The sequence below is a fragment of the Lycium ferocissimum genome, chromosome 12 (assembly GCF_029784015.1).
Source record: "Lycium ferocissimum isolate CSIRO_LF1 chromosome 12, AGI_CSIRO_Lferr_CH_V1, whole genome shotgun sequence".
NCBI classification, from domain to species: Eukaryota; Viridiplantae; Streptophyta; class Magnoliopsida; order Solanales; family Solanaceae; genus Lycium; species Lycium ferocissimum.
The window spans coordinates 38537912-38598859 of record NC_081353.1 but is presented as its reverse complement, the minus strand read 5'-3'; the positions used below and the strand labels follow the sequence as shown (position 1 = coordinate 38598859).

At 34.2% G+C, this 60948-nt stretch overlaps 6 protein-coding genes across 7 annotated transcripts; 3 read left to right on the top strand and 3 right to left on the bottom strand.

Moving 5' to 3' along the window:
- Nucleotides 1-2626: 2626 nt before the first annotated feature.
- LOC132040112 (beta-1,3-galactosyltransferase 7-like) lies at nucleotides 2627-7206 on the top strand. Its single transcript, XM_059430730.1, has 11 exons — nucleotides 2627-3014; nucleotides 3429-3537; nucleotides 4044-4090; nucleotides 4327-4544; nucleotides 4634-4697; nucleotides 5291-5363; nucleotides 5445-5565; nucleotides 5777-5864; nucleotides 5953-6078; nucleotides 6358-6467; nucleotides 6581-7206. The coding sequence occupies exons 1-11, from the start codon at nucleotides 2923-2925 to the stop codon at nucleotides 6727-6729; spliced, it is 1197 nt and encodes a 398-aa protein (XP_059286713.1). The 5' UTR covers nucleotides 2627-2922; the 3' UTR covers nucleotides 6730-7206.
- Nucleotides 7207-8937: 1731 nt separating this feature from the next.
- LOC132039732 (cytoplasmic 60S subunit biogenesis factor REI1 homolog 1) lies at nucleotides 8938-12823 on the top strand. Its single transcript, XM_059430248.1, has 5 exons — nucleotides 8938-9162; nucleotides 11196-11780; nucleotides 11865-12034; nucleotides 12195-12413; nucleotides 12503-12823. The coding sequence occupies exons 1-5, from the start codon at nucleotides 9058-9060 to the stop codon at nucleotides 12660-12662; spliced, it is 1239 nt and encodes a 412-aa protein (XP_059286231.1). The 5' UTR covers nucleotides 8938-9057; the 3' UTR covers nucleotides 12663-12823.
- A 4573-nt stretch (nucleotides 12824-17396) lies between these two features.
- Nucleotides 17397-21168, top strand: LOC132039294 (uncharacterized). Its single transcript, XM_059429806.1, has 4 exons — nucleotides 17397-17423; nucleotides 17533-18413; nucleotides 20628-20664; nucleotides 20841-21168. Exons 1-3 carry the CDS (start codon nucleotides 17397-17399, stop codon nucleotides 20662-20664), a joined length of 945 nt encoding a protein of 314 aa, XP_059285789.1. The 3' UTR covers nucleotides 20841-21168.
- A 2444-nt stretch (nucleotides 21169-23612) lies between these two features.
- On the bottom strand, nucleotides 23613-36160 carry LOC132040072 (transcription initiation factor TFIID subunit 10). 2 transcript variants are annotated; one of them, XM_059430688.1, is made up of 6 exons: nucleotides 35930-36160; nucleotides 35771-35835; nucleotides 28574-28636; nucleotides 25002-25059; nucleotides 24890-24943; nucleotides 23613-24004 (listed from the first exon to the last, which is right to left on the bottom strand). In XM_059430688.1, exons 1-6 carry the CDS (start codon nucleotides 36026-36028, stop codon nucleotides 23924-23926), a joined length of 420 nt encoding a protein of 139 aa, XP_059286671.1. In that variant the 5' UTR covers nucleotides 36029-36160; the 3' UTR covers nucleotides 23613-23923. The 2 variants fall into 2 exon arrangements, with proteins under 2 accessions (XP_059286671.1, XP_059286672.1); XM_059430689.1 differs by having other exon boundaries at nucleotides 24890-24940; nucleotides 35930-36156.
- Nucleotides 36161-41834: 5674 nt separating this feature from the next.
- LOC132040161 (protein GLUTAMINE DUMPER 5-like) lies at nucleotides 41835-42763 on the bottom strand. The gene has a single exon (XM_059430779.1). It carries the CDS (start codon nucleotides 42479-42481, stop codon nucleotides 42029-42031), a length of 453 nt encoding a protein of 150 aa, XP_059286762.1. The 5' UTR covers nucleotides 42482-42763; the 3' UTR covers nucleotides 41835-42028.
- A 6912-nt stretch (nucleotides 42764-49675) lies between these two features.
- Nucleotides 49676-50509, bottom strand: LOC132039821 (protein GLUTAMINE DUMPER 5-like). Its single transcript, XM_059430344.1, has one exon. The coding sequence runs from the start codon at nucleotides 50374-50376 to the stop codon at nucleotides 49918-49920; it is 459 nt and encodes a 152-aa protein (XP_059286327.1). The 5' UTR covers nucleotides 50377-50509; the 3' UTR covers nucleotides 49676-49917.
- Between the last annotated feature and the right edge of the window lie 10439 nt (nucleotides 50510-60948).

Here is a 60948-nt window from a genome sequence, read left to right as displayed (position 1 = left end):
CCGGCATAAACTTGTGAAGGAATTTGCAGTTATGCGGGATCCGATAAACTTGTGTAAGTGAAAGCCTATATTTATAATGTCTTTTGCAATAAATTCCCCACTACTTAACCCCCAACCACCTTAGCTTGTTTTTGACCACCTTTAAATCCGGTCAAAAGCTTGACCACATTTGGTTTGCAACATTAAACATGTGCACCGATGTTAAAAGAGACGGGACTTAATAATAGAAACAAACCTATATAAACACTTGCACCAATATAAGTTTGTACAAAAGTAGTGCATCACATTCATGATGATGCAACATTCAAGTGCTTTAGCATAATGTCACAAAACAAGCATCTAAGCCACAACTACTTTAGTTTGTTTATGAACCGCAAAAATCTAACAACTACATTAACTTGTTCTACCAACTACCAACATATTAACACTACTTTCGGATCCTTTGTCTCATGAGTTGGAGGTTCTTTCCTTTTATTTACCCTCATCTCTTCAAGTCGGCTTGATGTCATTCGCTTTGCCCTTCCACCTCACTCCAGCCTTGCTTTGTGACCAAGGTCCCAAAGAACATCGGTGACCTTATATGCTTTCTTGGAAGCGAAGATCAATTATCCTACTACTTGGCAAGCCATGTCGAGACAAAGCAAAACAATTGTTTATAGTTAGTAAACTCACTTGCAACAAATATACCCAATCCAACAAATATTTCTCTTACATTGTATGTTGTAAATCCATTTTCTGACAAATATACTCATTCCAACAAATCCTAGGCCTTTTGTAAAGGGTAGTTCTTCCTCTTTCATTATCAACGAACATGTACACTAGAAGCTTGAGAGGTTTTTCTTGGTCTTCCCCTCCTCGATTGCAGAAGCTTGATCGGGTGCATTGGGCAATATTTTGGTCTTCCTCCTCACGTTAGGCGAGAAGACCAGGTTGATCGTGTGCATAACTTGTTGCATTTTCAAACCATTTAGCACTAATGGTTGTCCTCCTTGTTCCCATACCTCTTGTTGGTGCTTGAGAAGTACTCTTTGGCCTTGCACCTTGGTGGTGCTTGAGAAGTACTCCCTTGCACTTGCTCTTGGCTCGGTTAATGGATTTTTCCTCGCCTTCCCCTAGCTTTTTTTGGTCTTCGTTGGAGTTGTCTTTCTTGGCCTTCCCACTAGCTCTTTGTGTGTAGCACTTGATTCAAGAGCTTGGGAGAAAGTTAACATCCGGTCCATGACCATAGCTTGTTCTACTGCATCCTACCAAAAACAAAGTGTCAAATCAAAACCATTAATCTATTTCTAGTTTTCTTTTGTTTTGTGTTTAATGTAAGTTTGAAATTGATGAATGAAATCCCTTTAATTTAGAAATCAAAGGTGTTACATGTGCTCCCATCGATAAGTTTGGTAAATCCTTAACAAGTTTATGCGATGGGGGCATACTTTTTAAAGGGCAAACTTTTATGCGGATCCGGCATAAACTTGTGAAGGAATTTGCAAAGTTATGCGGATCCGCATAACTAAATGTCCGCCCCTCAAGACAAAACTTTTAGTTAAACATAACTAAAAGTACGCCGGAGGGTATAAAAAAACTTTGCCTTATAAGGCAAACTTTTTTTTTGGTTGAAAGTCTATTTTATTCCATCCAATGACCATAGCTTGTTCTGTACCAAAAGCAAGAGTGTCAAATCAAAACCATTACTCCAAAGAGTATAAAAAACGAGTTTACTTTAAAAGCTCATACCTTCAAAGGATGCGACCTCTTTTGTTATGGTTTTTACCATGACAAATGCTGCGAAGTCATGTCAACTCCTTTTCTTGACAACTTACCATATCTTTTTGACTCGGTGGCTTCTCTTCCGACCTTCTTTGAGCGGTGGTCTGAACATGGGGTTATTGGACTCGAGGCCACATTTTCATATTGGTGGCGGTCAAGATCAATCGGCGATTTCGGTCAAAATCCACCGCGATGTTACCACCTAAAGTTAGTTTAACTATGATTCACCGATTTGCGTTTAAAATGGTATTTGAGTGATTAATATGGCGTAAATCGAGTGGAAGGTGAGAGAGAATTTTGGATTTCAAATTTTGGAAACCAAAATAATGAAAATGATATTTTATTTTATGTGCATACACTCAAACTCGTTTGAGTGACTTTGTCCCATTGAAAAGCGAAAATAATACACAAAAAATAAGTCCAGAGGGTCATAGGACCCATAAAGTTGAGGTGTGTTATGGCAAATTTGGCCATAGTTTGAGTGTGTTTTGAATACTTTTCCCGATAAAGAAATGGCATCACTCACGGAGAATTCGTACTATATTTAAATGTGAATAGTCACAAACACAATTTTTTTTTTTTTTTATATATATATATTAGTCAAGATGCGTAAGCTAACCAAACGATATGACTAAAAAATAAATAAATTTATAAAATGATTTTCAAATTTGTATCATAGAGCGTTTAATCAACATGGACTAAAGTCGAAGAGTTAGTTTTTAACTGATTTGCGGATAAAATGAATATTTAAGTAAGTTTTCTAACTAATTTATGGATAAAATGAATATTTAATTGAAAAAAGGTACAAATCACAAAAAGTTGTTAAAGCTGAGAAAAGATTAAAATCTTAGCTTTGTGTAAGTAGAAATAAACAAAATACTTAATCCTACTTAACATCAACGTTTATCCTATAAATCTGGAAAAAGAGAAACAAAATCTCATAATCTTCGATTAAGAACAACCAAATTATCCCAAGTGTTTGGCTTTGGTTTCTCATTTCATAATAATTGGCCAATTGTCATTACAAGAATCAACCTTACAATTATTATTAATCCAAGCAAGTGGAAAAAAAGGAGAAGAAGAAAAAGAAAAAAAAGACAGAGTAGAGGAAATTAAAATAAAGAACTCTATTACATTAATTTTATTATACAGCTAAAAAGTATGAAAAACCGAAGCAAAGGAAAAATCTCACCTCAATGTATTTTTATTTTATGTTTCTGCAGTTTCACGCTTGGCGTGCTTTTCTCTAAGAGGTACAATTTTTTTTTCCTTTTTCACTATTTCATTTGTCATTTTCTGGATAAAATTCTGTGAAGGGATTACTTTTGAACCATTTTGATGCATGTGTTCTCAAGAAATATAGCTTTTTCGTTTAGTTTGTTTAAATTGTTAAAGAAATTAATGCATGCTTGCCTCTGAGGGGTGTGCCAGAGTGTGGGGTTCAAGCCCTGAATTAAAAAAAAAAATCCTGTTAGCAGTACTTTCCCCTCAAATGTTATGCGATGAGAATGCAATTAGTCGAGGTACAATTAATGCGGGCACTAGACAACGAGTGGAAAACCAAGAAATTAAAAAGAATACTTGCATGCTTTGGTGTTTGTTTGTTATTCAGTTTATTGACATTCATATTGAACCATTTTTTATGTTTTAATCATTGTATTTATTAGAATTTGGGCTCCACGAGAATCAGACGGACGGATCACATTTCCAAGGTGGTACAACCGAGAGATAAAACTGAGTTCTGTTGCTGATGATTGTGAAACCAAAAAGATCCAGGTTCAAGCTTTTTCTGTTCTTTTATTAACTGATATATGTATCAAATTTCATTCACCCCACTGTTGAGAAATTAATGATTAGCTCTATCTATAAAAATTTTGAATTTGTTCATGGAATGATGTTGAAAATCGGTTAATAAGTTAAAAAAAATACCTATACCTTTAACTTTAAAATTGTCGAAAAAAAAACTTTATGTGCGTGTTGATCAACACTCTCTAATCGCCTATATATCCCTTGCCACAAAAAAAAAAAGAGAGAGAGAGAGAGAGAAGATAATCATCATTAATTCAGTACCACCTCTATCCAATGTATCATTTAATACAAGCGGACACACACATGTATCGTTTAATCCGCACTGACAGACCTGATACATATGAATGTATGTAGGTTATATATGTGTGTATATCTTATAAGTTTAAGTTTTGTTCACCGCGTAAACAATTTTTTACACTATCAGGTCATCTTTATCCGTTGTAACAGGTAAAATATCTTTCCTTTTATACCAGGAGGATGATGTGCTGGGAGAGTTTAACAAAGCCCATGAAGCTATTAGGTGAGTTTCGTACATAAATGATAAGTTTGGAACTTCTTACCTTCTGTGTTTTACATTTGAGCTAAACTAAAATTTCAGACAAGATAATATAGAAATACCTTTATACAATATCAATAAGAAGTTGTGATCTCTTAAACTTGTCAACTGTGCTGAAGAAAAAAAAAACAGAGTAGAAACATTTTCCAAACTTATATTGTTTCTCCATAATCTTGGTCTCATGGCCCTTCGCTTGACAGGTCGTTAGATAGTTCAATTGCTAAAATCCGATTTGAGCTGCCTTCAACTAAGGCTTTCCTTGGTATGAAGAAAATGGAAGATTTACCTACCATGACCACCACAGATTCTGAAAGAACTGGGATCATGATAAGGAAGCCTTTTATGGTAATCGGAATAAACACTGCCTTCAGTGGTAGAAGGAGGCGTGATTCCATTAGAGAAACTTGGATGCCTCAAGGTAGTAATAGTAACATATTTTATACTTTCATGTTGTTTTTTTCTGGTTGCCTCCTCCTTTAATCATAAATTAAATTCCATATTGATTAGGCGAAAAGCTACTCCGATTAGAACAAGAAAAGGGGATCATTGTCCGCTTCATGATAGGCCACAGGTGAAATATATCGCTCCATGTATTCTGGAATTATACCTTATGTATTTTTTTTCCATCCAAGTATGAACCATTCTAAAGTCTATAGGTTCATGTGAATATTTCTGCTTGACAGCTTGATCATTTAGTCTCTCTTGCCAAATTTGTGTTCTAAAGTTTTCATTTTGAAATGATTTGATATTATTCCGTATAGCCTTTTTCTTATCCAAAGACAATGCTAGTGCTCTCATATGCTATATTGCTAGGACTCTTCAAAATACTATTGGGCGTGTCTCGGATTCTCCAAATTTGGAGGATCCGACACATGCACTGCAACATATTTGGCAGGTCCGAGCAACACAACTCAGATTCCATTGTCTTTTCTTTTTTCGTTTTGCCTTTTTAGTTGAATCATTGGTGGTGGTATCATTAGTAGTTGTTTTTAAGTGAAAATAATTACATATTGAACAAATTGCGCATATTCTTTATTTATCAACTTGCAGAAAGAACTTGAGGTTTACAACAGACTGAAAGAATCTTGTTGTTTATCTCTGGTCTATAAATTCTCTGCAAGATCGAAAATTTTGGCCTAAAAGTTCCTGTGTTATTTTGTACAGCGCTACATCCAATAGCATTTTAGATCGAGCAGTTGATCTTGAAGATGCTCAGCACAAAGACATTCTTCGCCTAGTAAGCACAAACTACAATTTGATTTGCATTTTCTGTTATTGGTTTGTGCTTATATTGTCATCTCGTATTGCTATTTTACAGGATCACATAGAAGGATACCATGAGTTATCTGCAAAGACAAAAGCCTTCTTTACCACTGCAGTTGCACAGTGGGATGCCGAGTTCTATGTAAAGGTCGATGACGATGTTCATGTTAATTTAGGTATGTCCACTCTACGTTTGACCTATCATGTGTTTAACAATATGATAGTAATTTTACTTGTTGTAGAACGTCACTAATTCTACTTATAATGCGCTATAAATTATCTATATTTTTACTTTGAAGTGACTTGATAATGTAGAGCTCTTTTAAACTATTAGTGTATAGAAGTAAACTCTTTGGAAACTTGCACCTAATTGCCATGACGTTGTAGGTACTCTGGCTGTAACTCTAGCCAGGCAACGGTTGAAATCCAGGGTGTATATAGGATGCATGAAATCGGGACCAGTTCTTCATCGAAAGTAATTTTGTTGGAAACTTCCAGTTTCAGTCCAATTTCAAGATAGCCAGTTGGTAAAATTCATATGTATAATTTCCTTTCCTGTGTAGGAATGTTAAGTACCATGAACCTGAGTTCTGGAAATTCGGAGAGGCAGGAAATAAGTACTTCCGACATGCAGCTGGACAAATATATGCCATCTCGAGAGACCTCGCAAAATACATTGCCAATAACCGGTGAGATAATTTGCTGATGTATATTTCCTTAATGTCTGGATCTAATGTTACATCTTGCTATAATGCCCTACATTGATTGATTTGTGATTGGTCTCTTTTGAAGTTCTTAAAAGATTTTGTAAATCGACGAAAAGAGTACTTCTTTTGAGTCACTGACACCGATGACAAGTTTTAATCAGATAGAAGATTGTTCTTGTAGAATTGCTTCAGTCTAATCTAAATAATCAGAAACTGGTCTTGTATCTGGTTATCCTGTAGTGAATAATATGGTGATTTCAGGCCCATTTTGCATAAGTTTGCAAATGAAGATGTGTCGCTCGGTGCATGGCTAATTGGTCTTGAAGTCGAGCACATTGATGAACGTAGCATGTGTTGTGGCACTCCACCTGGTAAACAACTTGTAATTGCCTTATAAATGACCTGATTGTGCAAACATTATTTATATTGTGTGCATAAAATCATCTGGGACTAATGGCGTCTGCAACTTCTTATAATGTTGCAGAATGCGAATGGAAAGCGCAAGCAGGTAATGTTTGTGTAGCATCATTTGAGTGGACCTGCAGTGGAATTTGCAGATCGGTCGAGAGAATCAAGCTTGTACAGGCCAAGTGTGGCGAAAGTGCTGCTACTCTTTGGGGTGCTCTCTTGTAGTTGGCATTACTCAGATGCGGATTTTGAGTTTATAGGTTAAGAATTCTAGAAAAGCCAGCTATTGATAAAGTATTTATACATGTTAAATGAAATTTTAACATAATGTAGGATATGGCTCAAAGATAATGGGTTCTGTTGAATCCATAAGTATAATTGTAGCGCCACCCTGTCTAGAGCCACAATATTTTTCTTCTTTTTTGAGATATTTTGGTGATGGAAGGCTGTCAAAGAAAGGAGGAGCATACAAATTGTTGGAGTAGCTTTTGTTTGTATTAGCTACATAGCTTTCCACATAAGATTAATTCTTTTTGGATGTTAGAATTACAGAATTTTGTACTTCCAAATTTTCATTCCACAATGTATATTGTGATCTAGTATTCAGTGGAATTCTTTGGTTAGATTTGCTAGTTTTTCTTTTCTTTTCGCAAGTGTTTACATCTTCATAGATGACAAGCTATAAATGTGATGTACAAATGAGCAACATCACATAAAAGATTGCCGATTTCACGAGCATTAGGCTTCACTTGCAGTTAACCTATGGTAATCTATCTTCTACATCTATCTATCTATCTATCTATATCTATTTATCTATATTATTATAAAAGCATGAATAGAAATTTTAGTTGACCAAAATATCCTTTAAATATTGAACGACTTTTATACCCTTAAAGATAAATAATGTCTTGATAAAATAATTTCATATTGGATAAAATTGTAATATTAAACTTTTTCTAATGTGAATTCGTGCACTTCTAATTTTAATCAACTTACAACCTGTTTTAAAATTAGTGTCCTACTAATGGTGAAGTTTTAAAGCAGCCCTACCAATTCAACGTGTACTAAGGCTTTTGATAATTTTAATTCTTTGAAAATGTATTAAATTTGGTTTATTGTATTTCCTCTAATATCATATTATCCAATATTTTCATTCCTCTGTAGAGTCTCTGGCCACGTGTACGGATACTTAAGCTTATGATCTTTTTGAATCTTTGAAAATACATAATATATTTCGTAAGAAGTTGTAGTAATCATCATAGAACTAATTTTGAGAATTGGAAATCAATCATTTTAAACAAAAAAATTGGATGAACTATTTTTCAGGACTTGGAATCTACTGCTATGAGTTTTTCAGTTGGAGTACCCTACAATTTTTTTTTACCTTATACAATCAACAAATAAGAATTTTATTTCCTTTTATAAAAAAATTTAGTGGAATTAATTCACCACGTCGGATTCCAAAGTTTTCCTAACGACTACATAATGACTTATTATGTAAAAAAATACATATTTCCTGTTAACCAAAAAAAATATATACTCCCATTAATTATCAGATGGTAGAAAGATATGATCATCCTTCAATAAAGTCCAAATATATATATGGAAAAATACAAAGACTTGATTATATATATAAAATAGATACGTGTGTAAAAATTAGACAAAGATAGGAAAAATAATAATTTAGAACTAGAAAATTTATAATATTAGACCTAGCTTTACCATTTTGTTCTAAATGAAATTATCTTTGAAGAAATAATTTAATTTTCGTTGAATATAAAAATCGGTCTGGAACTTGATGTCTTGATTGGATCTAAAAAACTATGAAAATCCATAACACTATGCCTAATTTTATAGTTTTATCTTACATGGAATAAGTTTTTTAAGAAATATTATAACTTTCAAAGGATATAGAATTAATTTGGAACTTGATTAGATTTAGAAGCCTATGAAATTCATAATAGTACACCTAATCTTACAAGTTATCTTTCATGGAATTATCTTTTGAAGAAATAATATAATTTTTTAAGTGTATACAAGTCGGTAAACATTTTTGTTATCATCTCTTTTTTTTTTTTGTATAAAGCAACTCTCAAAATAATTTTATGCTGTACAGGTGAATTTTAATTGTAGTTTGGTTTAATATTTATTGGATTCCTGAGTACTTAAAATATTTTTTCTTTCTCTTTCTCTCTTGATATTCTCAAATAATATTTTGTTTGTCAATTAGGTTTGCCAAAATTAAAGATCACATATTTAAGGGACCAAAATTAAAGACGACCCCAAAATAGGGACATTTGTGCGAATGACCAATACTATATCTTGGTCCAAAATTCAGTGGAGATCTTTTAAATTTTAGTCAAAATTTGGAGCATATTGAAGACGTGGCCAATTTCTGATATTTGGTCTAAATACTGACCTCTAGCGTCCTCGCCTCCTTGAAGCATTTTGTGATACAAACAAACCCTCACACGCAGCTTAACTATAACTATATATATATAAACGTACAACAAAGCTCGCTATTTTTGAATCACAAGGAACGAAAATATTAAAATGTCAGGATTAACTTGTAACGCTTGTGATAAGGAATTTGTTGATGATACTGAGCAAAAACTCCATTACAAATCTGAATGGCACCGTTACAATCTTAAACGCAAGGTATTTTTGATGAAATCCCCTTTTAATCGCTTGTTTGAATGATTTACATGTATTAATTTCTCTTTATCATGTATTAGAATTCAGATTTGAATTGTTCCGAACATGTGTAACTAGGTAGATTTAATCTCCGCCCTTCGTTTAGGCAGGGCAGTTACGTGTAATGATATGAAGAGCTTCAACAATGGGGAAATTAGATATTTTGCGAGATAATGGTCACACAAACAAATGAAATATCACTTTTTTACGAGTTTCCTACCTAAATTATCACGGACTATTTGTCAAAACAGACCTGAACGATCACCAACTATTTATCAAAACACGCCTTGACTAGTATCTGATGGTGCTGGAAACTTCAAAAAAGTGGTACTTCAGGTGTGTTTTTTACCATTATCTCTTTTTTATTTTTACATTTTCCTATTAATTCCTTTAATTACCCGTGTGGAGTACCATTTGGCACCATTTTTTTTTTAAAAAAAAAAGAGAGAATGTTCACCATCAGATACTAGTCGAGGTGTGTTTTGATAAATAGTTAGCGATATTTCAGGTTGTAAACGCAAAAAAGGATGTTCTATGAATACAGAGGGTGCTATTCATGATTCCAATTCAATTTGTTCTGTAGTTGGTTGCGCTTCTAGTAGAGACTTATTTTGTGAAGTAAGCTTAGAAGATTAGTGATAGGAAGGACATAGATGGTAGAAAAAATATGGAAAAGACCGGTTTTTTGTTTTTTGTTTTTGGGTGGTGTGGGGGGGGGGGGAGGGGGGGGGGGGGGGGGGGGGTTCCTCTACACTACTTTAAGCTTAGCATGCAAAGTTCAGTAAGGTCACAACTTATATAGCTGTAAGTTGATTACTGACTTGGGAATTATTTTGGATAAATTTGTCATTGGTATCTACTTTTTTGAATATGGTATTGATCAATCTGTATTGACGAACAACTATGGTGATTGAGGAAATCCATGCTCTATGAGGTGTTTGCTTTACATAACGAAAGCATTCTTAGTATAGTCCCCTTTTCTACATACCTTGAGTCCCAATGAAGTAGATTTTAGGGGAGGGGGGAAGTAAGAGAGACTACACTATTTCTCCACTAGGAAAGTGATAACTGATGGAGGATTTAGAAGGAAACGGGTGAAGTGAAGGAATATCGAGGCTGATACTAGGGAGAATGTTTTGTTGAATTTCAGAATTTAATAGGAATGGTAACTGGTAGACCAAGGTGCATCTCTAGCTGCTGGAAGACGTCAACAAAAAAACTGATATTATAGGGGAGAAGGGTAGAGTGTCAAACTCATTGTCTGTCGAGTTTCGTACCATCCACAGCTGGCCATGGAGGATTTCTTGGTTATCAAAAAGGGGCTTGTGGGGTGCATGGTGGGTGGAGGAGGGAAATGTTTGGCAATTGGTCTTGTGTCTTACAAACCAGTCATCTTCTTTTTGTTCTTTGTAACTTAAAAGGATAAATTTCTAGTTTGCTTTTGCTGGGGATATGAAATATTGTTACCCTTTATACTTGGTGAAAGAAAAATGGCAAGTTAAATGCAATTGTTTTGTTATTACATCTTTCTTCAACTCTGTTGAGTTGGGTTTTTTAGTCACTGATCTTGATTCTGTCATTTTGTTGGTCATTGAATAATCAATGTCTTACCAGAGGGGTACATCCGATATACCTGTGTGCCTTCGCACACTACTTTACAGTCACTGAAGAAACCAAAAACTAGCTGAGAAATACATATATGCAATGTTCTGTTGTGAAAAAGGAATATGGATCAAGCTTATAAAAAGCAAGCAAAAAGTGGATTTCACCTGTTAAAAAGAAAAAGTGGATTATACTAGAAAATACACTACTAATACAATGCTTAATAGAATTTTTTCATTTTATATCTCTTGTATAGTAAATAAAATACCTCATATCCCTGGCCTATTTACGTATTGTTTTCATAGGCCGGGAAGAGTATCAGACTGGTAAAGGAACCTGTGTCCAATTGAGATTTTTCAACAGAATTAATGTTTTTGCTCATGCATTTTTTTTAGGTCGCGGGAGTTCCCGGAGTGAGAGAGACTATTTTTCTAGCCAGACAGGCTGCACTTGCAGAAGAGAAGGAAAAGTTAAGTGAAACTCCATTGCTGTATGCCTGTGGTCTGTGTGGCAAAGAGTATAGAAGCTCCAAGGCTCATGCTCAGCATCTGAAATCTAAAAGTCACCTAACACGGGCTTCTCAACAACCAGGTCATCATGATGAGAATAGTGTTACGATCAAGCCGCTTCTACGCCACCCTCGAAATGAAACTTCACGGAAGGCAAGAGAAGATGTTGAGGAAAGTGATGAAAGTGAGTGGGAGGAGGTTGATCCAGATGAAGAGATGATTGGTGAAGCCGCCGATTCTATAACAGACTTAAAGATGAATGAGCATACATCTAATGACAATATGGATGAAGATAGTGATGTTGATGAATACATTGGAAATTTAGACCCATCATGCTGCTTCATGTGCGATAAAGAACACAAGACCATTGAGAGCTGCATGGTTCACATGCACAAGAAGCATGGATTCTTCATACCTGATGTGGAGTATCTGAAGGATCCCAAAGGGTTCCTGACTTACCTTAGTCTCAAGGTAGAATATGTGCTTCCTCTCGTCTTCCAGCCTTTCTTAACTATTATCTGTGTTCACAATATTTCTCTTTTTTTTTCTGTGCAGGTTAAAAGGGATTTCATGTGCTTGTATTGCAACTACAGATGTCATCCTTTCAGCAGTTTAGAAGCAGTTCGGAAGCATATGGAAGCAAAGAGTCATTGCAGAGTGCATTATGGTGATGGCGATGATGACGAAGAAGCTGAATTAGAAGAGTTTTATGACTATAGCAGCAGGTATGGTTTCTAATACAATGCTTTCCATGTAATTTGGGTCGGATGAGTTTCGTAAGCAGCATCTTCTTTTGTAGATTTTTTTAGAAGTAATTTAGGTAAGATGTATAGAGTTAGCTCTGTACCTTTTGTTATTGCTTCTGAGACTTCTCTTCATTCGTAGCTTTGTGGATGAAACTGGGAAACAGCTCATTTTATCGGATGACACGGGCAACACTGTGGAACTTGGAAGTGGTGGATCTGAGCTCATAATAACAACAAGAAATGATAATGGAAGATCTGTTAAGACTCTTGGATCAAGAGAGTTTTTGCGATACTACCGACAGAAACTGAGGCCTACACGGACCAATGATGTGGCTATAAGTGCTGCAGTTGCCGCAAGGTATGCATTTGACTTGTTAAAAATCATCCATTATTGTCATGTTCCTTCATGTTAAACTGTCAATTGAGCAAAAAAACCTTTTCCTCCAGGTACCGAAGCATGGGTCTCGCAACTGTGCAGTCCAAGGAGCAAATGGTTAAGTTGAAGGTGTTGAAGGCCATGAATAAATCTGGTGTGGAGATTATGCGCAGTAAGATTGGCATGAAAAGCAATGTCATCCGTAACCTCCCTAAGAATATACCATATTAGTCCTTTCCAAAGCTAATATTAGCCTTGTAATATTCTTGGAGATCGTTTGGTACTTCTATGGTTCCAACTTATGTAATTCCCTGTCATATTTAACTTTCTGGTTTGCGTTATCATATAGATTGTTTGGTATTTCTATAAAAGGGTGAATTGATTGAACCAAATCTTGGATCTCAAGTTTTCCCTTTTTGGTCTCTGATTGCTGGGAATGTTAAATGTTTGTATTAGAGATGTTCTTAAGTTGGATATTGCGTCACATTACGTAAGGAATATATGTGCTTTGTGTTTTGACACCTTGAAAGCAGAGTCTCTTGCATCCATTTTGTTATTATGTTAGCAAGATAACTTCCTCTCTCATATTTCTCATGTGTAGCTAATCGTCAATGATCGCATAAGTGACTTAAGTAGCTTACCTTGCTAGAGACTTGAGTAGTTTTTCTTTTACGTAGGCTATCTTATACTTATTTGCTATGCAAGTACTTTTTGTTAGCATTTTTCTTTCTTTTTATGATTGATGACCAGTGTGGTGACATTGCACGTTTGATGATTGTTCTAGTGCCACTGTGCCTTTTTTTTTTTTTAGTGACTTTTATGCGTGGTTTGTGCCTCTTTTTTGTGACTTTTGAAACTTGATAGAAGTCAAAATAGGAAAAAATAAAAATGCCTAGCAACTTTTTTCTATATGATGGTACATTATTTCTTTTGTTGTGCTTCTTTTATGGTGACTATTTTGGCAATACTGCATCTTTTTGGCCATTGTTGACAATAACTTGTTTAGATTCCAACGACGACCAAGACTTACCGGTTGTGTTCTAATTACCAAATGATTTTAACCGAATTTTTTTGATCATGGGCATCGCTTTTATCCGTAAGAACTAGTTCTATCACTAAGGATTAAAGTGAAAAAAATGAGATTTCTAGGCTCTTAAATAGAGTTCTTCAATTCGAGCCAATTCAGATATCGAATGGTTAAATAAAAGTTTTTATATTAAAGACCAACCCTTGCATTTGAGTCAATTCAGATATCGGACAGTTAAATTAAAAATAATTAGTTCTTATATCAGAGAGTATATATGAAAGTGAAATCTAGCTGTAATAAAATAGTTCTTACCAAGTGCGTATAAGTTTTTATCTTCCACGACTTCATCTAACCAACAAAACAAGAAAAAGAAATTAATTGTAAAAATTACGCAACAAAAAATGTCACAATTTCTTAATGTGAAATAACCCCGAATAAGTTTGACTTCATTCCTCTAATTTGTCTAATGAATCATCCAAGTAAGTTTGACTATCGATAATTTGGTAAGCCAAATCTTTAGCCTTCCTTGACAATGGACAATTTTATTGATTAATATAAAAAAATGACAAAGTTATTGTTGAAACGAAAAAACGTGACATAGTACTCCTCCACATAAAAAAGAGTGTCCATTTAATTTTTATTTTTTGATTAAAAATAGAGTATTCATTTAACAAATAAAAAAATCTTATTTTTTTAAATTTGCAATTATTAAGTATTAAGTGATTAAATTCCAACACCTATTTAATTATGAATAGTATAGCCAAATTATCTATTTTTGTCTATGATTTAATATTTTATTAAGGAATATGTAAATGGTACGGAGGGAATATATTCTAATATTCTACCAAGATTAGATCAAAATGGCAATGTCATTAAAATTTAAAATAAAATAGAAACACAAAACCTCTTTTTGTAGAACTTTACTGCCTTTCCCATTTCACTTTTCTTTTGCTTCTTTTCAGCATCATCAATACATAAATAGGTTAATTTATTTTTCTGCTCTTTCCCTTCAATCTTCATCTTGGGTGTTCTTGATTTCTTATCAATTTATCAGGTTTGATCTGTTCTTTAAAAATCTTTTACTTTTTCTCTCTATGAGTGTTTTAATTTGAGTTTGAATGATCCATCACTGTTATCATTTTGGGTTGACTTTTTTTTCCATAAAAATTGAATCTTTCTTGGTTAAAATTGATCTTTTTTGGGTTATATGTTAATGGGTGTCTTTCTTGATTCCAATTGATGCTATATTTATCAATTTTGGTCTTTGAGCATACCCCTTTTCTTGTTTTGCTTTTCTTTTTAGGTTGGCTATTTTGTTGCTTTGTGAATTGGTTAAATGATGCAATAAGAAATGAGTATTCTTTGTATTGAAGTGTTTATTAATCTGATAGTTATGTAGAGGTGTAAAGTGGGAAATTACAAGTTTTCAGTAATATGAGTTTGGGGGTTTGTAAGTATTTGAATTGTTTGTTGCAATTAATAGTCAATAATTTGGTATTGGGGTTGCTATAGGTAACATGGAATGAAAAAAGATTTTACAATCAACAACTTGTATTAGTCCTGAGAGTGAAGAAATGACAGTTATAATTATAATAACTTAATAAGAAATTCTCCTTGTCATGTTTGGCAGTTTAGAAGGAAGGAGTTGTATTTATTTTTTCATGTTGTGAGTTGGAAATGAAAATATAGCTAAGTATTACCCTATGAGTTTTCGTGGAAACAACCTCTTGCAGAAATGGAGAGTAAAGTTGTGTACAATAGACCCTTGTGGTCCGACCCTTCCCCGGACCCCGTGCATAGCGGGAGCTTTGTGCACTGGGCTGCCCTTTTTTATTACTCTATGAGTTTTAAGGTTGTTGTGAATCGTGATGTCACATGAAGTTGTAGCTAGAAAGAGCGGAACTGGTGGTAGAGCAACAAATGTGATAAGATGATTTACTATTTACTCTGTATGTCTGTGCAGTTTAGGAAAATAGATGCTGAGAGTATGGGATCATGTCCCTACACTATCATGCAATCTTTAACAAAGCTTAATTTCTATGATAAGATAATAAACTTTATTAATGTTGTGGGGAAGTCCTCGTATAAAAGACTCAAAAGAGGTATAGAGAATCTAAAGAATATGATTATCTACGAGAGATATCTATTCATCTGTACTAATTGGAATCTCATAGCCGCAAAAAAATATACAATTAGCAAAAGAATGGCTCTCAGTATGAAAGTATTTTCCATTGTCTCAAAAGTTCTCCTATTCCTTTTTTTTTTTTTTTTGGAGAAATGGCAAGTGTATTACTAATGTAGTACCAAGACGTGCTGTCAAAAGTATTTACGATGCGCCAAAAGTATATGCCTTCTATTTGAAATTTGTAAATGGATTCAATGAGATCTATCACTGGTTCAGTATCATTTACATAGCTCTATTTACACCAAAAATAAAACAAAAGCAAACAATTCATTTTGATCTTTTGATTTGAATTTCCTTTGTCTTCAAAACATCTGGAGTTTCTGTCCCTCCAAATAGTCCACCAAATGCATAGTTTGCCACCATTTCTTTCATCTGGAATTCTTCTTTTGATGTTTCAACAATTCAATAGCTTACTCGTATGTCCTAACTTGCTCCATTTAAGTCCCACCTTATTAAGAAACAGCTGCCATAGTTGATCCATGAAGTGATAATGGAAAAAAAAGAAGGTGATTAAGGGTGTCTATATGGTCCAAATACCAAACACACCCTAATACTCTCTGGCTTTTCTCCACATAAAAATTATTTAGAGCATAACTGAAATCCTCTCCTTTGAAGGTTTTCATGTGTTAAGCATGCCTCTCGAGCAACCAACCAGGTAAAGGATGCCACTTTATATGGAGCATTAGAACGTCCTTTTTCTCCAACTACCTTCTCTCTGAACTGTAAGAGCCCAAGGGGAAACTTCGCAAGCTCTGCATCTTTTCCCGCGCTTGAAGGTCCAATTGAGTATCACATCCTTGACTATAGCTGGCATCATCAAATGTATGCAGAACATGTTCAAAAAAGTTTACCACCAAGTAGCTAGTGACCTGCGATGCAACAATAGGTGCTCTAAATCTTCTCCCACGCACTTGCACATGTGACCAATTCTTGCATCTTATCCCTTATTCTTTCTCAGATTTTAAGTTGTGAGGATAGCCCCTCTTGCTGCCAACAAGTCATGTCATTCTCCTGAAAGACAAATATCTAATATGGCTGCATTTAAGTTCAATAGTTGATCATTTGGTCTTTTGATATACAAATTATTTTTTAGTGTTTGAATCCTCTTATACAAGAATCAATATTTGCATCTTCTTATGGAAGCTTTTCCGTACCAATATTTTGGTTGCTTGTAATTGATAAAAGAAATGGTGAGTATTATGAGGTGAAATGACAATCGGCATTTTGGTGTAGTGAAGTCATATAATGATCACTTTACCTTTGCTCAATAATATTTTTAATTCTCTTTTTGGGTTAAGTTGCAATTGATGATGACTCAATTGTCTGCCTCCAGAGATTAATAGCCTTCACTGATTAGCTTACTCTTCTTTTGGCTTTGTTGGGGAATTTTCATTAATAGCACTATTATGCCCCTAATAACAAATTATGGCGATATTATTGGGTTTTCAAATATAGCAATAGTTTTTTTTTTTCTTTTCCAAAAGAGATCATACACACAAACATACACCAGCGGTACATACATAAAGTCATGCATGCATATATACATGCACTAGCCGTCGCCAGTCGTACATACATAGTCATACACACACTGGTCGTCATACATGTAAAATCTTCTATAAAATTAAAAATCTAGCTACTTTTTATAAGTATTGCTAAAACGGAGTCATTATATCACGTAATTTTCCCTTTTATCTCTTTCTTTTTTGGTTAACGGTTCTGAGATATTCTTGCTCTTCTATCTAGCTGTTGACCCATGAGTTCAGCTTGTTTTAGTGGACATGTTTGCTTACTCACGTTATACTGTTGCTTTTGTTTGCAAAATTTCACAGTTTGTCAGCTCAATTTTATTTAATTTTGAGCAGAGGAAGGGAGATGCTGTATGCTGACAGGAACTTGGACTTTACTCTCTCCCATCATTGAAACTTCGGGCTATGACAAATTTTTCTATGGAAGAGGTGGAGCTCTATACCAACTGGGATGATGTGTTTTGTCCCATTTGCTTGGACTTCCCTCACAATGGTGTACTCCTCCAGTGTTCATCATATGACAAGGGTTGCAGGCCTTTTTTGTGTGACACAGATCATATGCATTCCAACTGTCTAGAACGCTTCAAACAATCACTTTCGACATCCAGTGAGAAAGAAGATGTGATAAAATCGGAAGCCAACAGCTGGCCCACCTGCCCCTTGTGTAGGGGAGAAGTTACTGGATGGGTTGTTGTTGAGAAGGCTCGCACACATCTCGATGTCAAGGAACGCTGTTGTGAAGAGGATAAATGTGGATTTAAAGGAACCTATGTGGAACTTCAGAAACATGCTAATCTTGACCACCCTCATGCACGTCCCTCAAAAATAGATCCTGCTCGACAGGTTGATTGGGAAAATTTTCAGCAGTCCTCTGAAATAATAGACGTCTTGAGTACTATTCATGCAGAAGTTCCCCGAGGGGTCGTGTTAGGTGATTATGTGATTGAATATGGAAATGATAATTCTGATGATGAATTTGAGAATTTCCCTTCGGCGGAAGGGAACTGGTGGACATCATGTATCTTGTATCAGGTATTTAATAACTTTAGGACGTCTAGAAACAGAAGAAGATCTAGAGTAAGTAATAATACAAGAAGAGGAAACCGCCATTTGGGTTATGATGCTTCGAACTCTGATGAGAGTTCTGTGACATCCGTAGAGTATGTAGATTATGGGGTTGATGAGACCGATGATGAACTTGTAACTGTTGCTGGCTTCTCAAGGAGAAGAGCTGATAGTCACGGGTCAGTAACTTCAGGACAGGCCTTTATTTTCATTATGCACTACATTTTCTTAAGCTAATCTTGATTTGAGGATGTTTTAGTCACTGTAAAATGTGAAAATCCATTATTGTAGATCTCATTCAGGATTCCTCAAGCTGTTGTCTTTCATTCCCTATAAGATTGAGCAAAATATCGATTTTTCTTTTTTAATTTAGAAATATTCAGCCATCTAGTTTACATGCCATAGAGTAAGCATGTGAGAACACATCCTTGTAAATTTGTGGGCAGATTGTTCACACATTTCGATGCATTAGATATTCTTTTTATGATTCTTATAAACTCTTCTAAGTTTTTCAGTCGAGTGCTCATCAGATTGCTTCATTTGGATTCTTACAAATATACACATGCTAGGAAAGTTGACCTCACGAAATAAAAAGGTATCATTTATGAACAAAGTACTTAATCGCCTTAGCAAAATTATTCAAGACGCAAGACTGGGAGTTTGAAGAATTTCAAAACTTGATTGGTTTGCTTCACCAACAAAAAACTACTATGGATAGTCAAAATGTATGGAGATGGGGGGAGGGGGAAAATGGTGTCTTTTCAAGTGAAGTCATTTTATGAGAAGCTTCTAACTAGATAGGAGTGTGTTTTTCCACATTTATCGGTATGGATCCCTAGGGGTACCGAGAAAGGTGGGTTTTTTCACTTGGCTAGCTACAAGGGGAGTGATCCTGACAGCGGGAATTTGAGGAAGAGAAAGATTACTTGTGTCAGTTGGTGTTTCATATGCAAAGAATCAGGAGAAGATGTGAATCACCTCTTTTACATTGACGGATAGCTTCTTGTTTATGGTGGGAAATTTTGAGATGGTTTAGACTTGAGTAGGTGATGCCGGGCACCGTGAAAGAAACAATTTTTAGTTGGGCATTTAGAAGAAGGAAGAGATGACGCACCGTTAGCACTTATGTGGATCGTATCAAGAGAGGAATAGGAGAGCTTTTGAGGGAATAGAGAAATACTTTGTACACTTGAGAAAGAGTCTTTTTTCCCTTATTTCCTTTTGGGTGCACCCATTGGATTCCTACCTGTATAGATGATTGGGTGTTATTTGTAGAACACCATGTCTTCTTGTAAGGTTTTACTTGTTTGGTATACTTCTTGAGTTCTGGTATAGGGGCAAACTTTTGCCCTTTCCTTAATGAAATTTGTTACTTTATTCAAAAAAAGGAATAAATTTCATTTATATGTATACAAAAATTAATTTTATAAATAGATTAAATCGCAAATAATTATATCCCCGGTAAGCTCTAACACTCTCCGTATCACTAATTCCATGTGAAAAACCTATAAAGTTTATAATATGAAAGTAACAAAATGAGTTGTAGAAAAAGCTCTCATTATCTGGAGATAAGAGTGTCGCTTTCCGTTGCAGATTCTTTCATCTAAGCTGGCACTCCTTCCATTTTTCATAAAATGATCAAACAACAAACAACTTCTACTGTTTAGAGTCATCACACAAAAATTGAGCTATAAATTCTAAATTATATTTAGATATGAAGGTGAAGAAAAGTATTAGTCTTGGAAGTCCAACCAACAAAGTATCAAGGGAATAGACCAGGAAAAGGAGTAGAAGAGACCTTTCTTCTTCATTCTCTGATCCTCACCGGTAAGATTGGTATTTGCATTTCAGCTATTTCCACCATTTCTAACATTATACCATCCACCTTATTGGCTTTTTGCTATTTCCAGAGCTAAGATATTGGGGTTAGTGACTATAGTGTGGTTGTGAAAACCATGCTGTTAGTACTGGCCTACCGGGAGCCTTTTCTTCTGCCTCATAAATCGTGTTCGATGGAAACATTTGACTGCCAATCATTTGCTATGGCCTGAATCTTCAGATAGTGAAAACTGATTCTATCATGAGAATATAGCAATTATAATTTTCTTGCTTTGTAGATGGTCCGATAATGGCATTTTGTTTTTTCATCTTTTTGGCTAACAGTAGGAGGATACATTGCTAACCTCTCAAACTGGACCAGTTCCTAATCTAACAGTAGTTCACCAATTAGTGTCATTAAAGGCTGGTCCAGTTTAAGCATTCTATTGTATAAGCATAGAAATAACATGTGGTGGAGATTGCTTTAGCCAATTTGCATAGTCAATAGTGTCTTTGTCATTAATGTTCAGTGTGATTCACAATATTTATTTTTTCATGCTTCTTTTGTGGTGCAGTTCTCGAAGGCGACGTTCCCGCTTCTATGACAATTAGGTAAGTAGTGTAATTGAATCCCCCCACCCCCACCCCGCCCCCCACGAGTTCCCCTTCTCCCTCCCCCTGCCTCACCCCCAGTAGAGATTGACTCAATTTAATGACTCCTCCCAACTACGATGGTGCAATCCATGCTTCCCGTTGCTCCAGTAACTAGATCTGTCCATTTCTGACAGGTGATTTTTTGCATGTTCTAGGAATAATAAGGATCCAACGGAAAGACTGGAGCGTATCTTCATTCGCCTGAAAACTAGCAATCACTCACCAAGTGTTTGTATTCACTGTGGACTAGTGGCCACGAAGTGAAAAGGGAAAGGTTAAACCCCTCTTCTTTTAGTTGTGGTGTGAACGACTGTAAGCTTGATGCTTGCTCATGATAAAGTGAAGGCTTTATAGATAGTCTTTAGACAATTTAACTTCTGTAATCATGACGTTTCAAATCGATCTATTATCTTTGCAGACTCCAAAAGGGTAAATATTAACTTCCAATATTGCTTTTGTTCATAGTATGAATATTGCACTTTTTTCACTAATGATGGATTGATAACTAAGTTTGGTGAATGATCTCCGTTTTGATCTTTAAAGTACGTACCTCGACTTGTTATATTAAGTAAAAGGTTCAGGTCATCGAAAATAAAATGAAACATTTTCTAAAGCCCCTGCATAATGATCTACAAACTCATTTTTATGAAAGTCTTTTTACTATGCTGGAAGGTAAGGTACATGATACAGCGACTAATTCTTTTATTAATGACTGCATCTTGTTGGAGTATTTTTATTTGGTGACTTGACTTGAGTTGATTGTGTTAATTTGCATTCAACATTTATTCTTAGACTTTAATTTATATTCAACATTTATTCTTAGACAATAATGCGAAGATGGTGAACTTCCAATCCTGGGATCTATGTTTGTGTTTATTAGTCTATATTTATGCATATGTCGAAAACATCAAATCTGTCTGCTTTTATGCTAATAGTGAAACTGTGTTTGGCAAAGCATGTCGAACTTTACGTCCAAGCAGACCATGTTGACTGTTTCCCTCATGTCCCTTGCAAACCATGTTGATTGTTTCAAGGGAAATTGTTGCTGAGCTTAACAAAAATGAAAACTTCAAAGGTGACAATTTTGAAACCTGGAGCATGAAACTGCAATTTTATGAGAACAAAAGTATTTTTAAAATTCTAAATTATGTCATGAACGAGCCTAAAGAGGACGACGATAAGACCCTTCATACGCAATGCTGCGCAGTCTACGACACTGAGGAAAAAGATTTTCTAATTAATACTTATTACGTTGTTGTGCAATATGGACGATGATGAAAGCCATCATTGTCTCCAATCAATTCATATCATCTCCTTGGTTACATTCTGTACAAAACTCTGCCCAAATAACAACATACCCAGTATAATCCCAAATAAATGGGGTCTTAGAAAATTCGGAAAAGGGCCAAATATACTCCTGTACTATGAGAAAAGGTTTAAATATACCCCTCGTTATACTTTAGGTTCAAATATACCTCTGCCATTATACTATTGGATCAAATATACCCCTTCTCCGTTAAAGTTGTCCAAGGTGGACATCCAATCCTACGTGGCATGCCACCTCAGTGCCCCTAACTCATTTTATCCCTACTTTTTATTTGTTCTTCCACCACTAAAATTTCTTTCTCTCCACCACCGTTGCCACCATTACCACCACTAAAATTGAAGATGAAGGTAGAAATGAACCAACTTTTTTTTTTCGGGCACAAATCGATTTTAGACAAAACTTTTTTTAATCATTAAACAAAAAAGTTAAATAAAAAATAATAAGTTTCTATTTATTTTATTAAATTAAATTAAATTATCATTTCCCTTACCTTCCTCCACCACAACCCACGGTGCACCATCAGCGCCATCTCCACCCCCACCCTACCTATTCTCTTCTTCTCCAACCTAGATTTTTCTTCACCTTTAGACACACACACTTTTGGAAAACCTCAAGAAAAGGAAAAAAAAAAAACTGCACTACACATTCATTGCTTGAACAAATTCTCGATCAAAATTTTTAAAATTAAAGTATATTGTCAAATCAACATCCATTTTGCAGTTGAATGTATAAAACGTTTTTTTCGTAGTGTTTTCATTGTTTCCCAGTCTGCCGATCTACCACATTGTTTCCTGAACCACAGTCACCAACTTTGGTGGCGGTAATGGTGATGGAGGGGGAAAAATTTTTAGGGGAAGAACAAATTGAGAGTAGGGGTAAAATAGGTTAGGGGCGCTGAGGTGGCATGTGACATGGCATCCAACTCATCAAATGTTAGTGCCACGTAAGATAGCATGTCCACCTTGGACAACTTTAACGGAGAAGGGGCATATTTGATCCAATAGTATAACGGCAGGGGTATATTTGAATCCAAAGTATAACAAGGGGTATATTTAAACCTTTTCTCATGGTACAGGGGTATATTTGACCCTTTTCCGTAGAAAATTTTGTCCAAACCTGGGAAGAAATATTGAGTGATCGTTTCATTAAATGAGATTATTCAATAGTTTTGGGGAGGCCATTGCGTTCTACTAGTTTACTTGGACAGGGAATTCCGTTTGTCACTTACAAAAATGGTCTTGGAGGTGGGTGGTCTTGAACTTTTGACCTCGTTTGCCCCATGGACAAAACTCAAGATTAACGAGTTTTGACATTGACCTTGAAGATTTGCCCATGGGACAAGCGGGGCCAAAAGTTCAAGGCAACCCACCTCTAAGGCGATTGAGTATAACTTCCTCGATTTTATGCTCCTTTCGTTTATTTTTGCCAACGCACAATAAATACACACACCATGAGCAGTGTTTATATTATCTCCCAGGTGTTCTACAAAAGAAAGTTTAAAAGAGACTAGAATGAGGTACCAACCCAAAGATGTCTGGTCTTCAGAAACAGCGCAAGAAAAGAAACAAGGAAAGAAAAATGAAGAATCCAGCCAACCCACAGCCAAAATAAAGTACATTCATCAACCAGTTGAAAGCAAATTTAAACATCTGCGCTAGTTGTCATTTGTTAATATCACCCCTGTCGCTACCACGGAAGGAACCTCAAAACAAGCAATCTATAAATGGTGGCAACTGCAGCTAATATTGGTAAGTGAATCAGATACATATATAGGTGCATAGTAATCAAGAGTTGTATCCTCCAACACCCATATAGCTTTTGCGATTTTGAGAAATCAAGAGGACGACGAGGCAATGACCTCCCGAACAGAAATTTGTTGCAGGCTTTAGATCATTCCTCTCTTGAAGCAGGATCTAGCCCAGCAGACGGGCTATCAGCAAAGTATTCTTGATGTTTGACGTTTACACCATACTGCAATGCAAATCAAAAGGTTACAGAGAACTACGGTAAGCAAGTTGAAACACCAAATATCTTTGCAAAGAATAGCACTGAATCGATAAAACTATTGGCATCACAAGGACAACCTTTGGAGAGGAAGAAGCAAGGGGAGGTTCTAAAGGGACGGAGAACACCTTTCTACCCATTAGGGAATGTCTTTTGCTTCTAAAATATTTTGCAGCATCCATAAGGTCCCTGTTGGTATAGATAATTTAGTTGCTCTTTGTAGATAATCACATTTTTTATCTAAGGTTACTTTTATATACCCACAATATACTGCCCGATCGCATCAATAAAATCTTTAACTTATCAAAAGCATTAAACAACAAAAAATTAAAATTCCAAAAAGGAATTATAGACCAAGAACTTCAAGGACACAGATGACCGTACACAATGTGAATCACTTCTTTTCTCTTATCACAGCGGTGACTAAACGAGCTTGCACGCACCTCGATTATTTTACCAGGTACCTGCTACCTCCCACCAGTCTTAACTTGATGATGTAAAAGAATAGATACATTATCAGATGCAGAGAAATTAAGCTCACTTAATGTTCAATATCTCATGCTTTGGCTTCAATCCATCGCTTATGCATGGAGCTTCATCCTTTTTTCTTGATTATCTGGTCACTAGCTCTAAGGGTACTCACTACTCACTGTACACAACTATTTAACTAGGAATATCATTTCGAAAGAAAAAGTAAATACAAGTATATACCACTTTAACAAATAACTATTGGTCAAAAAGCACTATACAGGAGACTGCTCACAGAGTGAATGAGATGAAATTACAGTGCTGAATAATAGTTTTTTAATTTTTTGATAGGTCAGCAAAAAATGATTCGAATCTGATGCTTACCTCTCGTAGAGATTTTGAAAGATCATCCATCGTCAAGATAAGACGTTTGTCCTGCTGAAACAGAGTTAGAACCTATAAGCTTAAGAAATGAAAAGAGAAATAGGTGAGGCACCTTTTGCTGCTTATCTCTTTTATCCTTGACAACAGCTGACTGCCTTGCCTTGCAATGCCTGCATCACCAAGAAAATAAGAAAGTTACTATACTAGAAGCTCGATTTCCGAGAAACATAAACCAAAGAAATGTGAAATTAGCGAAATTTAGCTCTATTAGTCTTGTCTTGTACAAGGTTATTTCCTCCACTGATATATACAATTTTTCTGCTCATTATGTCTTTTTGTCTCATTTAACATATAATAGTAAAGGAAAAGACTTTTCTTAGAGATTATATAGAAATTACTTATATATAATTGTATACAGAAAATATTTAAATACAGAACCCAACATAAAAATAAATTAGTAATTTCAGATATTCTCAGATAAGAGATATAGGGCTAAAGAGAGCCAAAAAGGGATATTTTGGGTATAATCCAGCATAATCTCGAATTTATCAGTTTCAGAACGTAGACCAAATAATACAATGCAAGCAAAAGTTCCTAAATACAACAAGACAGTGCTTTTACAACTCTCTCGGAAATGAATTATTCCAAGCATATATGTCATAGTTCCTTGCTTCGACAGGGTACAAATATCTAAATGTGATGCTTTTATATATATTTTCCGACCTATTGCCAATACTTAGCAGCAGTCACAATTTTGTATCTATTTTTCATGATATTATACATGGATCAGATATACCATGGCGAACTCCTCAGAAAAAAAAAATGTGGCTTCCAGAATGGAACCTGATAAGTTAGATCTTGAGTGAGTGTTTACATAATATTCTACTAATCGAAGGAATGGTTCACCGAGATAATGAGTCACCATTGATACTAACACATCTGAGATCGCCAAATGATCAGGAGTTCCTCCATTCAATACTTTTCCTTCTGTTTGTTTGCTGGATTTTTTTGGTTTGATCACGTTTTGTTGCTGGATATCTTGTTCGTATACATCTTTTCTTTGTTTTCTGGGCCTCTACTGAGTTACAGACAGTTAAAAAAAGGCCAAATCTTTGATGATTCCATCATCTATGATTGAGTTGCGAAAACTTTTGGATATGCATCCAACATCTAAACCAAATTTTTTCTGGTTAAAGAATCTATTTCTTGTTGATTTGGAACAACTAGGAGATTCTCTAGAGGAAATATGGGGTTCTGCATCTGATGGCAACATGTTTGCTCCCGCTTAAGGGGTCAAATCAATATATTCTAAAAAGAAAGATTGGAATATCAATCTTATCAAGATAATCAATGTCATACCAAATCTCATCAATTGAATCTTCTCTTCTTTTTTTTTGAGAAATAAGATAATCAATGTCATACCAAATCTCATCAATTGAATCTTCTCTTCTTTTTTTTTTTGAGAAATACGAGACATCTAAGTCATACAACAAGTAAAGAGATCTATTCATTGATAAGAAGAAGAAAAAACGTGAACTGGATTGGATTGATGATGAAATAGAATCCTGAGTTGTGAAGAGTGATTCGATTATGATGAAGAAAGAAAATTCTTGGTTCAGTTGCATAAAGAGATTTTATGCGATGAGGAATTGAAGGATTGGTTAATTACCTCTTTTTGAGCTGAAATGGGCCTCATAGAGGCCAATAAATGACTGTTCACTCACATTGGGGAAAAAGAGATCTGGAGGTTTGTGATAGCGACACATGCATTATGGAGGAGGGCATTGAAATTGTTTGTTTGGAAATCTCCCGAAAAGCGATCTACTATGATTGTTTTTTTTTTTTTTCTCTTGATTCTTTTATTCTGAGTCTTTGCTAGGCAAGAGGGCGAATGTAGCCAAGTGGATCAATGCAGTGGATTCCTTATTGCACTAAAATATTGAGTTCAAATGTGGGATGATGAACAATCCTTAACGCGTCACTCTATGGTATGGGTCTATGAAAGAAAGTAATGAAGTATTGAGAGGATTTTGATTGTAATATTAACTACAAAATTGGTGGCAGAACCACACTCGGTTTCTGAAACCAGAAATTTGTATGATGATGCCCTGAATGTGAAGCGTTTCTGTCAATTATTTGCATTACCAGCCAGCAAACGGAAGTAATAGCCAACATTTACCAAGAACAAGAAGGCAGAATCCTATGGGATCTAGAGAAACTTGCAAGACTAGAAGATAGAGGAGCTTGCCAGTTAACTAACATTATTTACAAGAGCGGAAAAACGAGATGGATATTGGAAGGAGAGAATATGGTATTTAACTGCTTAAATTTTTCTACGAGAACTTCTAAATAAAACAGAAGGAACTCCCTTATTACTCAATATGGATTCCTAGAGCCTAGAGCGTAGAGAAAAGTAACAAGAGTAGAAAAAGGGTAGAAACCTAGAAGGTAGTTAACTACAGGCCATGACGGACTCCTTCTGCAGATTATATTTTCAACTAAGAAGAGATTATGTGGCAAAGACGATCAGATGCTGCAAATAAGGGGGAGTTCAAATCATGCGGAAGAAACATAATATCTTCCTCTCCGGAACTAGTTAGCTAAGTAGTTTAACAGATACTTGTATCTCCTCCACTATTTACATAAAAGTCAGACAAGCCCAGTCTTGTTAAAAGCTACAGCTTGAGACATGGTTAAACTCAAAAGCTAGATGTAGAATTAGTTAGACACTTAATCTTGCCTAGACAGCGCTACAATGCCAGCACCAAGGCTTTAAGGGATGTCTCCCTGTATGCGCTTGTCGGCCCATGTTTTCTTATCTTATTGAGGAATAAGTTAAACAATGATTATAGGTGATACATTAATTTTTAAGAAAATTTTATGAACAAATTCCTTGAACGATTAGGAATAAGAAATTAGAAATGAAGTAAAAAACCAACCACTTAGTTAGCTTGAATTAGAAACTTAAAACTACATCTTTTTTTAAATCCCCGAGAGCATCGGCACTTGGTTTGAAACTTGGTGGATAATGGACCCACCCCTCTACTCTTCTTCACTTAAAACTGCATCTTTGCATTAGAATAGATATTTAAAATGAGTTATATTCACTTAATAGTAATTTTTCAATTCCTTTGCCATAAAATTGGAATTTATAGTTAATGATTCTTGCTTAAACACAGATATAATCTTCATCTGCAAATCTTTACACTAAAGCTTGTGTTCTGAATGCGCTTAAAAGCACCGACACATTATTCTATGCTTTTCGCCTTTCCAGTACTGGACAATCCTCCTCCACCCTCCCAAACGCACACACTAAAAAAGAGCTTCCTGTTAGAGGTTTTTTTGGGTGGGTGGGGGTGTGTGTGTGGCGGTGGTAGTGTTGCGGGGGCGGGGGGGGGGGGGGGGACTTCCTTTACGACATTGGAGGTGCTACTAAACTTTGCTCGTATTTGTGTGCTATATTGTGTTAAAGTTAGGGTCTTTTTGGTATGAACGAGGGGGGGGGGGGGGGGGGGGGACACTTAAAAATTAGAAGTATCATAGAAAAGAAAACACTTAGACAGGCACAACTATCGCGCAAGGGACAATTAATGAGCAATATGCCGAAGAAGTAGCAGCCTGCTTAACAATAGATGGAGGAGAAAAATAGAATAAGAAAGAAGGATCTATAATTCATGAACATACTGGAGAGCATCAGTGGCAACATCTGCAATAAACTTCTGTGTAGCAACTGCCACCAACCTTATTCTGCATGCACGGAGGAAAAACTCAATAAAAAATTACAGTGTCTGAAACTGATACAAAACAGCAAAAATGAATCATGCATCGCTACCAAAAGAAACATCAAATGCTACAATATGAAAAATTACAACTATAAAAGAGCAAATACAAACCCAATTCATATATTCAGAGCAAATACAAACCCAATTCATATATTCATTAATTTTACTAAAAGTTACTACCAGACCAGAAAAAATTAAAGAAGATCAAAAGAAACGGAACTTAAAGCATGAAATATTGTCTCTAAGTCACTATTTGATAGTTATAAGTATAAAGATATAAAGATATTATTGTTTACCGATGCGGGCTTTCAGGTGGATGCTAGACTGGCAAGTATTGGTGTTGCGGCTTTGGATAGCCAGAAACTGATTCATACCCATGGGTCCGCAATCCGGTTTGTGGGAAAAGGTAGGACTGTTAAAGCGTTGCTATAGGAATGGCTCTTGAACGTGCAATCAGGAATGGTTGGAAGAATGTGAAGATTTTCTCGGATGCAAAGAGGGTTATAGATGTGATCCAGAAAAATATTACTACCTCAGGGAGATAGAAGTGACTAGCAAAGACATTCGGAATCTATCGACTTTGCTTGATCATGTAAGCTTTGTTAATATTCCTAAAAATCTAAACAAAACTAGCACATAACTTAGCAAACTTTTCTATTATTTCGCAGAAGGAAATATCTTGGGAGCACTTCTTCCCAAGTTGGATTATACAGGATGATATGGGCACCTTTGCTCAATTTGTTTGTTTGCTGCAATAATATAATATCTCCCTTTGGCCCCAGGGCTTAGCTCACTTGGCAAAGGTTGAGAGATTTGAGGCTTCGTAAGTTAGAGCCCTACGCCAAGCGAACTAAGCCTAGTATTTAACTACTTGTTTGGATGGTTGTTACACATCATTTCAGAATGTATCGTATTCTATTGCATTATTTTGCTGAATTTAATGTTTGGATAGATTGTATTGTTTTCTATCGTTACCTAATGCCACATATTAACAATATGACAAATAAACTTACAATATTTATAAAGAAAAGTAGGATACTGAGTAGAACAATGGATTTAATGATACGATACAATAAAGTTTAAGTAATAATCAAAACAAACATTGCATTTAAAATAACAATACAATAAATAACAACCGTCCAAAAAGCTATAAGTGGAGACGCATAGAGGGGCGGGCCCATCATACCCGAGTTTCGACGACTACAGTTGGTCCTAATGGTTGGTTCCAGATAGATTTCTCGGAATTAAAAACAAAAACAAAAAAGAGGATAAACCTAGTAAAAAATAGTTCACCATAAACCCATGAAAATACCTCCACGAGGTAGGGAGTTAGTCTGAGTCAAGGGCGAATTTGGGTAGAAAATTCGGCGCACGTGAACCCATGATCTCTTCGTAAAAATAGGTAGTAGTTTTATGTATATATTTTCTAAAATTGGTATAATATTATCTGCTGGAACCCATGCTACAAGAACGCTAAACGGTGCACTTGATTGAAGGTTGAGTTATTCATCTAGAGTACAAGGGATCAATTCCCACTTTAACACATTTTTTCCTTCTTTTCGTAGTAGTGAAACCATATTCTAAAAATTCTAGATTCGCCTCCTCGGTCCGCTCGACCACCCCACTTGTTGGATTATATTGAAAGGCAGGAATGTGCACGTGGCAGCAGTAGTGTGGCTCAACTACAAGTTAGTTAGAAGGAGAGAGAAAGTTAGTTAGTTAGTTAGAAGGATAGTGGACGCCTAAGTACAGCTGTATACAGCTGTACATATGTGAGTGGAGCAAGTATAAGTTGTATAAAAGATCTACTAGATCACATGTATTGTATGATAGAATAATTGAACCTCCACCACTGATTCTAGCTACTGCTGTGATCAGCATAAGCTTATCATGTAAATTCATCATGATAAGAAACTGATAAGGAATATCGATCACTAGTTTCTGGTGTATATTTTGTGTATACGACCCACTACTTTTCATGGTATCAGAGCAGCGAGATTGGGACGACTGGCATTGAAGATTCTGCCATCACTTTGCATGTCGAAGAAGCTGAAAATCACCATTAATAGGTGAAATTGAAGAATCAAAAGTTTTTGAAACAAATAGATCAAAGCAAACTGTAAATTCAGCTGTGCAATGGCACCACCAACAGTTGAAGGTACACCAGAAATGATTACAAAAGCAGCACCAAAAACAGTTGCTGAACTCGAACACAATCACCCTCTATACATGCAAGCCTCAGATACACCAGGTGTGGCATTGATAGGATTTAAACTCACAGGACCAGAGAATTATGCACTCTGGAGTAGATCAATGAAACTAGCTTTGTTGGTGAAAAACAAACTTGGCTTCGTAGATGGAACATGTGTAAAAAGTGCTTACAAAGGTGAATTAGCAGATCAGTGGGAAAGATGCAATGCTGTAGTACTGTCATGGATAAGTAGCACTGTTGATCCACGATTGGTAACAACCATTGTCTATGCATCTAATGCTAAACGTGTTTGGGAAAACTTCAAGGAGAGGTTTGATAAGTCTAACCTTACTAGAATATATCAACTGTGGACAGAAGTGGCTACTCTTAGACAAGGAACAGATTCAGTAACAGATTACTTCTCAAAGATGTGTGATCTATGGGATGAACTAGATGTCTTGGTAGCATCACCACTATGTGAGTGTGAAGAATCTAAGGCCTATGTTGAGCATTTACAACAGCAGAGGCTGTTGATGTTCCTAATGGGGTTGAATGAGACTTTTGCTCATGTGAGAAGTGACATCTTGCTCAAAACAAATACACCAACTGTGAATCAAGCATACTCTATAGTGGTTCAAGAGGAAAGTCAAAGGAAATTGGGAGTAGTTGAACTGAACAATGAGGGATTAACCTTATTGGCAAGTAGAGGACAACAATACAAAGGAGGACAGAATTTGAAAGGAAGAAAAGGAGGACAGTCTAACCAAACAGGTCCATGTGAGGAATGTGGCTGCAAGGGACATCTGACAAAGGACTGTTATAGGCTCATTGGATATCCAGTTGACTTCAAGAGTAAAAAAAAGACAAGCCAGACAAGTTCAAACACATACAATCAAGGAGGAGGAAGCAGTTTCAGACCACACTTCAATAATCAGAACCATCACTCAGGAGGGGGAAGCAACTTCAGGTCATATGCTAATAATGTAGCTGCAGGTGATCATGGACAAGGAAACTACCTTACTGATGAGGAGCATGCTCAGGTGAAGCAACTGCTGCACAATTCAAAGGGAGGAAATGAATGCATGGCAAACATGGCAGGTAGCATATCACTAATGTCTAAGACTGATGATTATGAGTGGATTGTAGACTCAGGAGCTACACATCATGTAACCTCTTGCAAGGAATTATTACATGACCTAAAAGGTTTAAAGAATCAAATTAACAACACAATTCAATTGCCAACCGGAAAAAGGACACACATAGCAAATACAGGAAATTGTTTGCTAATGGGAACTCATCAAGTGACAAATATACTTCATGTGCCTGATTTCAAATTTAACTTGCTGTCAGTATACAAGTTAACCAGGGAACTACTGTGCAGCATTAGTTTCTTCCCTGATTTCTTTGTGATGCAGGGTCTTTACAATGGCAAGGTGTTGGGGATTGGTAGAGCATCCAATGGTCTTTATCTGTTGAAGAATGCAGTTCAGGCAACTATTGGTGCAGCCATAAAGGATGTAGGTTCTCTTGACCTGTGGCATCTCAGACTTGGTCATCCATCAGAAAAGGCAATGCAGCATATTCATTCACTAAGGAATCAAGTAAATTTTGGCACTCCACATTACTGTCAAATTTGCCCTTTAGCTAAGCAAACTAGACTGCAGTTCCCCAGTAGCATAACTACATCAGATCATACTTTCCAATTGCTTCATTTAGATGTCTGGGGTCCATACAGGACACAAACTTATGATAAAAAGCAGTATTTTGTTACAATTGTGGATGACTATAGCAGATACACTTGGGTCTGTTTGATTCAATATAAAACAGAAGTGTTGGTTGTGTTGAAGAATTTCCTTATTATGATCCATACACAGTTTAATACCAAGGTTCAAACCATGAGAACTGATAATGGAACAGAATTCCTTAACTCTCAATGCAAGGAATTGTTCACTTCTTCTGGTATCATTCATCAGAGAAGCTGTGCATACACACCCCAACAGAATGGGGTGGTAGAAAGGAAACATAGACACATTCTAGAGATAGCTAGGGCCTTAAAGTTCCAAGCATCCATACCTATTAGATTTTGGGGAGAATGTGTCAGGACTGCTGTCTATCTCATTAACAAACTACCAACTGCTGTCTTGAAGGGTAAATCACCATATGAACTACTCTATAACAAAGTAGCAAACATAGATCATTTGAGAGTTTTTGGTTGCTTAGCATTTGCAACAGAATTACCTAGATCAGACAAATTTGCCCCAAGAGCCAAACAGGCTGTTTTCATGGGATATTCAGAGACACAAAAAGGTTATAGGTTATTTGATCTTCATACCAACTCCTTTTTCATCAGCAGAGATGTTACTTTTAGAGAATCAGTGTTCCCCTTCAACACTGCCCATAAGGAGCCTGGTGATGACATGTTTCTTCCTGTCATACCTGTGACATCTTCACCTGTTCCCTCACCAGCTTATGCGCATCTTGATCCCTCTACTCCTGCACCCTCTACTGCTGATGACATACCTCCTGTTACAGACTCATCTCCTACTCCTCTTCCTTCAGATATCTCACTTCAAGGTGTTGACCTGCCCACTCCTATACCATCAGGGACTGACCCCAGTCCCACTCTTCCTATCCCACCACAACCACCTTCTCCACCTACTCTTCAAGAATCCTTACCAAATCCAAGAAAAACATCCAGAGTCATCAAGCCACCAATATGGCATAGTGACTACATCACTCCCACATCCCACAACTGTTCCTACCCTATGGCATATAGCCTATCCTATTCAGGTCTGTCACATGCTTGCCAAGCCTTCTTATGTGCTATTTCTTCAACCATAGAACCAACTACTTTCAAGGATGCTTCTCAACATCAACATTGGGTTGATGCCATGCAGGCTGAGGTGGATGCATTAGAACAGAATCACACTTGGGAGGTAGTGCCTCTTCCACCAGGTAAGAAGGCTATAGGTTCTAAATGGGTTTATAAGATTAAATACAAGGCCAATGGTGATGTTGAAAGGTATAAGGCACGATTGGTTGCCAAAGGGTACAACCAACAGGAGGGTCTTGACTATCATGACACTTTTTCCCCAGTGGCCAAGATGGTCACTGTCAGGACTGTCATTGCTGTGGCTGCTTCTCACTCTTGGCCCTTGTTTCAAATGGATGTCAATAATGCCTTTCTTCAAGGAGATTTGGATGAAGAGGTCTATATGGACTTGCCTCAGGGTTTCCAGAGGCAGGGGGAGTATGTATGCAAGCTGACCAAGTCACTCTATGGTTTGAAACAAGCATCAAGACAATGGAACCTTAAACTCACAGAGGCACTGCTTCATGCTGGATACTCTCAGAGTGCTTATGATCACTCATTATTTACCAAAAAAGAAGGGGCAGCCATTGCAATCATCCTGGTATATGTAGACGATTTACTCATAACTGGAAACAGCAGCAGACTGTTAAAGGAGGCAAAGGCTTCATTGAACCAAAACTTTAAAATGAAGGATCTTGGAGACCTCAAGTTCTTTCTTGGCATTGAGGTGCTCAGATCCAACCAAGGGATCTTGCTAAATCAAAGGAAGTATGCACTTGAACTGATTTCAGATGCTGGACTAAGTGGTTCTAAACCAGCCAACACCCCTCTAGAAGCTAATGTGAAGCTGACAACAGTTGCCTATGATGAACATGAGGGCAAGACTGATGACCCTTTGTACCCAGACACTACTGCATACCAAAGGCTTATTGGAAGGTTGTTGTATCTGACCATTACAAGGCCTGACATTAGCTTTGCAGTCCAGGTATTGAGCCAATTCATGCAACAACCAAAGTTGTCACACTGGGAAGCAGCCTTGAGGCTGGTTAGATACATCAAAGGCTCACCAGGACTAGGAATTCTGTTGTCAAGAAATTCAACCACACAACTTACAGCTTACTGTGATTCAGATTGGGCATCCTGCCCTAACACAAGAAGATCAGTCACAGGATATGTGATCAAGCTAGGAGAGTCATTAATTTCTTGGAAATCCAAAAAACAGCAAACAGTCAGCAGAAGTTCAGCAGAAGCTGAATATAGGAGCATGGCTGGGGCAGTTTCAGAAGTCATCTGGATTATGGGGGTATTGAGGGAATTAAATGAGGCAGTAGTGACACCTGTGTTACTACACTGTGACAGCAAAGCAGCAATTCAAATTGCAGCTAATCCCATATTTCATGAGAGGACCAAGCATATAGACATAGACTGTCACTTTGTGAGGGAAAAAATCAAAAGTGGCCTCATTCAGCCTACTTATGTCAACACAAAAGTTCAACTTGCTGACTTGCTTACAAAAGGACTTGGGACAACTCAACATTGCTCACTCTTATCCAAGCTTGGTGTGTTAGATGTTTTCTCACCCTCCAGCTTGAGGGGGAGTATTGAAAGGCAGGAATGTGCACGTGGTAGCAGTAGTGTGGCTCAACTACAAGTTAGTTAGAAGGAGAGAGAAAGTTAGTTAGTTAGTTAGAAGGATAGTGGACGCCTAAGTACAGCTGTATACAGCTGTACATATGTGAGTGGAGCAAGTATAAGTTGTATAAAAGATCTACTAGATCACATGTATTGTATGATAGAATAATTGAACCTCCACCACTGATTCTAGCTACTGCTGTGATCAGCATAAGCTTATCATGTAAATTCATCATGATAAGAAACTGATAAGGAATATCGATCACTAGTTTCTGGTGTATATTTTGTGTATACGACCCACTACTTTTCAGATTACACTGGTTATGTTGTTGCTATTGTTCTTGTATAAACACACAATGGTAATTTCAGTTACTTCTTTAAGAACAATCCAAACACTTATTCTATCCCTAATCTTAGCAGCAAGTAAAATAATTAAATTGCAAGAACGAGAAAAGGGTACATACAATCGAACGTCAGGACATTGGAACCCACTTTTACCCAAGTAATGCTCCACCAATTCATCAGGAATCTGATCAAAACAATTAACCATCACAAAAACATAACATAAAATTGTATATACCTAAAATTGCACAACAATAAAAAAAGGGTAAAAAGTAAGTTACAGTGGGAGTATAGTCCATTAATGAAGCAAGGAAATCGGTTAAGGCAGCATCATCTTCGTGTCTACCTTCACTTGTTTGTTGACCTTGACTTTGATTCATCTTTCACACAGCAAAATCAAAGAGAAATTGAAGAAAAAGTTTTTTTTTTTTTTTTGTTTGTTTGTTTGTTTTGCCTTCCTTTTTTACTGTAGGCTTTTTATTCTTTTTTCTTAAAATTCGAAAGAAATAACTCGGAAATTGTTTTCTCCCTCTATCAGTCTATTGGGAGAAAAAACAAAAAACAAAAAAACAGACAAATGGTGTGTTCGGTACGGCGAGGGGAGGGGGATGTTTTCTTAAAATATAAATGAATTCTTAATTATTTTCGCATGTTAATAACTTTTGAAAAATGTCCACGTATGCCAACCTCCACCACTTAAATGCATTATTTTCGCATGTTAATAACTTTTGAAAAATGTCCACGCTGCCAACCTCCACCACTTAGCATATAGGAGCGAGGTGGGGTGTAAGAAAAAATTCTCATTTTTTATAACAGTAAAATAAAATATACAAAATGGAATATTTTGCTTTTATTTGTGATGTTTCGCTTCTGAAGCATCAATTTGACTAATGTTTAGAGTTAAATTAAATTAAATTAATTTAATATTTTAAATTGAAATTTAGATAAAGAAAATTTTTATAAGTTACAATTCTTCTCATATAAATATGATGAAAATATACATCTTAAAATGTTAGTCAAAGTCCATATAATTTGACTCTCGAAAAATGAAACTTGACGAGCAATAATGAACGGGAGGAAATATATTTTTGCTTTTGTTTCTTTATTTTTCTCTATTTTTATTTATAAAGTGAGAAATCCTATTGTAGACTTATTGATGGATCAAATTAGACACAACCAAAACTAATTCATCCAAAAATCTGTCAATTTGGACTACAGCAGAAAATAGTTTCATTTTTAGTTTGTTGTGCACTCACACACGTTCCTCTTTATAGTTTTTTCTTTTGAAAAAACTGAACTTCTTTTCCCAGTGTGATGATTAAACAATTTCTGTAAAAAAATGTGCAAGAAAAAAACACCATATGGATATTTTATTTAACTTTGATTCGGACGAGTTAATCTATGACATATTTTTTTAACTTGTCTTGATCTTTTTTCCATTGTGATTCCCACCGGCCACCATCCAGAAAAACACCAAGAGAATAATGACATGATTAATTTATTTTTTTCACTTATGCGCCAAACGCAATTAAAACCCACATTAAAGCATATATACTCCTAATCACTTATGTTAATCACTTTATTCTCCTCTATGATGGGGGATTAAAATGCAGGATATTATAATTTACTAAATTAATAAAGGAACTTTGGATAATATATCTAAACTGATATTTTTCTTTTTTCAATTATAAACAAAAAAACTTTCGACATAATGGACGCACAAGATTATCTTATTGAAATTCCTAGCTCCTTTAAAGTGTCAAATATAAACTCATTATAAGCTTAACCGTTAAAGCTTTCATATCAAGACTTCACTCGTACATGTAAAAAAGGCAGCACAGTGCACTAAGCTTTTGCAATGCATGAGATTCAGGGACAGATCGGACCCCAAGGGTCTATTGCACGCAGCTTTATCCTGCATTTCTGCAAAAGGTTGTTTTCATAACTCGAACATGTGAAAACATGTACATGTAAAAAATGGCAGCAATATTAAGACTTCACTTGTACATGTAAAAAATGGTAGCACGATGCACTAACCTCCCGTTATGCGCGGGATTCAGGAAAGGATCGGACCACAAGGGTCTATTACACGCAGCTTTACCCTACATTTCTGCAAGAGGTTGTTTCCACGATTCGAACCGTGACCACCTGGTCACATGGCATCAATATTAAGACTTCACTTGTACATTAAAAGATGGCAGCACGATGCACCAAGCTCCCGCTATGCGCGAGATTTAGGGAAGGATCGTACCACAAAGGTCTATTGCATGCAGATTTACCCTGCATTTCTGCAAGAGGTTGTTTCCACAAATCAAACTGTGACCTCCTGGTCACATGGCAGCAATAATAAGACTTCGCTTGTACATTAACAATTAGCAACACGGTGCACTAAGCTCCCGCTATGCGCTAGATTCAAGGAAGGACCGGATCACAAGAGTCTATTGCAAGCCGCTTTACCCTCAATTTCTACAAGAGGTTGTTTCCACGATTCAAACCCGTGACTTCCTAATCACGTGGCAATAACTTTACCAATTACGCCAAGATTCTCCTATCACTTGAACATGTTCAATTTTCAAATTAATTGGAATCACCTCAAATTTTATCAATAAATGACCCTATCAAGTAGTAAAAAAAGATGTTCACGAGGGAAATAAGGTTAGTGGAGAACATCACAGTTACATGTAAAGGTAAAAATTTGTATTCTTTATAACAAATCATAGATGAACGCCATGTTTACACATGTACTTTTGTCAATTAATCATTGTTATATAATATATATCCAGTTAAATCACTTAACATGAAAAATTATAATAACCGCATGCTCAGGAATAAACATTCGAAGCTTTACAACATAATATAGGGGCTCAAATTGAATACACCCAATAATAAAGATGAATCCTACATTCCTACATACCATGATAAGATTATTTACATTAATCATAAGTCATAACTCAACTCGAAAAATTAGTTTCATCGAAGTTAATTGTTCGTAGTTTAATTATTGTTAGTGACAACCAGAAAAAAAGCTCAAATTCCACTTCAAGATCAAACTATAAGGGCCTGTTTGGAAAGCCACCCAGGTAATTGGAATTGGGTGTAATTACACAGTTTGGCCTGTTTGTTTGATCAAGTAATTGCACAGTTAGGTGGAAATTGGGTGTAATTGAATGAGGTGTAATTACACTCCAATTCTCGGCGGGGGGGGGGGGGCCGAGAATTGGTGTAATTACACCCCGCAATGATTACTTTTTAGTTTGTTTATTTTTTTTACTTTAATTTCTTTTTCTTTTTATTTTATTTTTAATTTCTATTATTTTAATTTTTTTGATTTTTAATATTTTTTTTATTTCTATCATTTTAGTTTCTTTTTTATTTTTACTTTTGAATTATTTTTATTTTTTAAAATGGATTTTTCTTTTTATATTATTTATTTTTCATTTTCTTTCTTCTCATTCCCAATCTTTACTTCTTGTGGTTCCATGTAATTACTCGTATTTTTTTTATTTTTTTATTTTATTCATTTAGCATAACCTTGTTATTATTCTAATATTTGAAACTACACCTCTTAATAGTGGAAAGAATGAGTCATTAACAAACTTGACATATAACGAGTGACGTTATTAAAGTAGAATTTCATTGTGAAAGAGGTTATAGACTCATATTTTTCCTTTCTTTTGAATTATTTACTTAAGTTACGTTGGAACTTACTTATGTAATGTTGGAATTTGACATAAGAGTATTATGTTGAACCTTTTCTTTTGGATTTTGAATTTAGGTTATATTTCCAATTTTAAGTTATTTGCTTTCACATTGTATGTTGTTTATTTTTCACTTACATTTGATAGATTTTTTGTGTCAAACATTTGAATAATGTTATGGCATTATATTTATTAATATTATTTTTTTGTCAAACATCTAATCCATGACGTTCTCACAAAAAAAGTCTTCTTTTAAATTTTATAAGTAATTAAAATTAAATATTAATTTGAAAAATATATATCAATTATTTTTGTTACAATATCAGTTACAAATATATGATTATTAATTAATATATTTTCAAGAAACAATGTGTTATTAAATAACGAATTTAATATCATTTATAAAGGCAATATTTTTTAAATATTAATTTTAATTTTTTTATAATTAAATTTTATTTTTAAATTAAACTGACTGTGTAATTACACTGGTGCAACCAAACAGCATGCTTGTAAATACATTGTAATTACGTTATGACAAACAAATAGGTCATTGTAATTACACTACTCTGTATAATTACTACCCTAGTAATTACACAAACAAATAGGTCATTGTAATTACACTACTCTGTATAATTACTATCCTAGTAATTACACCAGGTGGCTTTCCAAACAGGCCCTAAATCATATTCAATTATTACGACTTATAAATCACATTCGATAAATACTGACTTGTACACAGCTACTAGAAATATGCAACATATAAATCGCCTTCGCAAATACGATTTATAAATCATGATATCAATATGAACCATTCTAACAACGGAAAAGGGTCAAATATATCCTTGTACTATTGAAAAAGGGTCAAATATACCCCTCGATATACTTTGGGTCCAAATATACCCCTACAGTTATATTTTGGGCACAAATATACCCCTCCACCGTTAAAATTGACTAAGGTGGAACCCAATCCCACATGGCATTAATATTTTAATAAAATAAATGTCATGTGGCATGCCATATCACTAATCAAACCCAATTACCTCCACCCCTCTCCTTCCATATCATCTTTCACCATTGGCACCTCCCTCTCCACCACTGCTACACCATTATGCCACAATCATTTTCACAAATCGAAAGGCAGAAGAAATTGTAATGCTTCAATTGACTTTTCGTAATCATTTTCTTTAATTTGGTCATGATAAATATATGAGTTAATTGTTCGTAGTTTAATTATTGTTAGTGACAACTTAAAAAAAGCTCAAATTCTCAAGATCACTTGTGTAATTATTGTTTGTTTGACCAAGTAATTACACATGTGGAAATTCCTTTCCACTCTCCAATTCTCGGCGGGGGCCGAGAATTGTGTAATATCACGCCGCAATTAAAAATTTTTTTACTTTAATTCTTTTTATTTTTATTTTATTTTTAATTTCTATTATTTTAATTTTTTTTGATTTTTAATATTTTTTTATTTCTATCATTTTAATTTCTTTTTTATTTTTTACTTTTGAATTATTTTTATTTTTTACAAGAAATACATATTTTTTTTTTTTCTTTCTTCTCAAATATTTCTTGTGGTTCTATGTATTAGATTTTTTTATTTTTTATTTTATTCATTTAGCATAACCTTGTTATTATTCTAATATTTTAAACTACACCTCTTAATATTGTGTTCATTAACATTGACATATAACCTTATTAAAGTAGGAATTTCATTGTGAATAAGGTTATTGACTTATATTTTTCCTTTCTTTTATTTACTCCAATCCTTCTTACTTAGTTAAATTTGACATAATTATTATGTTGAACTTTTTCTTTTGGATTTTGAATTTAGAAATTTCCAATTTTAAGTTATTTGCTTTCACATTGCATGTTGTTTATTTTTCACTTACATTTGATAGATTTTTGTGTCAAACATTTGAATAATGTTATGACATTACATTTATTAATATTTTTTTTTTTTGTCAAACATCTAATCCATGACGTTCTCACAAAAAAAGTCTTCTTTTAAATTTTATAAGTAATTAAAATTAAATATTAATTTGAAAATATATATCAATTATTTTTGTTACAATATCGAGAGGGTGAATATATGATTATTAATTAATATATTTTCAAGAAACAATGTGTTATTAAATAACGAATTTAATATCATTTATAAAGGCAATATTTTTTAAATATTAATTTTAAATTTTTTATAATTAAATTTTATTTTTAAATTAAACTGATCGTGTAATTACACCCACAACCAAACAAATTGGGTTCCACCTTAGTCAATTTTAACGACAAACAAATGGGTATATTTGTGCCCAATATATAATTACTACCCTAGTAATTACATATATTTTCCAAACAGGCCCTAAATCACATTCAATTATTACGAAATAAATCATTTTTAAATACTTTTGTACACAGCTACTAGAAAATGCAACATATAAATTTGACCCTTTATAAATCATGATATCAATATGAAATTACAATAAATAAATACCAAAAACGCATATATTACTAGAAAATAAGAAAATTTTCTAACTCTTACTTATCTCAACCAAAAATTACAATTTCCCGGATCTCAAAATTGAAATATAAATCAAAATAGAGAATTCTTAAAGAAGGAAAAAAAAAAAAAAAAAGGAGGAGGATGAAAAGGCCATTTTTTTTTTTTTAAGCTCAGCTGCTTTATCAATGGCTGTCTTGAGATTCTTCATTAACTTGATCCCTAACTTCCATTGTAATTACTTCTTCTTTCACCTTCTCATCAGTTAATTTTTCACTTTCCTTTTCCATTTTCTTCTCACATTTATCAGCACCAAAAGAATTACCTCTACTTGAAATAGGTGTAGCTATAAAAGTTGGATTCAAATCACCAGCCATTATAACTACAATTTTCTCTTCAAATATCGGCACAACCTTCAACTTCTCTCCTGCCCCGGATTCAGTATCACTATTTTCTCTTGGATAACCAGAGCGTTTCCAGTAAGAACAAGCCAAAATTACAAGAGCAAAAGTTATTAAAACTAGCATGGCTGCTACTCCGGCGAATAGATATGGCGCCGGAGAATGCCATGGCGATCTTTGAATGATCGCCGGCGGTGAAATTGATGGAGAAGCAGTAAAGGTACTCACTGTTCTCATTTCTTTCTTTAAATTTGCTCTGTTTAAAGGAAATTTTAGAACTGTTTTTTTTTTTTTGCTTAGCTTGATAAGTGCAAAGATGGTAGATGTGTATTTATATGAAAATGATTTTAGTTTAGTGGAGGAATAGGGAAGAGATAAAAAGGAGGTTAAAAAAAAAGGAAGGTTGAAGTTCTCAATGGGGAATCATCATGCAATTTTATAATGAGAAAAATGAAGGGCACTTTTTCTTTTTACTCCATTCGGTTCAAAATATTTTCACTTTTTGAACTCATTTGATCATGAGAATTTTTCATTTTTTTATTTTCACTTTTTTCACTTTCAATACATTCAAACAATCAAATACTCACCGTTCTCATTTCTTTCTTTAAATTTGAGAAATTTTAGTTTTTTTTTTTTTTTTTTGGAAAAGTGCAAAGATGGTAGATGTGTATTTATATGAAAATGATTTTAGTTTAGTGGAGGAATAGGGAAGAGATTTAAAAAAAAAGGAAGGTTGAACTTCTTCTTTTTTTTTTTTCTTTTTAATTTAAAATATTTTCACTTTTTGAACTTTTGACCATGAGAATTTTCATTTTTCTTTTTTTTTTTGGAAATAAATTTGGCCAAAAAGATCGGATAGGTTTAATTATTTTTTTTATTTATTTTTTTTAAGCTTACAAAATGTTAAGTCAAACTTATTTTTTGGGCTTATTTTAAGCACAAATGACTTTAAAAAACACTCAAAAAAAAAGCTGAAAACAACTTATAAGCCAATCCAAACGGGCTCTAAAAGTCTAAATACAACTTCAAGTTGTATTTAAAATTTGAAAAACACCGAAAACTTTATTTTCACTTTTATCACTTTCAATACATTTAAACAATCAAATATTCTTTGCATGGCCAATAATTAAACACAATTCCATCTTCAACTCCAACTTCAAATTTTCAAATGAAGTGAAAAATATTTTATTTTCATGGTCAAAAGCCTATTGAGTATCCACTCAACCTTTAGTACATCCCTTAAGAAAATATTAATTCTTAGAATAAAAATGAAGTATTTTGACTAAATTATCCTTAATTAAATATTACCTAGTTAATATAGTTTCTTGATTATATAAAAAATCAGTTAACTAAATATGGGGACATTTAGAAAAAGAATAATTAACTCCTACTTGATTATGTAAGTGGATACTTATTTTTGAACCAAAATAAAAAGGGTAAGTGAACAATTGTTATGAACTGGAGGGAGTAATAATCATCCTGTATTTTGAGACTCCATCTGCAAATTTGGTTAATTTTGATTCGTGTCACGTAGGATAATAGTAGAGTTATAATTTTAAAAGACAATTAATTACAAAATGTCATAATATCCCCACTCGTTTGATTGGTGCTCTCAACATCATGGAACACGTACTAATGTGTATGTGCAACTCATTTTGATCTTAAGCTCATTAAAATGATTCAACTTTATAGGCTAGCTCACCCTTCTCGTATTTGCTAATTCGATTAATATGGATTCGTGTTGTGTAGGACAATAGAAGAGCTAAAAATTTATGAAACAATCAATTAGAAATGTCATAATATCCCTCTAGTCTTTTGAGGAGCCCTTGGCGTCGTGAAACATATATCAGAGTGTATGTGCGACTCGTTTAAATCTTGAGCTCATTAAAATGATTCAACTTTTTATATGCTAACTCACGCTTCTGTTTCACGTCAAAGGAATTTAACCCTTATATATATGATACATTTTATTGTTTTTAATTTATAATATACACATATATAAATAAATAATAAAATTTTGGGTGAAAGGGTATCATTTGAACCCCTTGCTTCTAGATGGCTCTGCCCTTGTGTAGAACCCACTAAAAATGAAGCACTTTTTATTACTATGAATAAATTTTCTAACTCGAGACCTCTAGTAGAAGTCATCTTATCACCTTGCTTTGATGATAAAATAATCTTTCGTTTGAATTACTAGTGGTGCTAAGTTAAAAAAGCACTGAGCTTATGAGTAGGGCACCAATAATCATTGAGCAAAGACGCGAATTAAAAATGTCGTTAGTGGTGAAAAGTGATCCTATAATTACAATGCTTTATGAACTATAATATCATTATCTCATACTTATCAACTATGCTTGAGCCTTGGAGATGGTATTAGTATTTTATGCAGGTAAATGTGAAGTAGTATTGCACTCACCATTCATTTGAAATAATAATAACAATCTTAGACTTAATATGAATATATATTTCAACAATTTTTAGTAATATATATTTCTTTTGTTTTATTTTATGTAGCACCTTTTTTCGTTTCATTTGTCTCAAAAAAAGTCATCTTTATATATTTAGAAGTAACTTAACTTTATATTTCTATTTTATTTTTAATAATATGTTTTTATAACGACAAAAACATTACGATATAATTTAAAATCACAAGTTTTAATTCTTATTTTTTCTTAAACTTTGTAATAATTCAAACTGTGTCATACAAAACGAAAGAGAGAGAGGGAGAGAGAGTTTGTAATTTGCAATATAGCCAAATAGGTTCGTGTGCTCCCCTTGCTTATAAACTTATAAGTATGCATTTGCCTTAGTATAGTACTATAAAGATGGTTGCAATTCCTTTTTTCACTTCTTTTAATTGTATAAAAATATCATAGAATTGTAATAGTTTTCAAAAATGAAAGTTGAACTACTTTCATTTTCATAGTGGACAAATTATACCTTCGTCACTAACTTTATACATTTGTTGGCGAAGTATAATACGCCTTTTCATGTATTGGTTGTAGAATATTTGATAATCTATATGGAGCCCTTCATGGTTCGCCACATCTAATTAAGAAAATGTGAAGTAACATAGCACTAACATACTTTTGTTGTAGAGGAGATTTGCTTTTTACGGTTAATGAGTGTGGTGGGATAGCCGGAATTTCTAAATAATCGTCTCGGGTTCAAATTATGAAAATGAAAAGAATTCTTGATAGGAAACATTTCTCTCTTTAATGTGTCCCAAGTAATACAAATCTAATTAATCACACTGGTGAATATCGAATACCATATAGTTATCAAAAATAAAATTAAGAAGATTTGCCTTTCGCTTTGTGCCGTCCTTTTCTAATCGATTCTGCAATCGAAATGTATTAAAGATTCTCAGAAGATTAATTTGTTTTTGTAAGTGGAAGTATTCCAATGGATAATCTGTGAGCCACTTTTTTCAAGTTGGATGACGACATAAATATCAAAATGCTTAATGAACCTGTTCCAAACTGAATGTTTTGTTTATTTTCTCAAAACCAAATTTAATTTGATTTTTAATTGTTTTAAGAAAAAAAATGAAAATTATAGTATATTGTTAAATGTTTTTTTGGATACTTGGGTCTATTTGAAATAAATTATTCATTTTAATCATTAAGGATTGTGGTGGAATAGATAGAGTCCGTCCACTCCTAATTAGAGAGCTATGCTTCTAGCCTAAAGAATAGAAACAATTCTGATAGGAAGTGCTTCCCTCTTAATGACCCTTATACGACGTGAATTCATACTAGTCGGTGTCGTAAAATGGATACCAGAGTCCCGAAGAAACAAAAATAAAATAAAAAAAATTGTTCATTTCAAAACAAATGACAGGATTGACAAATGGTAGGACTACATGATTCAGTAATTGGGAGACTATAGTTCGTCCATTGATGTACTATACTATAATCTGAGATGATCAAGATGTAAATTAGAGAAAGTACAAATTGTGAAAAGAGGATAGAATTATTGGACGCTTTTTATCCTCTATTTAACTCTATTATTGTACTAGTTGCATGAGACCCGGGCTTAACTCATGATCTAAAAATAAGAAAATTTAATTATAAAACTATAAATTATTTGTATCACATTTTTCTATTGTATAATTAATTTAATTTAACAACACATTAATCGTGTCTCATTGGTAATTATTAAAGTTTCTTAGTCATAATTGAATAATTTTAAAGAACAAATTATTTATGTTTTGAAGGAGAATTAGCAAATACAAAGGGACACAATATTCAATATTCACTAAAGAAGCAAAATTTTGGAGGTTTAAAACAAATAAAGTGTGTGGTTGGTATGGAGAAGAATGTTTATCAAAAAATATTTTTTAATTTTTTCATATTGGATTGGTCAAAATTATTTAAAAACATTTTCTCTCGGAGAAGCAGGAAAATCGAGTTCCACAAATGAAATTCCACATTATTTTTTCCCCGAAATACACCTATTTTTAGTACCCCCACCCCCGTAGCCCCCATCCCCACCACCCACACCCCCCTAACCCCACATCCCATAAATTTGTTTAGATTATATACAAATGATTTTAAGATAATATTTTTGCTTACGAACCAATACAAGAAAATAAGTAAGAACACACTTATTTTTGATGAAAAATAGTTTTAACATAATATTTTCCTTTATAAACACATCCAAAGAAAAGAATTGGGGTACTAAGTAGTAAGATCTAATAAATGCTTCGATTGAAATGAAACAAGTGACTCAAAGTGGTATAAATTTTAGGAAAATATGTAATAACAAATAATGTAACGAGTACTCCTTGATTCTTTTTTACTTGTCTCTCGTTGACTCAGCACTTCTCTTAAGAAATTATTTATTAGGAGTAAAATATACTAATTACCCTTATTAATTATGCTTTGAAAATTTAAGTTTGATTATTAATACTCTATATAGTTACTTAATGATAAGGGTAATATAGGAAGAATTAATAAAGCTTTCGTGATTTGTTAAAATAAACAAGTAAAAAAATACTCCCCTGTTTCAATTTATGTGAACCTTTTACTGTTTGGAGAGTCTACGAGATGCTTCTTTGATCACGTTTTTCTTACATTTTTTCTAAATTATTTGAATTATAAAGTATCATGACTTATAATATTTTTTATATAGTTTCTAAATTTATAAAATATATTTTTACCAACTTGAAAAATCTATGTCAAAATTTACGGTCAAAGTTATAAAGTTTGATCTCTCATATTCCGAAAAGGTTCACACAAATTAAAAGGGGAGGAGTCTATTTTTAGACATCCACGAAAGAAGAAAGGAAAAAAAAAAGCCATATAATCCAATTAGAGAGGCCCAAGTGGGCTTGGCTATGAAAGAAAGCAAAAGTAAGCAGCCACATGGTGCAGCATCACAGGGTAAAACATAATGTGAGGACTACAAAAAGTCTCACATTTGCTCTTATATATAATAGTAAAGTAATATTAGACTACTTTTAGTCCCACAACTGTTCGATGGTTTGGAGAAGAAGAGGAGTATAGGAGAATATCCCAACACTAATTTTTTTGTATTATGTTTTACAAGGTATAAAATGCATCCCAACTTAAAAATATGGGATATCCCTTCTTATTCCACTTAAAAAATATTTTATACCTTCTTTGGGTATAAAATAATCCCAAGAGATCAAGGATAAATTAGTCTAATTATAATTCCTACCGATAATTTTGGCTACCTACCAAACGACCCCTTCAAGTTTACACATTTAACTCTCATTTTAGCCCTTTTGATATGATTGATAAATAAACTTTTCCTTCATGCTTTTTCAATAGAATATTTAAATAGATTGTAGACATCAAAGTTGTTGATATTGAAATTGGAGAAGAAGAGGAGATGAGGAGAAAAAATATCTACAGCAAAGGTGCTATTCAACTGCTTAACTACTCTCCTTTACAAAGCTGATCACTAATTGCAGAACTAACCATTACGCATATGGCTCATTCTGCTATCTCCAATAAAAATATTATTAAATTGATTCGTATAAAATTTGGGCTAAAAATATATTGGACAAAACCAACACTTCGAGGCAATTAAATTAAACTATTTATTTAAGTCAAAATTACATAACTTACCGATTGCATTTTGGTTAGGGCAATTCCTTCTTTTGGGGTGGGGAATTTTCGCAATTTTTTCTTCGTCTCAAATAAAATTACAATTTCGGGTTCCCCAAAATTGAAAATCCAAACTAAAAATTTTAAAAAAAAAAAAAAAAAGAGAACATTCTCTGTTTTGAGCTCAGTGATGAATTTAAATTACCTCCATAATTACTTCTTTAACCTTCTCATCACCTAATACTTCAGGAATTTCGAATTTCTTCTCAATTTTATTCCCATTTTCATCCCCAATGGAAGACTTTACTCAAAATAGGCGTAGCCAAATAACTCCGATTCAAAATCACCAACCATTATAACTAATTCCTTCACTCTTCAAATATCAGGAAAATCTTCAAAATTGGCATTTTTTCCAGTAAAATGTATGCCTAGCACAATACAACTTATTAAGGAATTATCAAAGTTATCGTGGCAACTGGCAACGGCAAGCCTACTTAATTCTGACAAATCCCAAAACACAAATTACAGGCAAATGAGAATTTATCTCTTTCTTGTCTCAATCAAAAATTAAAACTTCAGAAACTCAAAATTTAAAATCAAATAAATGCGGATTTTAAAGAAAAGGAAAAAAAAATGCGAAAAGGCTCTTGCCTTGTAATTTTTATTTTTTTTAATTTATCTTCCATAATTACTTCTTCTTTAAGCTTCTCAACCTAATTCTTCAACTTTCCATTTCCAATTTCTTCTCAAAAATTAAAGACCAAGAATATAAGGCATAATTTAAAAATCACGAATATGAGGGGTAAAATTTAAAGACCACCCCAAAAGAAGGGCAATCCGCGCAAAAAAATGTTTTGGTTAAGGTGGACTTCAACCATATAAACCAATTTACGTGAATTGCATTAGTCCGATTTTTTTTTTCCGTCAAATTCTAAAGTATACAAATTACAGGAAAATGAGAATTTCTCGCAATCTTTCTTCGTCTCAAATAAAATTACAATTTCGGAAACCCCAAAATTGAAAATCCAAACTAAAAGTAGGATTTTTAAATAAATAAAAAAAAAAGAGAACATATTTCTCTGTTTTGAGCTCAGTGGCTTTCTTCATGAATTTGGTCCCTAATTACCTCCATAATTACTTCTTTAACCTTCTCATCACCTAATCCTTCACTCTCCATTTCGAATTTCTTCTCAATTTTATTCCCATTTTCATCCCCAATCGAAAAACCTTTACTCAAAATAGGCGTAGCCAAATAACTCGGATTCAAATCACCAACCATTATAACTACAATTTTCTCTTCAAATATCAGGAAAATCTTCAAAATTTTAATATTTTTTTCAGTAAAATGTATATCCAAGCATAACTACATATCTCAAATATCACTCACTTCATGTCCAACGTGGCAACTGGCAACGCCTACTAAATTCTGTCAAATCCCAAAATACAAATTACAGGAAAATGAGAATTTCTCGCACTCTTTCTTGTCTCAATCAAAAATTAAAACTTCCAGAAACTCAAAATTTAAAATCCAAATAAAAAACAGGATTTTAAGAAAAGGAAAAAAAAAAAAAATGAAGAAAAGGCTCTGTTTTGAGATTAACTATCTTGTAATTCTTCATCAATTTGCTCTCTAACTTCCATAATTACTTCTTCTTTAAGCTTCTCATCACCTAATTCTTCACTTTCCATTTCCAATTTCTTCTCAACTTTACTTCCATTTTCATCCCCAATCGTAATAGGCATAGCCAAATAACTCGGATTCAAATCACCCGCCATTATCACTACAATTTTCTCTTCAAATATCGGCGAAACCTTCAATTTCTCGCCGGCGCCGGCATCATCGCCGGCGCGTGTAATCTCGCCGGAGCGTTCGCCGGCGCTTTTCCAGTAAGAACAAGCTAAGATTAAAAGTGCAAAAGCTATTAACCCTAACATAGCTGCTAAACCGGCAAATAAGTACGGTGCCGGTGAATGCCACGTGGATAATGTGGTTTTTATGGTTGGTTTTGGCGGTTCTATTGTTGATGGAGCAATGAAGGTACTCACACTTCTCATTTTCTTAAAGTTTTTGGACTGATTTGCTATTTTCCTTTCTTTTCTACTTAGCTTGAGATGGTATATGTGTATATTATTTATATACTAGGAGGTTGTAAGAATAGAATAAATTGTTAATTGTTAATTGTTAATTGTTAATGGGGGATCAAATAAGGTTCTCTTCGTCATAAATTTTTAGGAGGGAATAAACAATATTTTATAATCTTTCTCTTTTATGTTATTTAATTTCATCTGTTATTGCTTCAGAACTTATTTCTTAACTGAAGTTAACTTATATTTGTTGACGGCATATATAATTTTTGCGCCATCAGGGTATTATAATTTGTTACAGTAGGTAGCTTGTTTTATTTTTTAATATTACTAGTTTCACTTCTTATGAATGATTATTTGTAGCTATACTTTAGGTGATTTTGAGCCCGTTTGGATTAGGTGAAAAAAGAGTGGCTTTTAAGCATAAGTGCTAAAAGTTATTTTATAAATAAGCAGTTACGTGTTTGGATGAAAGTGCTTAAAGGGTTTTTAGAAGTAAGACTAGTATTGAAATTAATAAAAAATATAAGGGATAAAAGGGTAAAGTGGTTGGTCAAACAAAAATGACTTTTAAGCCAAAAAAAAAAAATAAGTCAAATGTTGAAACTTCTGGTTTGGGCTTATTTTAAGCACTTTTTAACTTAATTTAAAGCCGTTTTCTATTTTTGCCAAACACTCAAATAAGTTAAAAATGACTTATAAGCTGGTTTGGCTTATTTTAAGCACTTTTTAACTTAATTTAAGCCGTTTTCTATTTTTACTAAACCCTTTAATAGGTTAAAAATAGCTTATAAACTGGTTTGACCAGCTTATAAGCCAATCCAAACAGGCTCTTTATAGGGTAACTATGGTAGGATACTTGTTACAATATTTAATCTGAACCTTTACAATTTGACTACAGTAAGTGTTACTCAACCGAATAGATACTTGAGGAAATGAAAAGAATTTATAATGCAGATGTGCAAGTGTAATTTCATTTTAGATACAAATTATCAGTTGTATGAACATAGTTCGATTGGATTGCGCAAGTGTAACTTGAAATGTTAACTGTTATCTTCCTGTGGAATAGAACGGAAAACTATTCTGCAATAGCTGTAATGTAAATTGTAGAACTTCAGTGAACTCAAATGGCGGTAGCAAATTACACTAGACCCTAACATTTTGCTTTTGAAAACGATACAAAATGCAAGAGTGAGAGGAGATATAAAAGTTGGTAATTTTTCAGTAGTCAAAGACGGAGACGAAGCCTCATAATTTATAGCCAATGAATGGGTGTTATGAAAATGTGTTGTGACTTTACGGAAAGTCACATCCTTTGTTGCCGGTGCCTTTGCAGGAAAATCACTCAATTCCCCATTCACACCACACAAAACCCAACATTAACCACCACACTCAACTAAGAGTAAACAAACAAGTAAGAAGTAAAGAGAAGTCAGATTCATAATTCTTTCTCCTAGCATGGTTGGACAGGCATGATATTCACCGGCAAAGTATATATCCTTAAACTTGGCAGGATATTTTATTTTTGCCCGCTGCCTATTTGAACACCTCATTTTGCAAATATTGTATTTATTAAACACATATTGACAGTTTCAAACTATTTAAGGTCCATGAATATGATGAATGAATTCGGTTAAATTCAATACCTTTAGCTTAAATTCTTCACCCATTAACTCAAATGGTTGATGAGTTTAACGACATTTCAAACTCATAAACTTTAAATGAAAAGGCAGGAGTTGACAGGGTTGTGTGTCAATTTGCATGCTTTCTTTCTTAAATGTCAATATGTTACAGATTTGGCCATACAAAGCTAAACATAGGAAAGCCTAGATGTAACTCTGATCCTATCTGCTTCCATCTATTCACTCAACTTTAATCATATTCCTATTTCCCACAAGGAATATGTCTCTATCATGACAATGAAAAAAATGAAAATAGATCTTATTTTGGGCCCCAGTTAGTGGGCCTAGTTTTGGGCTCAGGTGCAACAGTTAAGTCCACATCTAAGCTACAGGACAAAAACACTCTCAGATTTTTCTCTTTTTCAATCATTAAGCAAACAATTGAATAATCAATAGATTGGTGGCTAAAGCAACCGCAAAACATAGATCGTATACATTTTGCATTTGGATTTGATTCCATTCTTATTCATACATATCCATAGATTAGATATTTGTTTTTCATTTTAATTCTTTTGATTTTCAATTAGTCTCATCAGTACTTTTTATTTTTAACACTTTTTGCTTGTTAGAATCAATTATGCTGATTCATAGACTAAAATATTACTAAATTAATATACAGTTTTAAATTTAGAATCATAAATATCAGAAGCTACATGAAAAATTTCCAGATAAATTGTAATTTTCTCATATTAAAATTTTAAAAGATACGTATTAAAATATTACTCTGTACACTTACTATGAATCTCATGAAGCAAAACGTCACAAACGTTTTGAGACAGAGAAATTATGAGAATCTCCATCAACGATATTGCATCATTTTCTTAAAATAAAAAAAGAACTACCTACTTCTGATATATTTAATTAACGGTGTAAAATTCTTTTAATGCATTGGTGCTTTAAATAAACGTATTTATTAAAATATCAATAATATATTTTGTTCTAGATGGCATTTACTTTTTGCTTCGTCCTTTATTATGTGTTCCGCATGCCAAAAGGGCAAAAGAGACCTATCCCATCATTAAAATTGTTGCAAGTGGTAACAATGGTTCAATCACTAACGCAAAATAAAACAAAAAGAGGAACAAGATAGAGCATTAGAGTAGAAATGTCTTCAAAATATTCTCAAAGTTACAGAGTATAAGAGTTGTATGCATTTTTGCACCCTCAGTATAACTACCTTCTTTTTTTATTTGCATCATGTTATTTATCTTTTCAAAGTTTGTCACCGAATGTACATCCAAAAATATATATGGTCATAGAGAATACATTTTTAATTACTACTTAATTTTGTCTTTAGTACACCTCTTCACGTGGGGGCTTGATTATTTTTTCATGGACCAAGCACGTGAAAATTTATTTTTGCTAACGGGTGAGAGTGAGATTTGGACCCAATGCATCTACATGCTTTGGTAGCACATTGAAGTATGTAATCATTTCATCTAAAAGTTTAAGCTGTTAGAACTGACCGACTCAATCGATAGTGAAAGAAGTGAAATGAGATTCACTTGAGGAAATTAAATTTGTTACCACATTTTGTTGGAATTGGACTTACATTGATTGGTTATAGCCTCAAAGGATAGTAACGTGACTCGAGTGATGAATAAATAAAGGCCTGATTAATATTTTAATTGGGTGTGTGGATAAGCAAAACCCGATAACTATTATCTTGTGATGAATAGGCACTTTTTATATATAAAAGCCAACAACCTTTCCTTAGCTAACAGAAAAATCCATTATCTTCTTGAATACGTGGTAGCGATTGACGTCCCATCAGCTGAGTTCACAAAACAGAGAGAGTGTAGTAGCTAGTGGATTAAGGAAGTTGATCTTTGATTTAATCGTTGATTAATGTTATTGTATGAATGGAATTGAATGATACACTTCCTTAATCTTAGCTCAAGATTATGATTTGGTGCATGCATAATTGTGCTCAATCTCTAATCTCTATGATATATGGCAGTTGAATTAATATCTTAATTACACTTTTTGCTTTTGGTAATCCTAATCCTCCTTTAGCATTGCCATGGGCAAATGATTATGTTACAAGATTACAGGTAGATTAAATGCCCGTACATTTGAGTGAAAGGACAGACACTGTTTTAGATTTGGAAACTTACAAGTTACAACCATATCCAAATCTGTGCACTTTTGTTGAATATCATTTCATCATCTGACACTAACTAGTGTCTGCTCACTTTCTAAAAGTTTTGTATTATAATATTAAAAGGAAAAATTCTTTTTGAACACTAAATGAAGTTATGAAAACAGCAGGCAAATGTTATTTGGTAAGTTGTATTTTTGGTGGGGTAGAAGTAGAAGCCAAGTTGGTCATGACCCCTGATTTCAACAAACAAGCTAGAATCTTTGAGCAGCCTTTATCATTATGTCAATGTTTCCCCTTTCAATTTTATTTTCATTGTGCAAAAAGATTTTAATTTGTTGTGTAGTATGACATCATCACCTATCCAGCAACATACTACAACAACACTACTACGATTCAAATTTAAAGTTTAAACTAGTTGGAGCTAATGATATGAACTCTTGGAATACTGATTAGGGTCATTTGCACTTTTTCCCTATTTTGTGCCGGTCTTTAATTTTCCAAGATTTTAATTTGTTGTGTAGTATGACATCATCAACTATCCAGCAACATACTACAACAAACACTACTACGATTCAATTTATATTTTAAACTAGTATAATGATATTCTATAAATTGTGCTCCGTATTCTTAAAAATTTATGTTCACTAGGCATAAGCTCAATTTTGAAGGATACAAATCAAAGACTAGCCTATTTGAAGGACAAAAATTAAAGACCAACCTTTTGAAGGGCAAACCCTACATTTTCTTTTACTTATTTCAATTGGAGAATTTGCAGGATTGCCCTTCACTGGGGGTGGTCTTTAATTTTTGTCCCTCATATTGGTGGTCTCTTATTTTTGTTCTTCGCTATAAATCTCTTGGTTTCGGGTTCGAACCACCCTTCAGTCAAAATTTATCTCAAGATAGAGTTTGGATTCACAAGACAGAATTTTGGCCTGAAGGTAAACTTCCGCCTTAAGGCAGAGTTTTGAAGGCCTTGCGAATCCAAACATCTACCTTGTTAAATTCCTTTTTTTTTTTTTTTTTTTTTTTTAGCTGAGCTATGGTTCGAACCAAGAACCTCGGAGTATAAGGCGAAGGGAAAAAAATTAAAGACCACCCCAAATGAAGGGCAATCCGTGAAAAAAAAAAGTTTCGCTTGGTCGTTCCCACAAATGCCCCTATCTTGGGGTGGTTTTTAATTTTTGTACCTCAAATCGCTGATCTTTAATTTTTTGTCCTTCGGCACCTTAAGTAACAAAAAAGTGGTCAAAAATACCCCTAACATTGAGAAGGAAAAAAAAGAAAGAAATCCGGCTAATCTTATCTATGACCTAATTTCGCAAGGCATAAGTTTATAGAAATATTGCCTTGTCTGACATAAGTTCTGTAGGAATTAAGTCATCCCTGATAACTTCATTTCTACAGAATTTATGCTGGACAAGACCAAGTTTCTCTAAACTTATGCCGAGCGAATTAGTTACTACACAACTTATGCCGGCTAACTTCATTTCTACAGAATCTCTGGTTTCATAGACCAACGGATAAGGATACTTTGGTCCGCAAAGTTTCATTAAATGAGAAGCAGGGGCAAAAATTAAAGACCAACAATTTGAGGGGAAAAAAATTAAGAACCAGTCCGTATGAAGGCATTCTGCCCAAAAAATTGATTTCGCTCTGATTGAGTCCCGTGTCATTGCACTACTCAATAATTTATTAGGGAAAGATCATGGATGCCCCCCTCAAATAAAAAAAAAATTACCTGCCCATAACCCCATTATTTTCATGCCCCAGAAAAAATTAATAATACTACCCCAGATGCCCCCCAGTTATGATACCAACATGGTATATAAATATATTGAGATAATATCATGGAAGATGCTTCTACCTTTGCTTAATCCTTAATCATACCATCATGTTATATAAATATACTGAGATAGTATCATGGAAGATGCTTCAGTCCTTCTGCTAGTCCTCGATGATACCATCATGGTATATAAATATACCGAGACAATATTATGAATGATCATGTTCATTTATTAAAAATGACACACTTTTTTCGAAAAAAACCCTCTATGATACCATCATCTTATATACATATATCGTGATGGTATCATGAAAGACTGCTTTAGTCTTTCAATGAGACACTCCTCAGGATCATGATACCATCATGGTATATAAATATACTGAGATGGTATCATGGAGGATTGTTTCAGTCCTTCTCTTAGTCCTCCATGATACCATCGTGATATATAAATATATTGCGATGGTATCACAGAGAGGAAGGGGTTTGGCCGAGGGGCATGCCGGATAAATGCTTTCAGCCGGTGGGGTAGAAATGAAAATACTTTGGGAGGAGCCATGGGCGGTAAATATTTTGTATTCTGGGGACAATTAGTGATGTTTTTCCCAATTTATTTTGTTGGATAAATTAGGGCCATCTAAAATTGTGCACTGATAATCAATTTTGGTCTAACCATTTAATTTATAGCCGTAGGTTACAAAGATTTAAAAATTAGCATCATTTTTTTTGTGCGGATTGCCCTTTTTTGGCATGGTCTTTAAATTTTGTCCATCACATTTGTGGTCTTTAAATTTTGCCCCTCATATTTGTGGTATTTAAGTCTTGCACTTCGCTTGAAAAGGTGGAAGAATACCTAAGGTTTTGGGTTCTAACCCCCGCTCAGACATAAAATAAAATATAATTTCTCAAGGCAAGGCTGGGAGGCGTGTATGCCTGATCCGACATATATTCCTTAAGGAAAAACTAAAGTTATGCTGGATCCGGCATAACTAAAAGTCTGCCCCATAAGGCAGAACGAGAAGCACCTTTTGCTGCTTATCTCTTTTATCCTTGACAACAGCTGACTACCTTGCCTTGCAATGCCTGCATTACCGTGAAAAATAAGAAAGTTCATCTGAGAGAAACTCGGGGCTTTTAATTAAAGGTGACAAAAAGATTTAAAAATTGAGTTACTCTAGTTTTTTTAATTGAGTAGAGGTGATAAACTTTGAATTAGTGATTAGGGAATTTTGACTTACCCCAAAGTTATATTTTTAACACTTTGACCCCAAGCTTTGTTTTATACACTTTGCCTTCAAGTTTTGTTTTTAACACTTTGACCCAACTCATATAAATCATAAATACCCCCTGCCCCCCATGCTCCCCGCTCCCACCCCCTCCTTGCCCCCAGAACCCACCCCGCCCCCTTCCCTTGCCCCCACCCCTCCCCCCAAACAAAAAAAAAAATTAAAAAAGATTTTGAAAAGTTTTTTTTTTTGTTTTTTTTTTGTACCACCCAGCTCCCCCGCCCCCCCTCCCCCCAACCCCCCAAAAAAATTAATTTTATTATAAAAAAAGTTTTGAAAAGATTTTGTTTTTTGTTTTTTGCACCACCCCAACCCATCCACCCCCCCCTCCCTTGCCCCCACCACCCCCCACGAAAAAAAAAAGATTTTTTTAAAAAAAGATTTTGAAAAGTTTTTTTTTTTGTTTGTTTTTTGTACCACCCACCCCCGCCCCACGACCTCCCCACCTTCCAAAAAAAAAAAAATTAATTTTATTTTAAAAAAAAATTTTGAAAGGTTTTGTTTTTGATTTTTTGCACCACCCCCTCCCCCGCCCTTGCCCCCACCCCCACCCCCCATGAAAAAAAATGTTTTTTTAAAAAGAGTTTGAAAAGTTTTTTTTTGTTTGTATTTTGTACCACCCACCCCCCGCCCCACCACCCCCCACCCTCCCAAAAAAATTAATTTTATTTTAAAAAAAAAGTTTGAAATTTTTTTGTTTTTGGTTTTTTACACCACCCCCACCCCATCCACCCTCCCCCACCCATTCCCCCCACCCCCACCCCCAAACCCCACAAAAAAAATTTTTTTTTTTAAAAAGATTTTGAAAAGTTTTTTTTTGTTTGTTTTTTTACCCCCCCCCCCCCCCCACACCCTCCAAAAAAATTAATTTAATTTTTAAAAAAAGTTTTGAAAAGTTTTTATTTCGATTTTTTGCACCACCCCACCCCATCCACCCTCCCCCCGCCCTTTCCCCCCACCCCCACCCCACAAAAAAAATGTTTTTTTAATTTTTTTTTTGAAAAGTTTGTTTTTTGGCACCACCTACCATCCCAAAAAAAAATTAATTTTTTTTTTTTTAAAAAAGTTTTGAAAATTTTTTGTTTTTGATTTTTTACTGCACCATCCCCACCCCTTCCACCAACCCCCCCCCCCTCCCCGCAAAAAAAATAAAATCTTGAAAAGTAATTTTTTTTTCTTTGGTTTCTTACTCCACTCACCCACCCAAAAAAAAAAAAATTGTTTTAAAAAAAAAGTTATGAAAAATTTTTATTTTTCGTTTTTTTATTTTTTGCATCACCCACCCCCCAAAAAATAAAATCTTGAAAAGAAGTTTTGAATTAGGGAGAGAGATACCTCCTCCATATGTTGATCCTAGCAAACCCGAAAGAAAGGCGGACATAGAGGAGGCGTGGAATCGGGGAATCATTGCGAATGAGAAAAAATAAATACTCCTTATGCAAAACAGCTGGCACAAAAATAGTTATTTTTTGAAACTTTATGACATTTTAATATTGTTCTTTTTTAGAATGATAATTTATGTTCTTGATGTTTGCGAACTTGGTTTACATGATATGTTGATCGTGTTCAAATCATAAATGTGTGTATTCTTGTTAATAAATTGCTGAACAATTTCCAACAAGTAATGAATCTGTTGCAACAGTTCTGTAACTTGTTGGGTTTTCTCCAACAAGTAACAAGAGTTGTTGCAGCAACTACTATCTTGTTGGAACAGTATCTCGCTTCACTTGGATAGATAATACGGTTGTTGTGACGGATACTACTTTTGCTGCAACAGATATTATAGTTGTTGCAACAGATACTACTTGATTCACCCATATTTAGTGATCAACAAAGGGAATCAATGATATTTAGTGATAAACAAAGGAGATCAATGATATGTAGTGATCAATGTATAATACTTAATCAATTTGATGTATTTTGAGTCAGGAAAGATGATTTACTGAGTCAGTATGTACTAAATTGAGTGGCATTAGAGTGAATTGATGTGAACTACTTGATTCACCCATATTTAGTGATAAACAAAGAAAATCATCGATATATACTGATCAATGTATAATACTTAATCAATTTGATGTATTTTGAGTCAGGAAAAATGATCTACTAAGTCAGTATGCACTAAATCGAGTGATCATTAGAGTGAATTGATGTGAACTACTTGATTCACCCATATTTAGTATTAAACAAAGGAAATCAACAATATTTAGTGATCAATGTATAATAATTAATGAATTTGATGTATTTTGAGTCAAGAGAGATGGTCTACTAAGTCAGTATGCACTAAATCGAGTGATCATTAAAGTGATTTGATGCGAACTACTTGATTCACCCATAGTTAGTGTTAAACAAAGAAAACAAATGGTAGTTAGTGATGAATATATATATATATATATATATATATATCTAACATCCTTAATGGATTATATAGTAATTTCATGGATTATATGGGCAATTCTAAGTGTATTCTTCCTAAGTCGGGTGATCATTAGAGTGATTTGATGTAAAGTACTTAATTCGACCATATTTAGTGATAAAAAAATGAATTCAATGTTATTCAAGATAAACAAAGGAGTTCAATGTGATCAATATCGTGAATATGTTGCAACAATGGAGGAGTTGTTGCATTGTTGCAACATATGAGATACCTGCGGCAACATATGAGTAAGTTATTGCAACATATGAGATACCTGCTGCAACATGTGAGTAAGTGGTTGCAATAATTCAAACAAGGTAATTAATCTGTTGCAACAACTACGCAACTTGCTCAAACATCTGATCTATCTGTTGAAATAGATTAGTAACTTGTTGCAACTTCTTCAACAAATGTATGATCTATTGCAACAATTACTCATCTGTTGCGACATATTTTTTTAGCTTTTGCAATAATTTAAGCAATTGTTTGATTTTTTCCAACAAGGTGAGTAATTTGTTGCAACAACTAAGCAACTTGTTTAAAAAGATTAGTAACTTGTTGAAACAAATTAGTAACTTGTTGAAACAGATTAGTAACTTGTTGAAATAAATTAGTAACTTGTTGCAACTTCTTCAACAACTATATGCATCCACAAACAACAAAAAACAATTAAGGATTCACAGAGTATTACCGTTGAATAGTCTAAAAAGCAAAGAAAAGTAGTGAGATATACCGTGTTTGGGGTGAGATATGCTGGAAATGGTTGAGATTCGGCAAAGCAATTAATGCTCTTGCCATTCTCAGCCAATTTCACAACTGCAAAAGCCAAGCAGTCCCTTGTTTTTTCCAAATCCGACGTGTGTGACGTCAAAAAGAGAGAAAATGGAGGGGTAGCGGCTAGGATTTGCCCCCCTCTCTTCTGCTTTTGATACAAATGAGGCCCTAGGGTTTGTTTATTTTATTATTGTATATGAGAGAGAGTTGGGTCGGGTCTAGCCTTATTGGGCTGGGCTCGACTCAACCTTTTTCTTAAGAGGAAAAAGGGCTTGGTTTTATATATATACATGATATACGTGAGTATACATGTATACTCATGTATATATGGGTGGGACGAATATGCAAAATTTAATAGGTAGCCCAAATTTAAACAATGTCCATTAATTGGATATTTAAATTAGGACCACATTTAAACTAATTGGCCAATTAAAAATGAATTTTGTAAAAAGTAACCTTAATTGAATTAAGCCATGAGTTTGGTTATTTCAATTATTGCC

Bases quoted from the DNA above. Each gene is read 5' to 3' on its own strand.
- LOC132039732 (XM_059430248.1), top strand. From the start codon at position 9,058: ATGTCAGGATTAACTTGTAACGCTTGTGATAAGGAATTTGTTGATGAT. The intron at 9,163-11,195 runs GTATTTTTGATG...CATTTTTTTTAG, and splicing joins GTTACAATCTTAAACGCAAG to GTCGCGGGAGTTCCCGGAGT. The intron at 12,414-12,502 runs GTATGCATTTGA...CTTTTCCTCCAG, and splicing joins AGTGCTGCAGTTGCCGCAAG to GTACCGAAGCATGGGTCTCG.
- LOC132039821 (XM_059430344.1), bottom strand. From the start codon at position 50,376: ATGAGAAGTGTGAGTACCTTCATTGCTCCATCAACAATAGAACCGCCA.
- LOC132039294 (XM_059429806.1), top strand. From the start codon at position 17,397: ATGAGTTCAGCTTGTTTTAGTGGACAT. The intron at 17,424-17,532 runs GTTTGCTTACTC...GTATGCTGACAG, and splicing joins CAGCTTGTTTTAGTGGACAT to GAACTTGGACTTTACTCTCT. The intron at 18,414-20,627 runs GTCAGTAACTTC...TTTGTGGTGCAG, and splicing joins AGAAGAGCTGATAGTCACGG to TTCTCGAAGGCGACGTTCCC.
- LOC132040072 (XM_059430688.1), bottom strand. From the start codon at position 36,028: ATGAATCAAAGTCAAGGTCAACAAACAAGTGAAGGTAGACACGAAGAT. The intron at 35,836-35,929 runs GTAACTTACTTT...TGTTTTGATCAG, and splicing joins TAATGGACTATACTCCCACT to ATTCCTGATGAATTGGTGGA. The intron at 24,944-25,001 runs GTGCCTCACCTA...ACTCTGTTTCAG, and splicing joins AAAGAGATAAGCAGCAAAAG to CAGGACAAACGTCTTATCTT.
- LOC132040161 (XM_059430779.1), bottom strand. From the start codon at position 42,481: ATGAGAACAGTGAGTACCTTTACTGCTTCTCCATCAATTTCACCGCCG.
- LOC132040112 (XM_059430730.1), top strand. From the start codon at position 2,923: ATGAAAAACCGAAGCAAAGGAAAAATCTCACCTCAATGTATTTTTATT. The intron at 3,015-3,428 runs GTACAATTTTTT...TGTATTTATTAG, and splicing joins GGCGTGCTTTTCTCTAAGAG to AATTTGGGCTCCACGAGAAT. The intron at 3,538-4,043 runs GTTCAAGCTTTT...CTTTTATACCAG, and splicing joins GTGAAACCAAAAAGATCCAG to GAGGATGATGTGCTGGGAGA.